This window comes from Sphaeramia orbicularis, chromosome 14 (assembly GCF_902148855.1).
Source record: "Sphaeramia orbicularis chromosome 14, fSphaOr1.1, whole genome shotgun sequence".
Classification (NCBI taxonomy): Eukaryota; Metazoa; Chordata; class Actinopteri; order Kurtiformes; family Apogonidae; genus Sphaeramia; species Sphaeramia orbicularis.
In genome coordinates, this window is record NC_043970.1 from 22,644,763 (window position 1) to 22,709,646 (window position 64,884).

Genomic DNA, 64,884 nt, shown 5'->3' on the forward strand with positions numbered 1-64,884 from the left:
GTCATCACTACAACACTGTGCTTCTTGGTATTGTGACCATGTTGAGTGTGCATTTGTGTGTGTAATACATACTTTCCCTGAGACATTTAGCGACTTGCACACATAATAATAGAAGAAAAATGTTTCCCATTCAGAAATGTCTGCGTTCTCATGGCTGTGGTTCCAAGAAACTCTATATTTGTTGTCATTTTCAACCATAATTGGTGTTTTTCCCCCCTTTGAATTCAGTGTATTCTACGGAGCTGTCCAAGGTGCTGAATAGATGTTACAGTATGTACAAGGGATGTCTCAAACCCTTTGTGTTTGCACATGTTAATTATTTGTTTTGATTTTATTGGCACTGTAAAACATTTCATTTCAGTTTACTATATAAGTCCAGTCTTCTCTCCTATGACTGGAAAATAAAAATTATGACAGAATAGTTCCTGAAGCACAACTCACGTCTGGGATGTCTCATTACAGCAGTAGAATATATTTAAGGTTGGCAGCGCCACAGGTGTGTTTACATGAAGATATTGTGGACTGATAAATAAATATCTTCCTCCTGGAGCCAACAGGTGGATGCTGAGGTGACGGAGGTGGCTTAAAAGAACAGTCATCAGGCTTGCCGTGTCTGGGAAATTCTTAGCTTCGATTGGAAATGTTACCTCAACAAACTGTCTCTCTATCCATCCGTCCGTCTATCTATCTATCTATCTATCTATCTATCTATCTATCTATCTATCTATCTATCTATCTATCTATCTATCTATCTATCTATCTATCTATCTATCTATCTATCTATCTATCTATCTATCTATCTATCTATCTATCTATCTATCTATCTATCTATCTATCTATCTATCTATCTATCTGTCTGTCTGTCTGTCTGTCTGTCTGTCTGTCTGTCTGTCTGTCTGTCTGTCTGTCTATCTATCTATCTATCTATCTATCTATCTATCTATCTATCTATCTGTCTGTCTGTCTGTCTGTCTGTCTGTCTGTCTGTCTGTCTGTCTGTCTGTCTGTCTATCTATCTATCTATCTATCTATCTATCTATCTATCTATCTATCTATCTATCTATCCATCCATCCATCCATCCATCCAGTCATTGAAAATAATACAATCCAGTTTATTTATAAAGCATATTTAAAAACAAGAGAGTTGACTAAAGGGTTGTGCAAAAACCAAAGAAATACATAAGAAATACATTAAAAATTGAAATGTTTTGGAAGAATAATATACTTAAAAGACATGAAACACTGTGCAAACCATGACAAACCAGGCCTAAGAAAATAAGTATGTTCTTAAATTAGATTTATGTAGTAGTAGTAGTAGTATACACTTATACATTTAATGATATTAAATTATATATTTTTATACCGACAATAAAGTTATCTCTCTCTGTCTCTCTCTCTCTCTCGATCGATCGATCTGTCTGTCTGTCTGTCTGTCTGTCTGTCAGAGTATGAAGCTCATTGTTTCACACATCTGTATTCTAATATCATCAAGTTTTCGTATGAATACTAAGTTAATCAGGTAAAACATCTACTGTTGGATGTCTCTGCCTCCATTGCATTTATAATCTGTATAAATGTCTTCAATGAGACCAGCCTCCCAACTTTTACAATCATCCAACCCAATGAAATCAATATAAATGGACATTTTAATAACCCTAGATTCTTATTAGGCTTTGAAATATAGGCTGCAGACTTTACTTTCCCAACAGAACTTCCAAATGCAACCTGTTTGTTTTTTAAACATATTCATGTGCACATCTGTAAGAGAATATAAAACCATCTTCATATTGGGTTTCACCTGCTATTAAGCCAAGTCTACAGCTGCTAAGATGGTACATAAAGGAAGGAATAAAACAAAATAGCACTTTACTTGCAATGCAATATGTGGCACAGAACAGTGCAATATGCTGTATTGATCTGTGGTAAACAAGTAGTGGGGAAACACATTAAGTAGAAAAAAAAACCTCTGGTGTGAGAATCGTTTCTGCTTCGTCACTGATGCTTTTTCAAAATATTTGCATTTTTTAGGAGTCCCTAACTGTACTGTATGGTTATAGTATATATCACCCCCAATACCACAATTGATTTTGGAGATTAAGGTTATTAATAGTGTGTGCATCCATCCATCCATCCATCCATCCATCCATCCATCAGCTCTCGTTCCTCATGTCAGTAAAGTCACATCTGCATCAGTATCAGGGTTTAATCTGCTCTTTATCTACAGAATAATGCATCACTGCGATGTATCACCGTCTGTATTGACACAGAGTGAATCAGCTGCTATGACACTATTCACTGTTTTACAATACGTTCTGCTCTAATGTAAAGATAAAGGGATAGTGGTTGAGTTTTCATTGAAAGCCACACTGCTGTGTATATTTAGACCTGTAATTTAATCTAATAATCTGTTATTAAATGCACTGGTTCTTGTTTATCGACGTGGGAAGGACTATGAATCACTTGACGCATGGTACGTGTTTTCCATTTCTTTATTTAACAGAACACTGTGTGGGAAGAGAACTTTTCAACTGACTTTAATGAGTGGTTATGACTGTTCAAGTGATCTGACTGGTTAGTGTGTCCACAGGTAATAACCTTTTCACAGGTTCTGACGTGAATTTAAATGGATTTGTCCTTCAGGAGCACAATTTATGAGAGTGTGTGCTTCTCCTCCTCATTGTTTTTTGGGTTTTCTGCCTCCTCTTGTGCTGTCTGCTCTCCAGATCTCAGTGTAATCTTTTTTATTTCTCTCTGAGGTTTGCTATAATCTCTTCAGGGTGTTATCTACAGCCCCCACTCTATGATTATTACAGGGAGTCATACACCAGTATAAAATAAATGAATCTTATCCAAATGAAAGCCATATTTCTAGTGCCAGGAGCAGTATGCCTCAAAGGATACTCTTAGTTCTGATGCTGTGACAGTTCCAGAACTGGATGATGTTGATTTCTCTTCCTTAAATGACAAAAATGACTTTTTCAACTCTTTAGCTTAAGTCTGTACCTGCAAATTACTCTTTCTGACTGCATCAAATTATATCTGAATCATGATGACAAAGAGGTGAATGAAACTGGTCCAGAGGATTGGATGAATGTTAAGACAGAAGATGGATTTTCAGATGTGGAGGAACTCCTAGGATGGAGCTCCTTGTCCCCTCTGGTTCCTGTAGTGAAAGAAGGATGAGGAAGCAAAGAAGAGGGTTGAAGGGGAGGGTGTTGAGAGCTGTGACAAATGGAAGAAGGAGGCGTTGTACGTACCTGCAAGCAGACACAACAAATTAGAATATGGGATGTGTTGTCTCAGTTGCTGAACCCAAGTTGTTACTCCTTATCGCTGTGGAAAATGCACAACAGTTTACCAATACACTAATGATGTACATATCATACAATACATTAATGAGGTCTGTTCCATTCAAATGTCCCACAAGTCATTGCAGGGAGGCTGGAGGCAGCATATTAACATAGAGCAAGACAGGAGGCTTATATACTAAGGCCACAATAACATGCATAATGCAGTATGTTAACATTAGGATTCAGAGGAGTGTCTGAAAGGTCGGGAATGTCCTAAATGATTGTGATTTTGAGGCGTTGCTTATCATCACCTTTGGACATAAGGTACTAGCAAGCTATATACATTTGTTTTCACCTATCTGTTTTGGACTTTAAGTCTGTCATTATATTTGTGCATTTAAATCAATAACACCTTCCTGTTTTCACACACTGACTCATTAGCACAAACATTTATCTCTGGATACTTTCTTTTTAAGCATCCAGACTGCAACAAACCAATTATCAATCCAGAGTCTACAGAAAACAACAGCACTGCACTTGTCTTAAATAGAATGTAAGATGCCAGAAGATATAAGACTGATATAAGAAATCAGCTTTTTGGGTGCAGCAGTTTATCACTGTTGATGACTCATGACAGTAACAGATCAATTACGAGGATTTAGGAGTCGTTTGAAAGAAGCATCTGGATTTTTTGGATGACTTTTATTTGTGTGTTTGTATCAACGAGACATCCCATTTATGATGCATCAATTTACAACACAAATATTTATTTTAATACTTTTTTTTTTTTTTAAAGCATCCAGACTACAATAAAAACACAACCCACAGCACAGACCCGTAGACAACATCTGTAACTGTCCTTGTGCCAAAATAAGATTGTATCATCTTCCAGGTAACAACACTTTATCACGGTTGATGACTCATGACAGTAATAAGTCAATTACAGGGATTTAGGAGTGAAATGGTCACTAATCCCAGACTCCTGATGCGCAGTCAGGAGGACCAGCCGTGCGTGTAGCGCTGTTTCTGAACGTCTCCTCCCCTGTTTCTGCAGTGTTACTGCTTTTCCTTCTCGCTCATCGTCTCTTGTGCCAGTGCTGGCCACCGCAAGAGTAAGACAAGACTACCATTTGCATAGCACCACACTCCTCTTTTTTGTCCGCCACCATCCCTCTGCTTGATATCCATCTTGTCCTGATCCGTGTACTGTGTGGTTTGCGTCCTCTCAATCCTTCACCATTCATTCACGCCTACTCTCATGTGCAGTTCTGTTTGGTTCTTTGCGCTGTGCAGCTCAGACAGAAAAGGATGCATCTCCACTGTATACATTTCTCGGTTTTAAAAACACCTTTAAAGCCTCCTTCTTATTGACTGTTTGGAAGAATTTCTGACTGATACAAGCGGGACAGAGGACAGAGTCAATGATTTAATTTATTATTTTACGCATCAACAATCGCACGTAGCCTGGAGAGGATAAAGCTGAAAACGCGTTTGGGTTCTTTGAAAATTACTTAGCCTTGCGGAAGGTGTCGCCGCGGTGGAACAAGGGGGATTTGAGAAGAGGAACTAATTCATCAGTGTTAAGTTTGCTGATGTAGAGTATCTGTCAGAAAAATAGCGAAGAGGCACCGTGGATAGCTACGCGTCATTTCCAAGACACCAGCGCAACAAGCCAACACCATTACACCAGTCTGCTGTGTGAATGGCACCCGGGGTGTCTGCCTCTGGTGAACTGGTGCAGGGTAGGCTCCGTGGGTCCAGGGTCCAGCTCAGATTCAAGGCTTTCTGTGAGTATCTGTGGGACCACCGTGCGCACCGAATGGACCAATGTTTTTCCCTCGTGCACTGAAGGGATAACCATTTTTTGTTGCATCTGTAATGTCCAATACCTTATTTGAATCTATTTGTAACTAAAGATTTGAAACTGTCTGTAGTCTGCCACACTAATGTTTTATCAGTATTTCTATAAGAATTGCTCAGTCTTCTATTGTACGTGTCGCGCCTTTAATAAGCTCTCCAAAACTCTCTAATGTGGAATAATTTCTGCTTAGTTTTCATGGTGATTATAAAACTCTCTTTACAATTTGCTAATTTCAGGTATCCTGTCTTTTTACAGAGAGATATGAAAGATAACTTCATCTCCTGAGGCCACAACTTCCACACTGAGCTGACTCACTGATAACTGCACCCAGGTGAGTAATGCAGTTTCTCCCAAAATTAAATATAGATTATGTGTTTAAGCGCATGTTTTAACATAAACCTGTTGTTGTGGGGTTCATTGTTGTCTTACATCATGCTGAGATTTAAAGAAACTGCATGCACAGCAGTAGTTCGTCAGAACTGCTTGCATTTTTGATTGATTTGTCCAACTGAAGGTGGATTGGATGTTTTCTGTTAATAGTCTGTCTCTATTTGTGTTTACACATTGCTTCATTTGCTTGTATTTGTTGTTTTCATGACTTTTTATTCCCAAGATAGTACAAATAACATTTATGAAGAGTCTAATTACAAATTATTACTGCCACCATTGGAAAAATAAAAAAACAACACCTTCTCTGTCATCATGACGACTGCCTTCTAAGTGTGATTCATTATGTGAAAGGTTGAACTTGCCAACTTGAAACCTTAGGACGTGGATTAAATCATCATTTTTATTTGGGTCACAGGTTTTTTTTTTTTATTGCATTTTTTAGTTTAGGATCACTTACAAGAAAAAACAGAAGGGAATGGAGGTTATAATCCAGCAAGACTTGTAATTAGTTGAAACAAATAACTGTTAAATCAGCTGTGGACAAGTGATAGAATATGATATTATTTAACTGAAGGTGGGTCCAGATGTATGTTTCATTGAAAAACATTTGCATTCATGACATGATCAATGTAAAGATACAAACTTTCATCCTTTATAGTTTAACTAAAAAACTTTTCTTACAGTACGGTACAGTAGCAGTTCATTAGGTAACTGTATCAGAGCATCATTCTTTTATTGTACTAGTGTCAAGGAACATGTTTTATTCCTGTATTCCCACCAGCTGGAGAGCTTGCCTTACCATAGAAACATCACCCACTCAAATTTAGAGCAAGATTGAACGACTATTTCATGCTGCACATGAAGCACACGGTCTTGGAGTCTTGTCTCTGATGTTATGAGCATATGATTCATCTCATATCTTTGCTGGTTTTAAAGCTTATTCAATCAAATGTTCTCATAAATGTTAATAGGAATGAAAAGACAACACAACACAGTGAAAGGTCACAGCCTTTCATTTATTTATGGTTCTTATACCTTGTTGCAGGAGACGTCGCTGTCCATGGTTCTGATCTTGATTGTGTTTCACCAGATTGGATCAGCAGACAGGTGTTTCGCTGTTACTTAAAGCTGTTGCTGTGTAAATTACTAATAGAGGCAATCTGTTGGCAGTTCATTTGTTATTGTAACAAAAAATGACAACGTAATTTTAGCATCTGTGCTCTGCTGCTTCACCCTGAAACATAGCTGTGATGGGAACTGTGCACTCTTGTTATGCAGGTCAGAGTGGAGATTGCAGTTTTTCTCTGCTGCATGTCAATGAGAGCATGTGCAGCTCATAAAGCATTGTCAAACCTCTTCTGCTGTACATAGGGAACCTATTTTTGAAATCGTCTTGAATATTACATAAAACACATTAAATTCCTTGACATTGCCACTGTTCTTCACTCTATTCTAGTGTTTTCACACTGATGCAGATGTTATTCCTCTGAGTAGCACTGAGGCTGTGCTCTTTGTTCAATCTGCTGACATGGCCATGATGCTGGCAAGAAAACTGTGAATTTATTTGAAGTTTTCCCCTGACATTGTGTAAATGGCTCACTTAAAGTGAATAAGAGTGTTTACAACCTTAAGCATTAAGCATTACAGAGATCAGAGCTGAAAAAAGCTGTACTTTCTTAAGAGACTATTTCTACTTTAAAACTATTATATACTCGCAAATAGATCTGCACTGTAAAGAAAAGAACAAGCAGCTACTCACCTCTCATCATCCTCATTGTTACTGAAGATTATTTTTGGATCCCTGTGTAACCTGACAGTTCATACTGGACTGAGTCAGTTTTCCCTCCATACTACAGGTGCAGAGGGTAACATTTTTACTCCTGCTTTACACAAAATGGCCACAGTGTCTGTGGGAGTTTGATAGGATAGTTCAATACCAGTGACTCAAGCATTAGTAAGTGCCAGCATTTCTGATTTTCAAAAACTGAGGCAAACCTTTGGATCCCACATCATTTTGGTGGACAACGAACATGACTGTAAATACTTGACTTGTGATGTCCTTTACGTCAGAGATTATTTCAGGAGTGGGCTCCAAGTGAGTGGTCAGAATCAAAGAGCAACTGGTTACATGTAATAACATCATGGAAATAAATTACAAAACATATAATATTTACAGTTATTTAGAGAGCTGTTCCATCCAGATATATACTTTTAGATTAAAAGTTTGAATGTCTAGTACAGCATTCATTCTGTTTGTATCTTTTCATGTGGAGGACTGATGTATTTTGGCAGAGGTTGGGTGGGAGTCTTCATCTTCCTTCGTGCAAAACAAACAATTTAAATTTTTCATCAGATATCAAGGAGTTTTCTTGCTGATCTTTCTCATAAACATTTGTTTGTTTCCATGAAAGGCAACTACTCCTGCATTATTTCACACTTGAACTTTTTTAACACATTTACTTCCCATTCAACATTTTCTGTTCTAGCATTTGGTTTTTATATTGTTTTTATATTGTTGTCATTATTGTGCCTTTACAGGTTTCTGTTTCACTTTTACTCATGCTTTTTTTTTGTTATACTTTGTTCTTTCTGCATGTAGTTTGCATCTTGCTTGTGTGTGAAATAATAATAATTTAAAAAAGACATAGATTTGCAAAGCTGCTGGACAAAATCTGAACAACTGTCAGAAAAGTAATCAAAAAGTAATGAAATGTTAACTAATTTACTTTAAAGTAACTAAAAGGTACTTATTGCATTTCTAACCAGGTAAACAGTCTTCTGTAACCTGTTAGATTTTAAAGTATCCTTCCTAACACATTGAGTCGTGTCCATCTTACTGACAACATGTGACTATTTTATCTTTTACACAAACTCAAATGTTTTCCTCTTTTCTTCTTCTATGTTTTATTGGTAGGAACCTACAGATGTGAAGATCCACAGCATCATCAAGCCACCATGCTAAAGCACAAGAGTTTTCTGAGTTGCTCTCCACCTTTCAGTCCGTGTATGCTCATTTCTGTTCTGCTGGTTCTGTTGCCGGGCGTCACACACTTTTCCCATGGCAGCGGCGACCATGACACCGCTGGCAGCTCACCGGGTAACTGCTCCAGTGAAGATAACTGCTCTGACGGAGTGGTGCTGCCCATGTGGAACCCCCAGAACCCTGCAGTGGGCGACAAGGTGGCCCGTGCCATTGTTTACTTTGCTGCTCTCATATACATGTTCCTGGGTATGTCCATAATCGCCGACCGCTTCATGTCCTCCATTGAGGTCATCACCTCTCAGGAAAAGGAGATCACCATCAAGAAACCCAACGGTGAGACGACGACGACCACGGTGCGAATCTGGAACGAGACGGTGTCTAATCTGACTCTGATGGCGCTGGGCTCGTCGGCTCCAGAGATCCTGCTGTCTGTCATCGAGGTGGTGGGACATGACTTTGAGGCGGGTGCTTTAGGTCCCAGTACCATTGTGGGCAGTGCAGCATTCAACATGTTCATTATCATTGCTATTTGTGTCTATGTGGTTCCAGAAAACGAAACCCGCAAGATAAAGCACCTGCGGGTGTTTTTTGTTACTGCTGCCTGGAGTATTTTCGCCTACATCTGGCTGTATCTCATCCTGTCTGTGTTTTCCCCTGGAGAGGTGCATGTCTGGGAGGCAGTCCTCACATTCCTCTTCTTCCCCTCTGTGTGTTGCAAGCCTGGATTGCAGACAGACGGCTGCTCTTCTACAAGTATGTCAATAAGCGTTACCGTGCTGACAAGACCCGTGGTATCATCATTGAGTCAGAGGGAGATGCCATGTTCACCAAAATGGACTTAGAGATGGACGGCCAGGGTGTAAACTCCCACACCCACCCCAAAGAGGCTCTGGATGGGATGTTGGAGGGCGTGGAAGAAGGTGGAGGGATGAGCGCAGAGCAAGACCAAGAAGAAGAGGCTCGACGAGAGATGGCCCGGACATTGAAGGATTTAAAACAAAGGCACCCAGAGAAGGACATGGAGCAGCTGATCGAGATGGCAAACTACCAAGTGTTAGTGCAGCAGCAGAAGAGCAGGGCCTTCTATCGCATCCAAGCCACACGCATGATGATCGGAGCTGGGAATATCTTGAAGAAGCACGCCGCCGACCAGGCCAGGAAGGTGGTGAGCTGTCATGAGGCCAGCGGTCAGGAAGAGGATCCCAACACCATCTACCTGCAGTTTGACCCCTCTCACTACCAGTGCTTTGAGAACTGTGGCTCGCTGAAGCTGTCAGTGACTCGACATGGGGGAGAAAGTGGCTGCACTGTGAAGGTGAGAGACAGAACACAAATAAAGGGTTTTCTGGCTGTCCATACAATGCATTTACTGCTATTTATACCTAGAGCTGCAACAAAATTATTTTGTAACATTTAGGAGTATTTAGTAGAATTTAATATTTTACTCTATTCTCAACGTCTTGTCATTTCCACAACATAATAATATTCAGGTTCCTGACACAGAGGAGAAAAGAAACAGCAAAATAATACAAATTTAAGATGGTATCTGAGAATATAATTTTTTTCTTATCAAAATGGCTGTTGCAGTAGTAGATTAATTTAATAGTTTCCAAGGACTCAGTTAATCAAATAGTCATTACATCTCTAAATACTGTGCACATGAGTCTCTGATCTTTTCCCAAACTTAATCAGTTATTTTGTTGCCTAAACCAAGCTAAATCTTTGGACCTGGATGTAAACAGGCTAAATTATGTACTTGGGAGATTAACAACATTTTATAAAACAACAACAGGTGTTCCTTCTGGCTGTGAGCATGGTGGGTCTTTGTGCTCCACCTATGTTTTACGATAGGACAGAAAGGCAACAGAAAAGGAGATGAATTGTTTTAGGTGACCCTTTAATTTACACGCCTCAGTGTTCATGTGTCTTCTTACCTTAACTGAACTAGTGTTTATTATGACATTACCTGTCTTTTTTCTGCTTGGACCTGCATATGTCCAGTTGTGTTAACTTAGATTAGCCCACATTAGCTCTGGCAGTGTAGTTCACCAGAGTGGATCAGGGGTAGTTTTAAGCTGCTTTTCAATGATGCTTACAGTTAATGGTTGGGTTTATAAAAAGCAGTTCAGAATTATTAAAACAGTTCATTGAACAACACTTGCACTGACATTTTAGCATCCTGAAATTTGGAGTGTAACAACAAAAACAAAAGCAGAGACATGTATTATCACTTTACTTAAATACAAACAACACATTCAGAGACAAATACAAATCCTGGACTCTGCAGTGTCAGAAAGATTATTAATGCTCATGGTTCAGTTTTACCTGCTTTGGGCATAGAAATATTAATAATTCACTATTTTATTATGAATGTTGCTGTTAAATATTTAACAATGTTTTTTTCTTTCTCCATGCCACACAGGTGGACTACCGTACCGAGGATGGAACTGCCAACGCTGGCTCAGACTATGAGTTTGCTGAAGGGACTTTGGTCTTCAAGCCTGGTGAGACAACAAAAGAGTTCACTGTCGGTGTTATAGATGACGACATTTTTGAAGAGGATGAGCATTTCTACGTGCGCCTCAGTAACCCCCGCATCGTGCACAGAGCTGAGGTCTCCGTCCTGGAGCCTAGTTCCATCACCTCCAGTAACAGCATGGTGGGCATCTCCTCACACATCCCCCCGAAGGCTGCCCTGGGCAACGCTCACACAGCCACCGTTACCATCTATGATGACGACCACGCCGGGATTTTCACGTTCGAGAGTAACTCCACGCGGGTGAGTGAGAGCATCGGTAACATGCAGGTGAAGGTTCACCGGACGTCTGGGGCGAGGGGGAAGGTGGCAGTGCCCTACCACACCGTTGAAGGAACCGCCAAGGCCGGGGAGGACTACGACGAAGTGTCAGGCAAGCTCGAGTTCCAGAATGATGAGACCATGTAAGTGACAGTCCAGCCACTTTGTGTTTTGATATGACGTCTTGTTGTTGCTTCTCATCACTGGATCAAACCTCCCAGCCCACACATTAGTATGTTAAATAGTACTGTTAGATTACTGTAAATTGTCTATTCTGGTAAAGGATAAAAGGGCTATTTTTGTGAGTCATAGATATATGTGTTCTGAGAAGTTTGGATCTTTCAGAGGGATGATGTGGGAGGATAAGAGGATATAATTGTGAGGCAGATAATGAAACATTGTGCCTGATGTGAAAGGAGAAGACATAGGAGAAGTTTTCTACGAACAGATTTGTCTTTCACATCCGTTCCTCTGGGATTTCAGTGCAGATTATATGGGGAGTTCATTGTAATGTGGAGAAAATAAAACAGGTGTATGAGGGCGACAAAGAAAAGAAAGGGAATTCAGACAGGTGACTTGAGGAACAGAGAGAATAAAATGTTGAGCAGCCACCGAAACATGTGTAGGTGATGAAGCCTCTGTGATGATTTCAACAAAAGAACTCATGGATGCACCAGCAAAGAGGCTGATAAAAAGAACAGGGAGAAAGGGTGCAGAGAGAGCAGTGAAAGTGTGAAGGCTTCCCAGCTTTCTCTCCAACAGTGAACGGCTGAAAGCTGATTACGCTTTGATAGTGATGAGCATGTTGTAATGTGTGTTTTATGCTGCATTGAGCAAAGGGCCAGCAGTTATCCACAGTAGTTATTATTTGTGTTTTTTTTTTTTGTTTTTTTTTTTTTAAACAGGAAAATTCCCTCAACTGCATCAAGCTCATCACAAAATGATTTACAGCAAACCAAAGGACCAACACAATTAAATCTAACATGAATGATTACTGAATAAAATGCGTCCGATGAATCCATCTTTGTGAAGAGGCTTTCAGGGCTTGTGTGTAGGTGTATTGTGTAGGTCTGTTGTGTGGGAGGAGAGGCAGGTGAATTCATGGTGTCATAGAGATGCACATCTCCCTTTTTTCTCACAGTACAAGTGAAATTCAAATACATGTTTATGTGAGTGTTTGCTTCTGTACATACTGTACTGTCTTGCTTTTATGGATTTGTGTGCATGTGTTTTTAAGGGTGCACATGTTAGTGTGCTTAAACCCCTCAAACCCACATCAAACAGAATGTGCCTCCAAAGGGAAACTGAAAAGACCTTCTTGAGCATCCAAAGCAATTAAAGAGAGTGAAAAGAGGTTAAAGGAGTCCCAAATGTTCTCATCACCGCACAGTCTGATGCAGAAGCTACAGTTAATGAGACAATAGTGTATAACTATATGACATGAGTGGAATCCAGCTTGTAGGTACGTAGATAGAAATGTTTATTTGTCCTTCACGGGAAAATTGTTTTCACAATCCGTACAGCCATGAGTATACAGCAAATCACTCACAAAAAAACATATGACATAATACAAACCCAAAAACAGTATCCTTGTATCTCCAATCAAACAGCAGAGTGAGTATCAGATAACATCCCCACCTGCTGAGCCATGTTCATCAGACAGTATGGAGCTGACAGTGACACACTTGTGTTATCTGGAGTCATGCTTTCCCTGACAGGCTCCATGCTTCCAGCAGAGCAGAGCCGGGCAGTCTATCGTCAGAAAACCAATGAAAAGATAACCCCCACACTACAAGAAATGACAGAGCTACACTTCAGCTGCAAGAAAGGACTTAAAGGAGAATGCTGTAAAAAAAATTCACAGCAGGAGAGTGAATATAGGTTAAAGGTGTGGTACTGTACCAAAGTGTGCTGCATTTTTTCATTTAGATTACATTAACTTCCTTTCTTTCAAAAGCCTTTTTATTAATAACAGAACATGAATGCAAATATTCACTATACAGGAAGGTGATTTTTGATTTTCTGAACAACATCCACCCATGACACAACACATAACCCTACCCAAACATGAACAGATACAAAGAGCCACTGAAAAAATTTATGAAAAGATAGAATGAAAATTATAAGAATATTAACAACCCTGTTAAAACAGCATAAATAAGTACAGTATACAAGAACAATAAAACAAACAAAACAAAACAAGACAATAAAAAAATTTACTAAATAAATAAATAAATAAATAACTGCATTAAAATGTATTTATTTAAAAAATAAATAAATAATAATAATAATAATAATAATAATAATAATAATAATAATAATAATAATAATAATAATAACAATAATAATAATAATAATAATAATAATAATAATAATAATAATAATAATAATAATAATAACAATAATAATAATAATAAAGGGGGAGGCTACTCAGAGATAATTGTTGTGAGTTTCTCATAAAATACCAAGAAAAGACAGCATATTTATAAAATTTATTCTCTCATCCCCGAATAGTATATCTGGTCTTCTCTAGACTCATGCAGAACATCATATCTCTGGGTCAATTTTAATAGGAAGGAGGAGCTGGATCCCTCCACCTAAGTGAAATAGCTCATCAAGCTAATAAAGAAGCAAAAGCCAGGAAGTTAACTATGGGTTTAGGAAGATCTAAATCTGGAGCAATGATAAAAATACCAGTCAGGGGATTGGGCTTGATTGCATTAACTTTTATTGCCATTGCAAAGCTAGAATTTCATACAGACAGTCACATTTAGTTTAGAGTTTAGTCTGAAAGTACAAAAAAGAAGACTGAAAAGAAGTGCAAGCAATGAATAAGTCAATAGTGATATATAAAAATGGTGCATTGATTAAATATAAATGTATGTTACACATTAACATAACTGCATTAACATATAGGGCATTTATTAGCATGCATGAGGTGAAAGAATTCACTGCAAATAACAAACAAAGCGTCCACATCCAGAAACAACCCACTGTATTCTATAGGGGTTTATTTTAAAGCAGAGAAAAGTGCAGAAAACAAGTGTAGGAGACGAACCACTGAAAGTGTTTGTAGTGGTAGACTCAAGTACTGAGTTTAAAGAGATTTTATGTAGTATTGAAGGGAGAAGTCATGTACCAGAGCACATGTATGACTACCAAAACCATCAATAAATCAACACTACAAATCCACAGACTATCACTTACTGAATAAAGTATACAGTTCATTGTTTCCACACATCTGTATTATTGTATCTTCAAGTTCTTCTTCAAACAGAAACTCATAGCAGGTTATTTGGCCGGTCGGTAAAATAACACCTTCACATCCCGTATCAGCTGATAGTTTACATTACAGATCTGTTAGATTAGCTCTGTCACAATAAAACCACACGTTACATCTGTTTTCTGTATGGTTTGTGTTGTCAATAACTGCACTAAATATCTGTTTGGAATCGTCCAAACAAGGTCAGATCTGTTACAGTTTAGTCTGAACTGTGGATCAACAAATGGCAACATATCAAAGATAATAACATCACATACTCCATTCTTTTCATTTCAAACTGTGTCCAGTGGTGAAAAGAGCAAGAGTTCCTCTAGCTTTTATGACTCTATCACTTTGTTTGACTCTGAAAGTTGTGATTCTCATCTGTTCTCATCACTATCTGATGCTTTTAAAGGCCCAGTAGTGTTCATTTTCAATACTCCCTCTAGTGGTCACATTAATGTCCTGGCCAGCCATCTGTCTGTCTTAATGAGAAGTCCAGCTTGAATCTGGGGGCTTGAATCCAAATATGAAGGCGGGACTAAGAGGCGCTGAGTAAACCAATCACAGATAAGACACTTTTGTCAGAGAAATTTAAGAATACAGGGTGTAATCTGTAATTCAATCCTTATTTTTGAATCAAGTAAACAACCGACAACAGTTGTAAAGAGATTTGTTGACTTGGAACTGACTTTGACTCTCGACAAAAAGAAGTCGTGTATATGACACATTGCGAAACACCCGCCCCCAGAGTGGTGATTGGTTTGGTATAGAATAGATCATGCATATTTCACAGTGAATGGCCCAATTCCAGACTGTTTTCTCAGTGCTGAATACACTGAGAAAACTGGATGGCTGGTCAGGCTAGGTCCACCAGTGTGAATATATTCAAGATCATATCCAATACTTTGACATCTTTGGCATAATTCCAGAACTCTTTATTCTAAACACTCTATGACAAACTGGCATTTTTTTAACACTTGAAAGTAGAAATACAAGACATACCCGTTTACATTATGAATTAGAGGTACTTTTACTTCAGCTTTATTGTTAGAACTCCTTGACATATGAAATGGAGGACTCAAATGCACGACTCACAAAAACTTAAGATTTTAACAAAAGTATTTTAATAATAAAAAGTGATTAACAAAAAGCGCTCGCAAGGAGGATATAAAAAAAAAACTACAAACAAATCTCTATGAAAAACTCTTTACAGAAAAACTTGAAACATAAAACTGAAACATGGAAAAACCTGGTAAGCAGCTTAACATGAAACACCATGACAGAATCAGACAAACTGGCACAAGACAAAGGGAGACAGGACTATTTATACATGAGGTAGGGGAACACAGGTGACAACAATCAGGGGAGGGGCTAACAATCACACTGGCGGGAAAACACACAAAGGGAGGAAATCAGGGTCTGAAACGAGAGGGAAGAGATGTGTACAAAATAAAACAGGACGTGCAAGACAGGACCAAATGTGAACAACTCCAACTTAACATAAAGTGATAAATCAAACAAAGACAAAACACTGAAGACCAAAGACGAGACATGAAACACTAAACATTAACATAATTAACAAATCTGATGAGACATGAAATTTATACACATACTCCGCTACATATCAGAGGTAAAAATTCTACTTTTGACTCCGCTACATTGGTCTTTAAATTTACAATTTCTAGTTCACTTCCAAATGTAAGGGAAACAACTGAGAGATTAAGGGTTCATTTAAGGGTTGAGTTTAAAAGAAAAATATAAATACTTTAAGAATGCTCATGGATTAGTTGGAAAATGCATGAAGCTGAAAACAGACCTAGTTTTCTGAACACATGAAAAGTTGACTTCTTAAAGATACATGTTTCTCACAGAACAGCGATGCCACAAACATATGATGAATTTGATGCATTGCCTTGGGTTAGACTACCAACAGCATAAAAAGACGCTCAAATGAACTCAACTTGAAAAACTCCTTTCACTCTGAGACAAGTATTTTTCAGAGCTGGTTCCCTGTAATGTCTGACTTTCATTCTGCAGACATTGGTTCACTCACATTCATTTGCCGAAGGGAGATGAATGTGATGAAATGAACGCACAAATATGAGTCAACTTTTGAGGAAGCGAATCTAGTACCCAGCACAAACACTGAAGAAATGAATACGATTTGCATATTTAGAGATTCCACGTTGGGAGGTGACGATGTCAGTTTGATATTATTTTAACAAGCTCATTGAAGTTTGTGGGAAACCATATTACACTTAAATAATTTTTAAGAGCAGAGTATTTTTTTTTTTTAAAATTATATCCTAGTTTGACTGAAGCTGGTCACATCTACATCAGAAAAACACAACACACCAGTAGAGAACATAGATTAATAAAACTACACTGAAGGGACCACCTTTATTTCTGATATTTTTGCAGATAATGCTTACATACTTTTATTTAAGAAAGATTTTAATTACAGAACTTTGACTTGTAGTGGATTACTTTTGAATAGTTTACTTATAAAGTATTTGTACTTTTAGGAAAGCTCTGAATAGTTTCTTGACCTTTACAGATATAGATACAAATGAACTTTATCAATCTCCAAGGGGAAATTTACTTTAATGACCCATAAAGACCCAAACAGCTGCAGATGACCAAAACCATCTACTGATCTAAACTGTCTAATACCTGTTGATCCACTATTCCTATCAATACATGTAAATAATTGGTGTAAAATGCAGTTTGTCATCTTTTCATGGTCATCAGATATGACCCATTTGGACGTTCAGAGGCTCTGTAGTTACCGTGGAAACACCGTCATCTTCTACAGCATTGATTCACCGGTAAAACCCATGGAGTTGGAGCAATGACAATAGATGGACAGACTTGTTTTTACATACAGTTATTGATATCTTTGCTGAAAAAGTCACTTTTTCTTCAGTTTTCTATATTTCTAATCCTCAACTTTAATCTGAGCTTTTATGAAGATCTACATGATCAGTGAATAAAAAACAGGAAAATACCTGATTTATCCCATAAAGACCCAAACAGCCAGTGTCGACCAAAACCATCTAATGATCTAAAATGTTTAATACCTGTTGATCCACTAATCCTATAAATCCAAATAATAATAGATGTAAAATACAGTTTGTCATCTTTTCATGGTCATCAGATATGACCCATTTGGATGTTCAGAGGCTCCGTAGTTACGGTGGCAACACGATCATCTTCTACAACATTGATTCACTAGTAAAACCCGTGGAGTTGGAGCAATGACAGTGGATGGAGACACTTGTTTTTTGTTCAGTTAATGATAAATTTTTATTGAAAAAGTCACTTTTTCTTCAGTTTTATCTGTTTCTCATATAATATCCCTGAACTTTAGTCTGAGACTTTATAAACATCTACATGATCAGTAAATTAAATATAGGAAAATACATGATGTACACTGAAAAACATAAAATAAAGAGGATAATATTATAATAATTGGTGATACATCACTTAAGAAGGTTAAATAGAGAAAAAAAAATTCATTTGGGTACTGACACAAAAGTAGCACTGGGTCTTTATGGGTTATACTGATAAAATACAAAATACAGAGGATAATATTATAAATAAATGATGATTAATCACTTTAAAAAGATTCGATGTAGAGAAAATTTCATTTGGAACTGACGTAATAGTAGCACTGGGTCTTTATGGGTTAATGAACCATAAGTCACATGATTGATACATACAGATACATATGGAAATACTTATTAGAACTGAAAACATGTGAAAAGTCAGCATTCATCAGACTTGAAAACCACTCCATCACATGAAATATAGTGTAAGAAAACATGCAAATGGGTTTAACAAAAGCACATTATGAAACCATGTTATGCACAACAAGTACACAAATGTGTTGCAAAACCCATGGCAGTGCATTTGTCTAATTGGACGTAGTTGTGATATTTTGCAGTGCATGATCTCAAACTGATGAAGACATTTTAATAATTAGTTTTTGCTCAATCTAAACTATATGGACACGTTTTGGAACACATCACACCTACAGCTTATAGGACTTCCCATTTGAGATATACATCCCAGTCAAAAAAAAGTCCCATACACAATATTTCATTGAACTGCCTTTAGCTTTTATTACAGAACACATTCACCGTGGAATCATTGATGTTATGCACGGCTTATGCAATGCTACAATAACTGTCACATTAGAGTGGCATTCATTTTTGTCCCGTATCTTGTACTGATAATGAGTTGGACCACTGGGTAACCTCTTCTCCCACAGATTCTCAGTGGGGTTCTGGTCTGGACTCAGTGGTGTCCAGTCTATGTGTGAAAATGAAGTCTTATTCTCCATGAACCACTCTTTCACAGTCTGAGCCTGATAAATCCATTGTCTAATCGTAATGCTCTCTGACATATTCATAGTTATTTTACAAATGAGAGGCTACTCACTGCATGAGTTGGGGTTAAATAAGTTGTTGCAGTTTAAACATATTAATCACTGCAGTAATATTCCAATGGAAGAATCTGATCTATGTGCTGAAATAAATCCAGGTTGGGCCTTTTTTTTTGGTCAGGCTGTGTATTACCATGCCAAAACTATTCATGTGATTTGTTTGCAATAATTATCATTATAAATGTCAAATCAACATTTTCTTTTATTCTTATTTTTCTTATATTTTTTAAAAGTCACAGAAATCAGATGGTTATTTGTGGTTTAAAGTGATTATTCATTTTCATCTTATCTTATCTTATCTTATCTTATCTTATCTTATCTTATCTTATCTTATCTTATCTTATCTTATCTTATCTTACAATACCTTTCCTTACCCTATCTTATCTTATCTTATCTTATCTTATCTTATCTTATCTTATCTTATCTTATCTTATCTTATCTTATCTTATCTTATCTTATCTTATCTTATCTTATCTTATCTTATCTTACATTACCTTACTTTACCTTACCTTACCCTATTTTATCTTATCTTATCTTGTCTTATCTTATCTTATCTTATCTTATCTTATCTTATCTTATCTTATCTTATCTTATCTTATCTTATCTTATCTTTCATCTTATCTTATCTTATCTTATCTTATCTTATCTTATCTTATCTTATCTTATCTTACCTTATCTTATCTTATCTTATCTTATCTTATCTTATCTTATCTTATCTTATCTTATCTTATCTTATCTTATCTTATCTCATCTTACAGTGCAATGAACTCCTCTGGACACTGTAAATCTGGCTTTTCTTGTGTCTCTAAATGTGCAAAAATCTGTAAAAGGACAAACTGATTGTTTGAAAACGATTTGAGAAATAGAAAATATTTCAAGAACAGAAAGTCAAAAGGTCTTTCTGAAGAGCTGCTCCAGCGAATTTCTACAAAAAAGTCACTGCTGGTCTTATAACTATAAAATCAGTCTATACAAGGAGGAGTGTCTGGTATGAATGCTGCAGATTTCTGTGAGTCAAAGGTAGAAATTTAAAAACATTTTTTTGAATATGCTCTTGCAAACTACAGTATTTGGTGGTAATATAATAAGTAATGAAGCATTCAGCTCATAAATTAGGATCTATGATTCACCTCTGCAAGATCTTACAGTAATTATAAAAAATGTGTGCAGTGATACTGTTAATGTCACCTCCATTTTAACTTCAGTTTGTTATTCTGTCTCAACTGTTGTGAGGAAAGGGGCAGCGTTTCTGTCTATTTGCCAGATTGCTGTCTTTTCTTGTTGATGTACACATTTAAAATAGATGCTATCAACTGTCACCTTGCCAAACTTATCCAACTAAACAGATTTTCCTTTGAAAAGATTATGATCCATGATGATAATGATGATTTGTTCCTCTTGAAGGCAACTCGGATGCTCAGGCCAGACTGAAATTTTCATGAGGTTGTTTAATTTAAAACATCCAGTCAGTCTTCTAAGGTGATGTAGGTAAAACGTCACTGCTGTATTTTTATCCCAAAATGTTTCCACTTGTTTCTGTGAGCTGACAAGCCTGCCTATGTTTTGTGTTAAATGTATATTTGCGCTCCATACTGCAGAACAGGCTGCCAAAGTTGATCCTTCAAACGGAGCTGGCTTTTCTTACCCAAGTGTTTCCCTTGGCGCTCAGGACAAAGAGCTGACACCAGGCAGCAGCCCTCCAGGCAGCTGTGTGTGTTTTTGTGGGTTTGTGACACTGTGTCTGGCTTTGTGTGTCTTTGTGTCTGTGTACATCTGCCCGTCCCTGTCGACGTTTGAGCATGCAGAGGAGCAAGGCTGAAGGAAGCCAAGATTTTAAGCTTTTGACTCGAAGCCAGGAGGAACGCTTTAAAATCCAGGCGTGCAGTTAAATAATAATTTACCATCTGAATTCTGCACTGCAGTAAATAGATTATGATTCGCAGACACAGACCTCTGAGCCACAATAAACAGCTTGACATAGAAAACCATTTCCATCCTGTGTTTGTGGATTAGTGGAAGATCTGCAAGGACCCTTTGATGCTTGTGTGTTGCTTCTTCTTGGAGCTGTTGTTACCACCTCAAAATGTCTAACACTGAACACTAGTTGAGGCTGAAGTAGATAACCGGGGCAATTATATAAGCTATGATGAAAGAGGTGCGAGGAGATCACCTCTGAAAAAGGAAATCAATACTCTGATATTCTTTATTTCTCACGGTTAACGCAGGAAGAATCAATAACTTCCTGAACCTACTCACAAAAGCGGAGCAGCAGTCAGGTTCGGTTAAGACACAACAGAGTTAAAACCTACAGGCAAAGTTTGCTCTATTTCTAAGCCTTAATTTTTCTCTCACATTTCAATTCAATTTGACATATTTACACTGTAATTCCTTTTGGTATTAGGCTATAATCTTTGCATTACATATTGAATTTCTCCTCATCTCTTCTTGTGATAATTAGTTTCAAGTGTCATTAAGATGCCCTTCGTCTCAATACTTGCTAGAAGCAGGATCATACCATCATCCATGTCAAAAATCTATTATTCCCTTATAAATATCCTGCATCTAATAACCCAACAGCGCATTACAGGGGAGACAAAATAATATCCATATTTCATCTGCTGCAGATATGAGAAGCATTTTTCATCATGGTGCTGCAGCCCCGTGTGCATATTTAGCCACCGAGCAGCCGCTGGAGCTGGTAAAGGCGGAGTTTGTTGCTCAAGGACACTTCAGAAACTTTGTGCTGACACATGGGTTTTAACTAGGGCTCTTGAACCGACCCTCTCAGTCATATGGGCATTCAACATGCTGTCATGCATTGGCGATTAGAAAAAGTTGCGCATTTACTCATATTCCCTACCGACTTTGTTTTTGTTGTAGTCACAGGGGGCTGGAGTCGATCCCAGCATGCAGAGGCTAGAGATCGGATACAGAGTACACTCCCAGGGTGAACGCAGAGCCATAAAAATCATTCACTCTCATACCTGTAGGCAGTTTGGAGTCTCTTTTGGCTGTGGGAGGAAACTGGAGTATCCTTACCGAACTAATGCAGAGGAGAGGGAAACTCCAAATAAAAAATGTCCGGAGTTTCTAAAAAAGTCACAGCTGTCTGATTCTTGATTTTTTTTTTTTTTTTGGTATAATATTGCTTAAAACCCCACCATACTATCAGACATATGGACCAAAATAATAAATACAAGCAAGCTGAACCTATTGACTGACATGCTAAACACATTATAATATAAGGCAGTGTTTTTCAACCTTGAGTTCAGGACCCCACGTGGGGTCACCTGAAATTCAAATGGGGTTGCCTGAAATTTCTAGCAATTGATTAAAATAAAAAAATAAATAAAAATAAATTAATAATAATAATAATAATAATAATAATAATAATAATAATAATAATAATAATAATAATAATAATAAATATATCAAGGTTCAAGGTTACTTTATTTGTACCCGTAGGTAGATTTGTTTTGCAGTTTAGGTGATTGCTTTGATATTACAACAAGACATACATTGAACATGTAAGACAGGTATTTGATCGAGCTTACAGACAGGACAAAAAGACAGGACAAAAAGTGCTCAGTGTTCCACCATTCATCAGTATGGCAGCATGGATAAGTAAAAGAATAAAATAAATAAGATCAAATAAATAAAAACAAGATGCAATAGAACACAATAAAAACTCAGACAAGATAAAAACAGTCTGGGATAAAGACCAGGATAAGAACATAAAATTTAAAAATTTGACATCACAATAATGATAAATAGAGCAAAGAAATGGGATAAATAACTCAAATAAAAAAATAAAAATATGGTGAGTTGAGAGAGACAATGACAATCCATAAAAGACATGACAAACTGTGAAGCTGAAACTGAAGCACTGTGGTACTGTTTATCTTTCAAATGTTCATTGTGGTCGGTTTCAGATGCTGCAGCTCTTTCATAATTCATAGTTTGAGTTCTTGTTTGTTCAGTATTAATTGTCAGCCTTGTAAATCCAAGCTGGACTGACTGTACATATCCTGACCAAGGAAAATAAAATTCTCACTTTGTGCAATAATCTACATCTGGCTTTTCTGCCTCCGTCCATAATAATATACATTATATAGACTAAATGTCATCTAAAATTAATGTTTATTTGTAACATAGCATAGCAAAACTATTACATGATCAAAAACAAATTGACACATTGACTATTACGAGATCAAAAACCAGAAATTTGTGATGTTAAAATGGGGTCACAAGCCAAAAAAGGTTAGGAACCACTGATATAAGGTTTTACTGACACAGCTTACAGGTTTTTCCCTTGTAAGTCCGTTTGGAAAAAAGCGTCTGCCAAATGCATAAATGTAAATGTAAATAAGGTGATAAAGAGAAGATGTTATGGTGATACCAACATGACACATCATAGACAGACATGTCTTTATTCTGATAACTGACCAACAAAACATAACCTGATATAAACATGACTTAACAGGGCAGGCCTAATTATTAGGGAATTATTCGTGGCATTTGTAGAATCGTTTGACAGTGTAATAACCCTGACTGACATTTAGATTAGTCCAAAGTGTAACTGAGGTGAAGGACATTATTCGTGACATTCAAGGCAGAATTTTAATGATCTCACAACAACCTACGTCCAAACCAAATGCAGAGACACTTATAGTTTAATAATTGGACCTGTTATGTCATGTTTATGACAGGTAACATCCTCTTGGTTAATGCCAAGTTTTCACAACAAAGACTTTCGATCTCTGGCTGTTACTGTGGCAACAAAGGTCTTGGTTTTAATTCGTCAGATGGTGTCACTGGTTAGTTTATTTATTTATCTATCTGTTTTTATTTGACTGAGGCTACATCTTTACTAATGTGTGTTAAAATAAAATTTCCAACCACATAATCATTTTGACAAAGCTTTAGGATTAATCTCCAAATATTCAAACTAACCTACAGCGCATATGGCAACGAGAGCCGGACATGAGAATGATCAAAAACAGACAAATAACAGCTCTCCTAATGTGAATGTATAAAACAGAATTAAAGTGGACAACAGCTGCTGACAGAGACAACAAGGACACAAACTCCTGTAAATCTGTATCTGGGTTGAATTAACAGCTGGTTGTCAAGGGCGACACATTGCAAAGGGTCATGTGAAAGGGCTACAGTGAATGAAGGAAGGCCACGCAGAGACTGAGGAGAACCAATCAAAGAATTTATATTGACAAGAACTGAGAGTCAATAAATTGTTCATTTTCAGCAGAATTGCACAGGAACAGATCATTAAGGACTGGAAGCAGTGCTGAAAAAGCATCACAGTTCCATCTTCTTCCTCTAATTTGTGTCAATATTCCTTGCTATTGTCAAACAACCTACTGATAAGAAGCAAATGCTTATTATAGTTCAGTGCCAACACTAGTGTGAAGCATTAGAGGTAGTTTTCAGTGATTTTTAGACTAAAAGCCGTTTCAGATTTTTGCTTCTACAGTTTTGTTTCTGAATGTTTCTGTTTTTGTCTGTTCTCGTTGCAACAAAACTCCAATGTTTCCAAACTATGGGAGGCGAGGACACCAGATTAGTGTGGACTCTAGGGGTAAATGGAGCAAAAGTTATGTGTTTTATCATAAAAACGTATTACCATGGACATAGGCTAAGTTACCCTGGGACTCTTGAGTGAAAAGCAGTTCCAGCCTCAGCTCCTTTTCATGGATCTGCTCCCAAAACCATGTCCTATCCTTCCACTAAGCTTCACAGTGCAGTACTTTTCATGTAATCCTAACATATAGACATGTCAGTCACATATATAATCCCTTCAAATAACATTTTACCAACAATATAAAAGAAGGCATCACTGAAACATCTCCAGCTTAACTGTAAATACATTCCCCTGGCCCTGTCAGTCTGCAATGTTTTGTTGATTAAGTTTCAGGTTGAACAGAGATCATTCCACATACCTCAGATAACTGTTACATTTCTGCATATTTCTGTGTGACAGATACAATAACAGTGTTTGATTCCCCGCACAGTCTCTCAGAAACTGATCCAAATGATTAAACCCATAGGAAAAGAGAGATGACCGATACACGGTGACACATGATATGTCACAAATTCGCCGTCTTGAGATGCTGAACCCTGTATTTATGAAAAAATGCTCATAAAACTATCCGTCCTCTACCTTCACTCACCACCTGTCGGCTTTAATTGTGATTTATTGGCCTTGCTTGAATCATCACCCACCTTTTGTCGGAAATGGTAACAAATGAGGTTTCTGGCAGAGATAGAGAGATGTAAATTACCACCTAATTATTGTATTCCTGAACCTATTTTCCTGCTGCTTTTTAACAGCCTTTTATTTCTAATATTAATTTTAATTGGGAGCATATTTGTTTGATCTGTGTTGATTTTTTTACACAACAACAGAACATACCATTACTGACTATATACTCTAAGGCTCATCTGTGGTGCTTGTAAGTAAACAAACCTTGTTCTTGTACATTCTGAGCTTGACATAACAGTTTTTTTATATATATACATATAAATGAGGAGTTTATTTCCACTGTGAGGCCTCGAGGCTACTGTAGATCCCTTTGCTCCCACTGGTATGACTCTCACTGACATTAGACAGTATATGACGTATCGTGTTAAAAAAAAAGGTCTTTTATTCTACAAGCAAAGCTGTGCCTGTGTATTGTCGAACCCTGAGTGTATACTGTATGTGTAGACAGAAATAGACAGCCGCCCACATATCATTAGGGAGATGGAGAGAGATGGAGAGAAAGACTCACTGTGACGACTCTCTGTAGGAGAATGAAGCAAATATGTCGGTCACAGTTTGACACAACAGCCTCAAATGCTCCCCATTTTAACGCCACGAGCGATATTTTTTAAAGCTGCATTAGAAGTTTGTTTAACCCTGAATAAATTCCTAGATGGCCATTGTTTCATTTTGCACTGAAAACAGGAGAATAATTCAGTTTCCCATCAGTCATTACTTGAAGTGTGTGGGAGGGGTGTGGGCTATTTCACTAGATCTCGCTAGTGGATTTTTCCTCTCTAATGGACGGTAATGGTGCAGCAGGAGTCCGCCCTCTTGTGGGGCTGTTGGGAAAAAAGCACTCAGCAAAATCTCTTTTTTTGTTTTGTACGTTATTCAGAAATTTGGGATTATTGTTCAGACATAGTCACACTGGAGACCTATTGGAAATTACAAGGTTATTGTCTCTACAGGGACAGTCCAATACTTTTAGAACATTATTCTTTTGATGCAACAGTATTATTAAATCACAAATTATAACCTTAGTTTTCCTCCTTTTGGTCAGTTAGTGCTACCGCTTAAAATGCACTAACAGAATAGAACCAAAGATGCAATCAGGCTCTGCTTCTTGACAACAGCCGTTAGTCCAAAATGGTGGAAATAGCTCTGCTGCCTCACAGTTATGTTGCCATGGCTCCCCAAAAGGGAGATTTGTTGCCTCCCTGGAACCCAAATTCCTGAAACTGTGATGTTAAATTCATCTTCTATATTTTTATTGACTCATCCACCTTCACAACAGTGTTGAATAAATGCATTTTACTGCCTGATTCAGATTAAGGACAAGCCTGTGAAATGGTGGAAGTAGCTCTGCTGCTTGAATTTATATTGTTATGGAATAAACACTTAGCTTTCACTTCTTGTCACTGTAAGTAGCAGAGAATATAGACAAACAGATTAGAGGAAAAAGACCAGACTGTGGTGCTTTTCGGGAACCACTTTCAAGTCCAAAATAGCAGAAAAGTAGATCTGTTAAAGTCTAACTTTGTTGCAATTGGACAATATATTAGGGTCGATTCCAAACTCTGGATTTAAACACATCACGTCCATGGGGTCTTCAAAGTTAGACCAGAGTCTCTACTGTTTTAGTGGAGTCCTACGGGACAAGTGGATGACTCTCATCTTGTGAAAACTGATGGTTTCATAGCAATAATACATTCTCTTTGATCATCTTGTTCATACACTAGCAAATTATGACACCACCTTATAACCTCTAAAATGAACAAAAAGATCATTATAAGTTTACTAGTCGGGGCCCATTTATGACGAGTCCTAAATGTGTCATGAATCTACCTCCTCAGCTAAGAAATCTACCCTGTGGAACCATTCGGAGAATACTGGGTAATGTTAGAGAAACAACAGTTTAGAACTACTAATTAGCCTCAGTTTAGCCATTAGCGATATTATACTGCAGCGCACTGAATACAGAGGAATTAACATAGGACCTGGAAATAATAAATGTCATGGCTTAAGTAAGTTAGTTAGTTTAGTTTTATTTTGAGCACATAGAATCATCAGATAACAAAAAAAACCACACAACATGGTCAAACTAAATTTTTCGGCACTCAAAAAGGAGTGGGAAGAAGTATAAATTCTAAACTCCCACCCCTTTTTTACAAACTAATAATTAAATTAATTCTGCTTCCTTTGCTTTGTTAACACACTTTTATATATATATATATATATATATATATATATATATATATATATATATATACCGGGTACTCCGGCTTCCTCCCACAGTCCAAAAACATGCACTAATAGGTTAATTGGTTAATCTAAATTGCCCATAGGTGTGAATGTGAGAGTGATTGTTTGTCTCTATATGTTCAGCCCTGCGATGAACTGGCGACTTGTCCAGGGTGTACCCCGCCTTCGCCCCTATGTAGCTGGGATAGGCTCCAAGCGACCCCCGTGACCCTAGTGAGGATAAAGCGGGTTCAGAAAATGAATGAATGAATGAATATATATATATATATATATATATATATATATATATATATATATATATATATATATTTTACAATAACACAGAGCATCCGTACAAACCATTCACATACACTTTTTAGTCACCTCACACACAATCAGATTTGCAAAATCAACCTTTTTTTAAAATACAAACTATAATATTTGTATGCACTTAAGTATTTACTACAAATACAATCATTAATAAATGTGATAATATCTCCTAATCATGATAGTCTGTATTAATTAATTAATTAATTACAAATAGGCAATACACAATAATATCATATTTTCATGCATTCTTCTATATTATAACTACATATTCACTTAACAACTGGATACCGCTGAGCTATGTTCACCTTCTGTCATTGTTGTCATCCTCACAGCTACATTGCATTATGGGATTTTTCCTGTAATATGCAGTTCATACACCAGGGCAGGGGTGTCAAACTCATTTTAGTTCAAGGGCCACATTCAGCCCTGTATGATCTCAAGTGGGCTGGACCAGAAATAATAAGAGTGAAAAAAGTAAAATTACATCATGAAAATGTTTACATCTACAATGTTTCCTTAAAAATCTGAATTACATGAACAACCTGAAATGTCTTAAGAAAAACAAGTGCAATTTTAACAATATTCTTTCTCAGTTTATCAGGTTATCATTTACCCATGTGCATTACAACTTATATTACAATTACAAATACACAAAACATTTAGTATCAGGCAGAATATTGGTAAAATTACATTTACTTCTCTTAAGACATTTCAGGTCGTTCATATTTGTTCAGGTTATTCACATTTTTTGTAAAAGGATAGTTTGTTAATATAAACATTTTCATGTAATTTTACTTTTTTTGTTTTATCCTAAAACAACGATAAAATCTGCTGTTTTCATTATTTATAGGTTATTATGATAATATTTTACTGGTCTGACCCACTTGAGATCTAATTGTTCTGTATGTGGAACCTGAATTAAAGTGATTTTTACACCATTGGTTGTTAATATCTTCAGTATATTTCATCCTGTGGGCCAGAATGGACCCTTTGGCGGGCCAGATTTGGCCCCTGGGCTTTATGTTTGACACCTGTGCACTAAGGCATTTCATATTATGGTTTCAGACATACTTAAAAATCTTGCACACTGCTTTAACTGACTGATTACTTTGTTAGTATGGGATTCCAGACTCCAGCCCAGTTCTACTTAGCCAGCGTCGCTCCAGTATTAGGAAAGTGAAAGCAAATTCCAGTCTCTGCCCCTTTTTATGAATTATGGATTAAACCCATGTCCTACCCTTCTGTCAAGTTTCATGAAAATCACTCAGTATTTTTGTTTGACAGAAGAACAGGAGGGACCTCGCACCCTCCGTTAACCACAATGTGTGACCCTATGTGACATATAATTTAAACTGTGCACAGTTCAGTTGCGTTCAGGAACATTACCATCAGCCTTAATGACCGGCAGGTTTGATGTCACTCCAGAGGATGACAGACTGCTGTGTGAGCAAGGTGAAAATGCTGAAGGCGAGGTTCTTTTTTTTTTTTTTTTACTACCTTGTGTATAAGGATGTAGGGAATGCTATCTTTTTTCCATTTATGTGGATTTCTCATTGCTATGAAAAACTTCACTTCAGCTTTATGAAGGAACAATGTTTTGCAGTTTTTGTTTGTAAAGCTTTTGAGACAACAAAGTATTTGGTCTAATAAACTGATGACAGAGTATCTTGATAAATCAGTCTGATGTCTGAAAGCTTTGGTCCATGATTCATTGCTTGGATAGTCTTAGTTAAAAGTGTTGTCAAGGTTAAAGTTTTTGCATAGATTCAACTTTTTTCATTACATTATTGAACAACAAATGCACCATGCCAAACAGCTGCCTGTAACTCACTGTGGCAGGTGTCGTTAAAAAAATGAAAATAAAAAAAGTTGCTGCTGCTCCTTCTGTTTGTCTTGGCTTCACCCTTGTCTTGTTGACCTTTTCTGTTTTCAGGAAGCTGTTGAATGTGAAGATAATCGATGACGAGGAATATGAGAAGAACAAGACTTTTACCATTGTGTTGGAGGAGCCCATCTTACTGGAAGTGGGACAGAGGCACGGTAAGTTCAACTCCAAAATAAAGACCATTAGTATGTTCTGACAGAAAATCAATCAAGTTAAAGTTTTATTTACTTCTTGAGCTATTAACACATATTTGCAGCTAAATATTAGGTAGATGGTACAGATTAATCTGAACAAGGACAAACAGTTAAACACAATCTGAGGTGCAATACAGGGAATGTGCAATGGTAAGAATATCTTTTATGTTTTTATCATTTATTTTAGCTGTTTGATCTTATTTATTGTTCTTTTTTGATGATCATTTATAGCTTTTACAGGATGGGAATTTAATTTTCAAAGTGGTTACTGATACAGTACTGTGGCAGGAAATATCGGTTTGTCTATTACCACAGAGCCAATCAGCACCCTCCTCATATCATGTCTAGACTGGTAACTTGTTACGTCCTGAAAAGTACTAAAGCAGTTAGATAGCAAATAGATTGGAGATGAAAACAGTGGAAATTTGGGTCACTTGGTAACATATGGGACTGCAATATGGAAGATTCCGGTACAATTCTTGGTCAAGGTGGCTTTTTTTAATTAATTTTTTAAATTTTTTTCCTGAAGATTTTCAAACAGGGAGCGGAGGGTGGGGCATGGTGCCAGTAGGTAAATCCGACATTGATATAAATCAGCCACTGGGACAACATTCAGAGTGCAGAATTCGGACCACAGCACTCAATACACTGAACTGACACTGAACTGAGAAGTCACACAACACACTGCTGCATCTAACATGTAGCTCCGCCCACCTTCTGCAGCCTCACTGACTGCACAGAGCAAAGAATACCATAAAACAACATATAGAATACTTAGAACAACAATTCCTATTCTATGCTATTTACCATCACTAATTTGTTGTTTCTTCCATTAATTGCCACAGTACTATGGCAGCAAAATTCACAAAAGAATGCATTAAAGTATACGTCATATATCACCACAGTACTGTGGCAACAAGAAGTTAATGAGTTCATGGAACAGTATCCATGATTGGCTCTAGTATAAATGCTAACATTTGATTGGTCTGTGGTAATAGACAAACCGATATTTTGTGCCACAGTACTGTGGCAGTAGCCATTGCATTTAATTTGTGTATTTATTGTCATTGTACATGTTCTAATGGCAATAAATAATATTCTATTCTATTATTCTAGCCTGTGGGTGTCCTGAAAGGCACATATAAATAAAATTTCTTCTTCTTCTTCTTCTTCTTCTTCTTCTTCTTCTTCTTCTTCTTCTATTCTATTCTATTCTATTCTATTCTATTCTATTCTATTCTATTCTATTGTTCTACAACTACCAGGCCATTAACTTACAGCTTGCCAGTTTTCCCTCAGCTATGTTATATATTTTTATTGTAAGAAAGTTGCCATATGTGAATTACAGTCTTAAAATGCTTTGCTTTGAATGGGTCTTATGCAACAAAAGAAAAAAAAAAAACCTGTGTAACTCGTGCTTCTATCCTCTATATAATACATTCCCCAGGTCTCACTCATAAATAATTAGAGAACTTTAGAATAAGGAACATGTGGGTGAGTGAGAGTCAAACTACAAGTGAATTAGTTATGAGCAAGACTTCCCTTTAGAATGAAAAATATGTGAGTGAAGTATACTTTATTCACATATATCTGAACACTATTTACATGTTGGTGTAAGGACATAAGGATAGAACATACCAGGTAAATGACTATATGTTCTTGTAGTACTATCACCTTGTACCTTGTATTAAACAAAGTATATTAAGATCTATGTACGATTTTGTAATGTATTATGATGGCTCAGTTGTCATGGAATATAATCAAGCAGAATAAGGCATTGACAAGTGCTTTATAATGAATAACAAAGACTCAGTATGCCAGTAATACAACAACTAATTAATTGTGAATATGTCTACCATTGTTCTGAGCACAACCTGTGAAAATACACTCTTAAGAATATTTAATAAATAATGTATTGCACCTTTGAAACATCCATGTCTGATGTTATTTCTTTTTCAAAACAAAGCCTCCTGAAAGTCTAATGTGTCAGGATATATGACAGTGTTTCCCAAATGGTTTGAGCTCAAAACCCAACAGGTAACAAAAAATAAAACCATGAAGTGTAATTGCTTCTAACAAGTAATGTTAGCAATAAGCAACAGCACATTATTACGACTAACAATTAAAAACAACAATAATTAAAACAATTAAAAAGGTAACACACACACAGATATGGTTCAGGGACATTTCTGCTGTCAAACAATTATTTAGTCATTTTATTTATTATTATTATTATTATTATTATTATTATTTTATTTATTTATTTATTTTTTTACATTTTCATCTTGTTGCAAATTGAGTTTTTTACATCATCATTTTGCATTTAAGTTTTTGTCAAGTTGCTTCATTTATATGTTTATGAGTTGAAGGCGTCAAGTTATTATGTGATGTTATTGTCTTTGCTAAGTTGACTGTTTGTTGATCCCCATTTCAGACTAAACTGTGACATTTCTGACCTTGTTTGGACGGTTCCAAACAGATCTTTAGTTCAGGTATTGACAAAACGAATTGTACAAGAAAAGGAGGTGACTGATTTGTGGTTTTACTGTGTCTGCTTTCTGTCTAAAAGCAGAGTTAAGCTAACAGAGCTATAATGTAAACTATCAGCTGATGTAGCATGTGGAGATTATAAAACAGTGTTATTTTGACTGATTGTCAAAATAATCAGCTATGAGTTTTAGTTTAAAAAAGAAAACTTGATGATACCATAATACAGATGTATATGTAAACAATAAGCTTTATACTTTATTCAGTAGATAGATAGATAGATAGATAGATAGATAGATAGATAGATAGATTTGCAGAAAAAATTATTAGACCATCAAAAGTCATCAAAAACAGTGGTTATGCAATCAAGTACTAACTCCTGTGTGTATCATGTGACTAAAACAGAAAGAAAAGAAAACATGGAATGCCTAAAAGCACTGTTTTTGGCAGTACAATGCCATAGATATTGATGTAAGAACTTGAGTGATTTTGGTTATTATCAAGAAAACATGGAAAATGGCTAGATATCAGCTCTAAAGTTAAACCCAGGGGTCTCAAACTCATTTTCTTTCAGGGGCCACATTTACCCAATTTGATCTCAAGTGGGCTGGACCAGTAAAATAATAACATAATAACCTATAAATAATCATGACTCCAAATTTTTGTCTGTTTTAGTGCAAAAAAACCCCAATTAAATTATGAAAATACTTACTTTTATAAACTATCTAAATAAAAATGATGTGAATAACCTGAAAAAACTGAAATTTCCTACAAAAATAGGTGCAATTTTAACAATATTATGCCTCAGCTACAACTACAAAGACACTAAACATTTAGCAACAGGCAGAAAATTATTAAAATTGTGCTTAATTGTCTTAAGACATTTCAGGGTGTGCATATTTGTTCAGGTTATTCACATTTTATTGTTACAGGATAGTTTGTAAATGTAAATATTTTCATAATTTAAAGTTATTTTTTGCACTAAAAACAAGACAAAAATTTCAAGCTGTCGTCATTTACAGACATAATGAAATACAATTTTTTTCACATCAAACTGATAAGAAAATATGGAGTCATTCTTTTTTGTATGTTATTATGCTGTTATTATTTTACTGTAGATCATATTGGTCTGTATGTGGAACCTGAACTAAAATGAGTTCCACAGCTTTGACAGTGGAATTTTTACACTTTGCAAATTCATCCCACGGGCTGCATTGGAACCTTTGGGGGGGCTGCATTTGGCCCCCGAGCCGCATGTTTGAGACCCCTGAGTTAAACCCTTATGAGCTATTTTTGTTGTTATCATTATATTTGTCCAAACAAATGTACCTTTAGTTGTACCAGACCAAGGTTATAATAGTTTGGGATTTTTAATAATAGTTTAGTTTTAATTAGTTTTGACTTTTTTTTCTCTAATTCAGTTAGTTTTAATTAGTTTTTAGAGCAGGTTTGTTAGTTTTTATTAGTTATCGTTTTTTTCTGAATGCTTAGTTTTAGTTTAGTTTAGTTTAGTTTGGTTTTAGTATTAGTTTTAGTTATTTCACATATTTTATCTTCCTTACCATCCTATTCAAAGAAATTAGTGAGGTGCGAATCAGCAGGTAACTCTGGACACTTTATTTGGGGGTCGGGTTAGGGCAACTCATTGACTGAGCAGAGACACAAACACATGTACAGTACAATGTATAAATTCCTTTTAGCAGGTTGGGGGGGTGCAATCCATACACAATGTCACTTACATGAAAACAATGCAAAGATGTGCAAAGTGTGAGAGGAGATGCACAAAGCAGCCAGCAGTAAACCAGACAGAAACATATATAAACCAGCTAACCAGCAGTTAAAGCAGATAGAAACATATATAAACCATATAGAAACATATATAAGCCACGTATAAACATATATGACCCAGTTCCTCAGCAGTAAACCACACCTTAGCATTCATCTCATCTCTTAATCATCTCCAGTTCCATTAGTAGCCAAATTTGCTTCATCTCGGTTCAGCTAGCTGTTGCTAGTAACGTCAAATGTTTTTTAACATTAGAACAGGTTCCATACCTCTGTAATTGGATTAGTTTTCATCCTCCTCTTTTCTCCTCTTCTAAACTGTGCAGTTCAGGGCTTGGAAGGCCTTTTCATGGTGATAAACTCTCCAGTCTTTACCTGGATGCTAGTTCAACACTGACTCTGTCACTCAGGCACACACGGTGCGGAAAAAAAAAAAAAAAAAACCCAACCCCACTCATCACTAAAGTAAATCCCAGACAGGACTGTGCTGCTGTGTCCCAGCTTTAGTCTGTATGTTCCAGGTAGAGTGGGGACCAGAAGACCACTGGAAACCACCAGTGACCAGACATGACAGACTGTGTAGTGTCGTATGGTGCCACTAGCTAAAACTGCTGGAGTGAAATAAATCAATTTGATATCAATTGACATTGACAAAGACGAAAATGAAGGGAAATTTATCCATAATTTTTATACGTTTTAGTTAGTTTTGTAAGCTCACAATACAGTTTCAATTAGTTATTGTTTTTTTCTTTTAATTAGAGTTTTTATTTATTTCAGTTAATGGAAATGTTTTTTCAATTTTAGTTTTCATCATTTCGTTTGTTTTCGTTAACGATAATAACCTTGTACCAGCCATTAAAAGGAACAAGAAATTGAAGAAAACAAGAGGTGGTCTAATAATTTTTTCTGCAACTGTAGATAGATGGACAGACAGACAGAATAAAATAAAATAAAATACAAAAGCTAACACACAATACACAATAAATTGGAAATATTAAAAAAAAGAACTGGTAGAACGTCTGGACTAACAGAATTAAACAGTAAGGTGCAAAGTAAAACGCAATTTTTTCAGTAATATGGAGGTGCATACATATCAATAAAGTGCGTAGTGTAAATATGTTTATGACTAGGTTTAAATGTCAGGCAGAAGTGAGTTTACATGGTAGGTGTGTGGAATATCAATACTACATAGAGTCCAATAAACCCTTTCATGCATAGTGGTCAATACAGTGGACAGCTATTCTACAGCTGTTCTCTTATATATTCATGAGTTTTCTTGTTTTAGTTCCATATCAGCCAACAGTGTAAATCAATTGTTATTAGACTTATCATTTTTTCTTTAACAAAATGTTTTTTTTTTGTATGTTATCTCCATGAAGTGAGTAATAACTAGTATTAGAGTATGTTTAAAAATGAGAAAACATCAGATTAGCAGCATTAAAAGTGTTTTTATTTCATAGTTTTCACAATATATCAGTAAATACACGTTTGTTGGCTTCAAAAATTAAACGTATCGTATCCATTTGAGTGGACATTTTTGCAACTCCATGAAAAATAGGTTCATAAAAAGCTGTCAATCGCGTTGTTTTTTTGTTTTTTTTTCATGCCTAAAGAGGAATAAAAACAGGGGGGAAAAATCCTGATTAAGGTTCTCATAATTCATGCATGAAAAGGTTAAATCCAGGTAAGATTACTGTCTTTCATACATGACCAAATTTTCTGATTGTTGTGCTCATCCTCTGCCAAAGGAGACACAAATGACAACAAGACGGCGGTGGGACCAGAGGACGTGTCCAAGATGGGCTGCCCCTGTCTGGGAGAGCACACAAAGCTGGAGGTGGTAATTGAGGAGTCGTATGAATTCAAGGTAAACTAATAACAGCAGAGGAGCATTTTTTTTCCCACTGAATTTCCTCCATTAATTATGAAACGTTTCTTGACATAAATGTCAGTTATGTCAAAATATTTAGTTAAGAGTTAATATTTTATCTAACTCAGGGTGGATGATGAATTATTTGTGATATGTATGTAAGTAATGGGTGTCAGTAGAGTGCTTTATGCATCTGGAATAATCCACAGGGATGATGTATCACTTACCTGTAATAGAACCTATAAGATCAGTAACATGATATAACTGTTATTCAAAGCTCCAGTTTCATGTGCTTAAGAATTTTACATTCTGCTCCAGCTTTTCTGCCTGTTTTCCTTGGGGACAGTGGGGTTTTGTGCTCGTCTAAGCCTGCTTTGGTGACTCACTGTACACAAAACGTACAACAAAGAAGCAGTTAATTGCTCTTTTATTCATGGTATCAGTGTCCCCCGTCTCCTGAGTGTGAGCATTATATTGATACTGGATATTGATGCACAAAAAAGGCACCACTAACTAACTGACTTGTCCCACTGGCTGTGTTTGTCTTTGTGGCTGTCCGCAGAGCACCGTGGACAAACTAATCAAGAAGACCAACCTGGCCCTGGTGGTGGGGAGCAGCAGCTGGAGGGAGCAGTTTGTTAGCGCCGTCACTGTCAGCGCAGGTGAGTCGCAGCGTCCTGAAATGTCTCATCTGTTCATCCCTCTGAAATGGGACCGGTGGAGGACGAAGCCTTCAGGCTGGAGCTGCAACACCTGCTGCTTCCACCCAGCCTGTTTGTTGTACAGTTCATTTATTTTATTGATATCTTTTTGAATAAGATCCAAATATTTTTGTTGGACCTTGCGAAATTTCCCAAAAAAAGCCTAAATTTTAGTAGGTAATGAATGGGACAGTCTACAAAAACAGGTCGTTTTAAAATAATTTTGGCAGTGCATGATTGCCGCCTCCCTTTAATCCAGTCAGTTCGTTTATTAAAAATGCATGAATTCCTCATGTGGTTCACCATAAAAAAAAAAAAAAAAAACCCTGCTTGAGAAATTAATGGCTCTGAAGAATTTATGTAGATGCACCTAAAATTGTGAACCTTTTTATTTTGCCCATTCATTTGGCTTTCTGAACCTTTTAGCTCTGCACCAGCGCACAGACCATTTTAGCTAAAAGCTGACTTGTACACCAGAGAGGTGTGAGGATTTTAATACACCGTTTTCTATCTGCTTGAAGTCACTTTGCGTGCAGAGAGTGTATATAAATAGAAAGTACACTTCCTGCCCACATGTACATATATGAATCGGTGAGTCACAGCTACATCTACAGATTTAATATAATTATTAGAAATGTTGAGCACTCATACATTTGTCATCGTATAAAGATGGTGGAGGTGGAGGAAAGTTTTGACTAGGTGTCAAACACTTTATCTTAAAACCTTAAATCTATACAGTACTTATATCTCACCACATTTTTGTATCATTTCAACAAAAATATTTTCAGCTGTTCCATGATGCAAAATGATATTTCAAACTAACACTTCATATTAAGGTAAGAAGTGCTTATTATTGTCAATATTAGAAGCATATGGGTGCTTTATTCATCACTGTAAAGCAATTATTAAGGTCTTATTCTGCATGTACATTCTGCAGCAGTGGTTTACAGAGGACTCCATAGGACAAAAACATGAAAATTTGAAAATCATGAAAATCTTTTTTTTTTTTTTTTTTGGGGGGGGGGGGGTTTAGGTTTTTCTTGCTAAATTATGACTTTAATCTCTTAATCTTTTTTCTCATTAACTTTCAATTAAAAAAACCTTTTTTAATTAATTGATTAATGTTGCTTTGCTCATTTTAGGCTTCATAGTGTGGTATTATTTCTCTTATATTCACCTGCTTTTCTTGTTTGTTGGCTCAAAAACCAGATTTACTATTTGAGAAAGGAGGGTGGTAATACCAAAAGAGTCATTCTCTGTCAATAAATGTGGTCTATTTATGTAACAAGTGTTAATAATGTCCAAATAAAGCTAAACTAAGTCTTTTTAACACATATATTCTATAAGGTGAAGTGTTCTCATGACTAACTCACTAGTAGTTTGGAAGTAATTCACCCATATGCTCCTTATTCTAAAGTTGCTTAATTATTTATGAGTAATACCTCACTTTAGAAATGGGACCGTTTAACACAGATTATATTAAGAGTTATTTGGACACTATTAACACTTGTAGTTTCTTTACTTTATTGTACAAGGCCACTTCTGAGCAAAGCATTTTAATAGTGTAAATTATGTACAATAACTTCTATACTTCATCACAAATGCAGTAATCAGGAGGTTAATGAAGAAGACTGCTGCAGAATAAAGTATTAATAAGTGCTTAATGACAACTAAAAAAGAGCCAACATGCAACACATATGCTAATAAGTAATGTGGTTGGGGTGAATAATGGTGGCATTAATGCTAAGTGTTTAGAGTTTAATATCAGGATGACTAATTAATAATAATAATAGGACATATAATTAAAAACCAGAGGTGCTAAACCTTTCTTTATTCCAATAGAGGTATAAATACTTGTGTAAGAAAAAGACTCTATAAGTATTCTTAGTTATTCCACTTCTTTACCACAGTAACAATGAATGAGTACAGGCTCTGAAATGTACTCAAAGTACAGTATAAAAGTAAAAGTTGAGTTTTTTTCATCAGTTGTTTTTTTGTGAAATTTTTTGTCATTTTCATTGTTGAATCTCAGAATGATCACAAATCAAAGTAGATCAAATTAAAATAAATTAAAATACATTATAACATTAGGTCAGAATCAACAAAATTAGCTTTAAAATGGTGTTTTTTGGTTACGTCTTCATTTCCAAACTGTTACTTCATTTCCTCTTTGGCTTATGTTGATGGATACATCAAGAGTTGATCTAATGTTTGTGTTGTCTCATCTTTTTTATTGTGAAATCAGTTTGAAAGTAAAGAAGTTTTGCATCTAGACAGATGACAAATGAGGGGAATCATCATAAAAATCAACAATAATTTCCAGGAAGTGCATGAAAACTAATATAACAAGCCTGTTTTCAAAAGAGGAGAAAATGCAGATGGTGTTAAAGTAAAAAGTCAGATAAATAAATATTCAAGTAAAGTACAAATACAGATACTCTACTTATTAGTGTAGTATTTTTATTTGTAGTTTCTCCCCACCTATAGTAGTGGGAAAACATTTTGGACACCTTTGTTTATTGTTCAGAAAAAATGACAAAAGTAAATTCTTGACAGTTTCAACATGTCATGTCCTGGATGTGTTTCATTATCTTGCTGAAACATCCAGTTTCAACCATGATGGAACAAAGCTTGTGCAGAAGAAAACATGTGGGTTTGGAGAATCGAACAATACTTGAGTTTAATGATCTAAGTGGGACAGTTAATGCAATAATGCAATATATTACAAACACACGCGGAGTATGTTAAAAACAGTAATAGGGAGATTATACTTTGTCTGTCTTCAGCTTCCTCAGGCCTTTGTCCAACTCCTGTCTGTCTCCAACAGGTGATGATGATGAAGAGGAGAGTGGTGAGGAGCGTTTGCCATCCTGCTTTGATTACATTATGCACTTCCTGACAGTTTTCTGGAAGGTGCTGTTCGCCTTTGTCCCCCCCACTGAGTACTGGAACGGCTGGGCCTGCTTCTTTGTGTCCATCTCGCTCATTGGCGTCCTGACGGCGGTGACCGGGGACTTGGCGTCTCATTTCGGCTGCACCATCGGACTCAAAGACTCGGTCACCGCCGTGGTGTTCGTGGCCCTCGGCACCTCTGTTCCAGGTGGGCGTCAGAATTGTTTTTCTTTGCGTGGGTTTCCTTTGAGATTCAGCAGAACAGTAGGAGCAGCTTCTTAGGGAGACCAGTGTAACCTCTGCCTGTGCTGTCAGATTAATTCTCTCCTGAGTTCCCATCCTGAACATAACAGGCTACAACAAAGAAACACATTTTCTGTTGCTGTTCTGTCTCCGCTGCCTAATTTTCATTTCACTATGTCCTAAACACACAGAGCAGCACAAATGAGGCTCTGCTCACTGTGCTGTATGACAATAAGGTTTTGACAGGTTTAGATGAGAAAGCTCCACAGACTCCTCTGTAATGTGGCAGATTCATTAGGATGGAGGCTTATGTAGGTTAGAAGGCAATAAGAGGACATTACAGCCATTCATTTGTTTTAAGAACAGTTTTAGCGGAACTTCATTTGGATAAGTAGGCAGCAAGCAGTGGAGAGTAACTGCGTAAATTTACTCAAGTACTGCATTTAATTACAAATATGAGTGTACCAGTTTGTAGTACTTCATGCATCTATTTCACTCAGAGGCAAATACTGTACTTCTTCCTCCGCTATGGGCCAGATCTACTAAAGGTTTGTGTGTTTTAAAACATGTGCAAAGTCATTGCACATGCAAAAAAATTTATAAACTGATTTACTAACAGCGCGCACTAAGGGTTACATCTTTCAAAGGTGCAAAATAGTGCATCTGCATCCAGTTAGTACGTTTGCTACAATGAATATACAATATGGGGCGTTTACTCACAATTGTGTGTGTAATGGGAGGAAAAAATAAAAATTTAGCACACGCAAAGTGATTTATCAAACCTGGAAGCAATTTTGCTTATAGAAACTGCGTCTATATTTAACACGTCTCAAAAGAGGTGTAAAGGGTTTGGATGCGTAATTGTGCACACATGGAAGTGGTTATTGCCACAAAAAGGAGACACTGAACTAATGAAACGAGATGCAGAGAATGCATTTTTCACCCTCGTGTGAACATTTTTGGAATGATTCTTTTCCACTTGATCTGAAAAAAAAAATGCACCGACATTAAGCTACATTGTGACAAAAACATGTCTACGTGACAGTCAATCCAACAACCTCCATTCCCCCCCAACATCTAAAATGAAAAATAAAAGAATGAATGAGTCATGCAATACCTTCTATAACTGAACTCCTCCAACGTTACATTTCTGTGCGTATGGATCATTTCAGTGCACTGTTCCCATTAGTTCTGGTGTATCCCACAGCAGTTTCTACAGCGTATTGTCTCCAGTAGTGCACACAAAATCCTCATTTAAATAGGGCGGTCTCCAAGACTTTGCACCTGTTGTAATTTGAGGAAGCAATCTTTGTAAATCACCCGCAAACCACGGTTCAACCCCACACACAGAAAATTTTATACACACACACACAGACACACATATATATATATATATATATATATATATATATATATATATATATATATATATATGCAAATCAACAGTCTCATTTATAGGCTGAAACCTAACACGAGGTTTCATTTCAAGGTTTCACAGGCTAACTTTGTTTCAAATTTAATTCAGTGTTTAAGATTGAACATTTTTTTTCTGTTAGCGTATGACTTGATGCTGTGAATCAAAGAGTACATGTTAAATATGGGTTTGATCATTTTGCTGGTTTCAGTTGCCCCCTGTTTGACATATGCTCGAGTGTTGACTGAATCTTAAAGTGGTGGGAGAAAAATTAGGGGGGAAAAAACAAGACATTTACAATACACACCTTGCACCTCCCTGCTGCAGCTTTCTCCTCTTAGTCCAAATTAAAAAATAAATATAAACACAGATTATCTGATAATATTTCAGGGTCAGGTCAAGCGGTCATGTAGGCACAAAATTACTGTTCAATGACCTGTAACTTTTTACCTAAATGACACAAATAAGTTTATTTTATATTTTGCCTGAGTTAGCCCTATTATGTGAAAATGACAAAAAACACGCTCAGTCGCGTAGCCACCGAAAAAGTACATCTACTTTTTAGGGTTTACACAAAAGTGGATAACATGCTGTTCTTGTTCAACTATTGTTCTAAATGGACATTGGTATTTTAGATAACATGTTTATCTACAAGATTGCCAGTTTTTGTAGCTAAATATTGATTGCCTTATAAATGAGAGCAAAAACACTCAGTTACATAGTTGCAAGGCACTTGGTCACGTAGCTGCTGACCTAATAGCCAACATTTAATGGAGGACTTAAATACTCAATAAACATTCACAAATCCTTGATCACTTTTATTTACTATATATAAAAAGTAGTGCTGTCAAATGATTTAAATTTTGAATCAGATTAATCACAAGGTTGCTGTGGATTAATTTTGATTAATCATGATTAAATATCATTCATTTTTAATTATTAATCACGTTTCATTTTGCATGACCAAACAGACTCAAGAAAGAAGGGACTATATATGCACTTAACGTATTTATTAAACACCTTCAACAGTTTCAACAAAACAACTTGAAACAACGGTTCTGTCTTGGGTTTTATTGTCCTCATATTTCCATCCAGAGGACCAATATACCGTTTAACATCCTCCATCTTTATGGGTTGGTTCTGCTGCCTGTCACTACTGGTTCAACTGCCCATTTGTTCATGCGCAACGCTAACTCTACTTGGACAAACTGCCCCAAATGCGTTGGCAGAGACATTCAGAGTCATTTTGTCTCTGCAGATGGGTTAATTGTGTTAAAATATTTAATCAAATTAATCATGATGATGGATTAATTTGTGTTAAAGCGTTAATTTTGACACCTCTAATAAAAAGTAAATATAACAATAAATATACTTTGGTCATAATTTTGATGAAATAGTGAACAGTATACAATAACAAAACATTAAGCTTCCAACTATGCTTCATGTTTCAAATGTTTATCATACGACACGTGATTGGCTCACACAGTTTTTTAATTGCTCATGTTCAGTCTCATGATTTTAACCTTATAAATGTCTGAATTTCTGCAGCACATTCTTTAAATCAGCCCTTGTTAACTTCAGCAGACTGGTTCTGGTTGAGGAGGATGTTATTGGTGTCTCAACTTCAATGAACACATACTGAATGTTTACTGGTTCAGTGTCTTTGGCAGGTTTAAAACCATTAGCATTAGCACATGTTCACTTTTCCTTGATCTGACCCTTCAGAGTCATATGTGACTGAATCCAATCATCAATAAGTAAATACAGGGTGTCCCATAAGTCTCCATACATAGGAAAAATAAACATTTCTTGACATAAACCATTTTTATTTATACAATATAAATGACTGCCATTTTGTTGGGAACACATTTCAACGTGTGTCCTCCACTGCTGAAGAACTATAAAGAAGAAATATAAAGAAATACATGTTAGAACCATATATGTATGGAATGTATTATGTCTCCTATGTATGGAGACTTATGGGACACCCTGTACATCTGTCAGTCCCATAGTTAACCCCCTAAATGTCTGAAAACACCTGTGATTATCTAACATCTGAGTCTCAAAGTAGATTTCCTACAGTCACAAAGTTGGTAGAAATTGTGTTTATTATCAGATCTCTTTAATTAAAATATGCTGAACAGTAATTATGGAATGTTTGTTCAATAATGCCGAAAAATATTGAGCACTACAGCTATAATGTATGTACATTAATTCTATCAGATATTACAAACTGCAGAGAATAAAGGTTGTTTTTGTATGTCTGACAGAACTCCACTATCACTCATAATACGTATATCTGTGAGAGCTTTGTGAAAGTTGCAGGTGTCCTTAAAACACTTCAATGTAACTGACTCAGAGGATGTCAGCTGAGTGTTCAGTCCTTCAGTCTGTCACAGGACACATTTAAGGTTAAGGTTAAGGTTAAAGTTAATTTACCTTATTATCCCCATAGGAATATTCAGTGTTTGCATATTACACATCCATTTAGGACAGAGGTCGGCAACCTGATCTTCAGATGGAACTAACCGACACAGATATACAGGTGTCTAAGATGAAACACTGGATAGCTAATCTTGAAGATACTGTTGGGGATGAAGATGTTCTTGCTCAGAATTACAAATAGAGTCAGACTGAAAACTTTCCCAGACCGGACAAAACTGAAAAAGAAGTTCAGGAGCAAAAATCACATTAGCCACATAAAAGAAATATTGTAATAGGCTGTTATTTTGACATTGTTCTGTGAAATAGTCCTTTTTTATTTAGGCTGACAGCTGACTGCATGCTCCAGACATGAGATAAAAGGATGACACATAGAAACAGATGTAATTTTTTGTTTACATGATAGTTTTAATTTTGCTTTTTCTTTCATGAAGACTGGATGAGGAGGACTCAAATAGACAATGAGTACTTTATTGGAAAGCAACCTTCAACCCAGTGTCTTTTTTTTTTTTTTTTGAAGTTCAAAATGTTTTTATTGCATACAGAAATTAAATTTGGTTTTCTCCACAACAGTTCATTGATTTCATAAATGCAACACACTACAGTTTTTATTTTTACTTTTTTAAATACAAGGTAAAAAATGATGTATACAGTCATATGTTCATTTTAATTGTCAAAAGGGTTTTGTGGTGTTTTCTTTTCTGTGGGAAATGGGTCCATATGGCTCTTTGAGTGTTTAAGGTTGCCGACCCCTGATCTAGCATTAGCATTATAATTAGCATTAGCATTAGCAGTGTTCAAACTAATAAAACCCTGTGCACACCCAGTCTAAACCATTCCTGAATGTGCACTGAAGGATTAGATTTCAGCAACATGGCAGAAACATGTATTGCAAAAGTTGGGATGGAGGCAACAAAAGACTAGTAAACCAATTCATTAGGTGAACTGGCAGAGGTCAGCGATATGAATGTGTATAAAATAGATATCTGAGGATATAAAGATGGGCGGATGTTCACCAATCTGCAAAAAAATTGCCTCTATAAATTGTGGAGCAATTTCAGTATAATGAAATTGTCATAAAATTGTGGGAAATATTTTGTCATCTACAGTACATAATATAATCACAAGAATCATGGATAAATCCCTGTGTGCAAAAGACAAGGCTGGAAATCAGTACTGGATGCTGTGACCTTTGGAGATTGAATTTCTTCTTAACGCTGTCCACTTTCTTAGTTTAAGCATTTGATATGTTTTCTATGTTATGTTGTGAATAGAAAATAGGCTTAAGAGATTTACAGATTATTGTATTCTGTTCTTATTTTCTAGAGTTGTACTTAAGATAAGATAAGATAAGATAAGATAAGATAAGATAAGATAAGATAAGATAAGATAAGATAAGATAAGATTTGCCTTTATTAGTCCCACAAGGGGAAATTCCAGATTCACAGCCGCAAAGTACAAAAGCACACAAGAGCAAAAGAAGCGCAAAATCAAAAATAAAGACAAATCAAAAATCAAAAAAGCTATATACAATTTACAGCTTTGCACATGGTTTATTGCACTGATTATTGCACGGTTTGCACTTAAGTGAATATTTACTCATATTAACCTCCTGAGACCCAGGAAATGTCAGCAAAGTACAAGCTTTTTTTGTTTTTTATTAAATAAGTGCCTATATTGCACAGGTGTCAAACTCCGGTCCTCGAGGGCCGGTATCCTGCATGTTTTAGATGTTTCCCTCTTCCAGCACACCCAGCGGTTGTTATCAGGCTTCTGCAGAGTTGGATGATAGGCTCATCATTTGAATCAGGTGTGTTGGAAGAGGGAAACATCTGAAAAATGCAGGATACTGGCCCTTGAGGATCTGAGTTTGACACCCCTGCTATATTGGAGACATCATGATGCAACAGTTTTTTCAGATGCAGTTTTTTTAATTTTTATGGAATGTCCTTTGTGGTGGACAGTTTTCTTTTCTTTTTTTTTTTTGTATAAAGTTGTGAAACTCTTGGCCACAAATGCAGACAGAAAACCCACAGCTGGGTCTTAGGAGGTTCTGCAAAATTGCCATGAATTCCCTTTTAAGTGTAGTGTCTGTGTGACTCTTGGTTGTGTTGTTGCAGACACTTTTGCGAGTAAAGTGGCTGCCATCCAGGACCAATACGCCGACGCCTCCATCGGGAACGTGACGGGCAGCAACGCCGTGAACGTGTTCCTGGGCATCGGGGTGGCGTGGACCATCGCTTCCGTTTACTGGCACACAAAGGGCAAGACATTCAAGGTGAACCCCGGCTCGCTGGCCTTCTCCGTCACCCTCTTCACCATCATGGCGGTGGTGTGCGTGCTGGTGCTGCTCTACCGCAGGCGTCCGAGCATTTCTGGCGGAGAGCTCGGGGGCCCACGGACAGCCAAGCTCCTCACCTTCTTCCTGTTCCTCTCCCTGTGGTTCATCTACATCCTGTTGGCTTCTTTGGAGGCCTACTGCCACGTGCCTGGCTTCTGAGGCAGAGGGAAATGGACACGCCCAGCTCTTCTTGTTGTTTTTACAGTTTCCTGAACGTGTTTTCTCTCTGTTTTTGTCTATTTTCACAAAGGTTTATAGATATTTATATCATTAGTTATTATTAATACTGCACAATATCGGATTGACTTTGAATCTTTGGACTTTTGAACTTTACTACCACCCACTATGCTGTGAAGGATAGCTTTAGCCACTCACGTTTAAGATCTTCTCCACTTCTCTTCCTTTTCAGTGTAACTTATAGTCATTATCAGATTAAACAAGCCCTTTTTCTCGTCAAACCTTTTGTCGCTTGACACATAGAGCTACTGGCATCACGTCCTCCATCTGTGTGGACAGTTTTTTTAGTTTTTCAGTGTAAAGAAAGATTACAGCAAGTATCAAAAAGATTTCTTGTACTTTGAAGGGTGAACAAGTAAACGTGGTGCATGGGTTGACATTTTACGTATGAGGAAAGACATTACGGAGGCAAACATATTTGTGTCTTGATATTTATAACTCAATCTAAACATTAATTATTCATTGTATATCATGTAAAAGATGAACATTGTGCGTGGGAGTTTTGTGAAAGAGTAGCTGTGTTTATTTTTGCACGCATCAGATTAAGAGTTTCTTGGTAATCTATTTTAAAGTACTGTATGTAATATTTTGACATGGCTGTTGATGTGTTGATGTGTTTCTGTACATGTAAATCACAGCTGTATCATAATCTTTCACTGCCTGGTGCCCTTCCCCCAAGGATTTCTGACACAGCCAGGGTTAAAGACACCTTTTTTACAGCAGGCATTACAACACACAGCAGAGTTCCTGCTTGAAATTGTACTATGACGTGTAAATTGTTTAAGCACATTCATGTTTTATTTTGTGTGTGGTTGGTTGGTGTGTGTGTGTGTGTGTGTGTGTGTGTGTGTGTGTGTGTGTGAGACTGGTTTGTGTTTGTGTGCGTGCTCCTCTGCTCTCCAGCACAAATCGGTGAAAGTCACGACGCCATTTCATCGGCGTTCCAGAAACAGTACAGATGTTTGAATACCAGAGGGACGCCTCTTTCCTTATCGGTCACGCTGACACTGTGAACATTTTTCAACATCACCTGTAGAAGAAACGCCGCAGAGAGCAAAGGGACACTTTCTGGTTCGGTCTTTACAATAGCACAATACGAAACCATCCACTCCATCAGTTGAGGTTAAAACGTGCTTGAAGAGAAGACATGTACAGAACTTCCTCAGAGTGTCTCCTTGTGTTGCACAGCAGTTAATATTCCAGTTATTTATTTATTTATTTGTTTTTTTTGTTTCTTTTTTTAAATTAACCTAGAATCTGTAGAGCCATATTTATTGTAACAGTATTACAGTAGAGGTATTTATATGATCCTTTCAGTTTTATTGATATGCACGTTTACTGTGTAAAAAGTGAAAATAAATGTTGCGGATTTATGATGCTGTAAAAGGAGTTTTTGTCATAATTCCACCTGCAAAACAGAAATGAGTGAAGGACAGTAGCAACATTGTGAAGGGTGCTTCAGAATTTCAATAGGTTAGTTAGCCTGGTAAAAACATAAACTATCTAACATAACTACTTCAATTTATTCATTAATATCATGTAACTTTTTAATGCTTTATGATTACTTGTATTAACTGGGTAATAAAGTCCTAAAACTTATAGTATAAACGTCACAACACTGAATTTATTAAAATTTCTTAAATTTTCACTGTTGGAGTCAAAGCCAGCTAAATCAAGACCAAGTCTAGATGAAGCATTACACAGACAAGTTTACCAAATAGTCATACTCAACATGGGTCGATATCATTTGCTGTGGCTAAACCAGTTAATTTTCTTACCATAACACAAAAATAACAATCATCTCTGAGCTGATTAAACTTTCATGGAAAGGGAGCAGATGCGAGCCACAGGGAGGCGATGCTCAAAAAACACAAGCAGGATTGTTAGTCACACCAACCATGGCACTGTGGAATTTACACAGTAATATGTGATTTTTTGGGGTTGTGGTCTTACAGATGAACTCCTACAGAAATTATTGGTTGTATTTGAGGCTGGTTTTACATCAAATCACAGTAATGATGTTAAATCTCACAATATGCAGGTTGTTTACAGATACACTCATTCACTCACTGGTCTTAGCGTAAAATCCACTATTAGACCTTCAGAAAGTTGTCTCGAGACTGATATTTTGAGTAGCTACTACAGGAAAATTTTTCTTTTTTACCACAAATCATAGAATGTATGGTATATCGTGCTATAAACATGCCCATCTGCACTGCACAGCCATAGAAAAACATCACACAGTATTTTGTTGGACTGCCTACAGTGTTGATTACAACACACACTGACTGTAGCATTGATTATGTCACACAGTGCTTTTGTTTTTTTGATCATTTGTATTCATAAATATTTTAGTTTTACAAAACAAGAATGTGAAAGTGAGGTCTAGGGATGGTAATTATAACATCAAACATACATACAACATCAACCATTTTTAATTAGTACTGTCACTGTTTGTAAAGTCCGTCCATTTTCTCCAGTGCCTTTTTCCCAGTTCCTCCTGGAGCCACAGGGGGAAAGTCAAGCGTTCCATCAGTTTAATGTTCTCTATGATAGAAATAAAAAGGCCCATTGCGGGTGGTTCCTTCTGTAGCCAACATTTTGTCATGGCTTTTTTAGCTGATGTCAGCAGAGCTTTTGTGACAATAAAAATAACATTTATTTTTGTTCAGAGTTGCATTAATTTTCAATCAGTAGTTTTTAGTGATGATGGGAGAGTCCTCTAACACACATCCCAAAGATTTTTTTTTTTTTTTGTAAACTTTATTTATGAAAAGTGGGCCTGGAATTATAAAAGAGTACAAGTACTTTTTTTTTTTTTACATTTGAACATAGAACATAGATAAACAGAAATGAATGCCCTCCTTCCCTCCCGAACCCATAGTCCTCATGTGCAATTGAATGAAGCTTAACACAAAATACGTAAATAATAAGTAGATAAATAAATAAGTTGAAATAAATAACTAAACAGACAAATAAGTACAAAAAAGACTAAAATGAATACAATGCGCATCCCAAAGATTCTTAATAGGGTTCAAGTCTGGACTCTGTAGTGGAATCTATGTGTGAAAATGATGCCTCGTGCTCCCTGAACCACTCTTTAACAATTTGAGCCTGATCCTTGTTTTCATCTTTTAATAATCATGTGTCATCAAAAAAAAAACATCCACCAATATTCAGACCTGGTCATTCATTATATTCAGGTTCAGCTGACCTCCTTTATTTGGGCACATTATGTTACCTGACCAACTAAAATCAACACCCAGATCATAGCTCTGCCCCCCTAGGCTTATACTGTGGGCACTAGGCATGATGGGTAATCACTTCATCCACCTCTCATCTCACCCTGATGGACTTATCACTCTGGAACAGGGTCAGTCAGATCTCATGACCTTTCTCCAGTTAAACAGTCCAGTCTTTATGCTCTCTATCAAAATGATGGTTGTTTAATAAATCAGAAACCACTCACTGCATCAGTTTAAGAAATTTTTGCAGCCGAAACCCATCCATCACTTTTGCAATTATCCTTTGGAAGGATCTGAACAATTTGCTTAGGGGACTTTTTTTTTAACTTCACACTACATGTTGTTAAGTTATTATAATAACTAACATTTTTGATACTATCTGTAATGTAATTTCCTATTTTTTCTATAACTATCATAATTAGTTACACTTAATTCATACACTGTCACGTGGAAGTAGTTACACCTAATCCACTGCACATTATGTTACCATTTGTGCTAAATGTGCAATGAATTAAACGTCAGTGACATGTGCTGCAGTCACACTTCAAGATAAATAATCAAGATACACTAATTGCTTAATTAAGTTTGATATTTGGTCATATCCTGGGGATCAGTCAAGTTAATCTGTATTGGTATGTGTATTTACATCCTTTTTTAAATGTATATGCAGCTGCATGGTAAGACAAACACTGAGTTATTTATCACTAGTCTCCTCCTGAGTCTTTCATTTATCCCTTCAGATTCTGTCCCTATTGATTTAAAATGGGTAAGGGCAGGGTTTTTTCAGGTAATTATCGCTGAATGTGTCATTTAAAATCACAGTCCAGGGAAACTGGAGTTAATGAGGTTTGTCCTCAAGGAAAATGACCTCTAGGCTTTTAGTCATTAGATTTTAACTGATATTAACACTTAATGTGAAGCTCAGCAGCAGCAACGTGTTACAGAAACACATCTGAAGAGGTGTGGAAGGAAAAGAAAGCATATTGATACATGAAAAATAAAACTAAAAGAGAAAATTTATGGGTTCAATTTACCTACTTTACACTGCGTTTTGATAATTGCATCTTTTTAATTGCATGCATAAGAATGTAATAAATGCAAACACATTAGTTGGGAAATGAGCCCCCAATGTGGCAGAAGACATTAAGCAGTCATAAAAACATAAAAACTGTTGTAGAGCTCTATTTCCTGTAGAAGTGGAGCCACTTTTGTGACTTTTTGAACTGTGAGATTGCCTCGAATTTTGCTCAGTAGCTTCAAAATGATATTTTATTGCATGAATTCTTGAACAAGCACTCAATGTCAACTCTTGGGCAGATCTGTATTAAAGGTCACTGACGTTTTATGTGATGAAGGACTCTATTTAGAATAAAATGCTGAGAGCAGATGGAGCAGCAGGACTTTTGTTCTGCATTCAGCTCTCCTCTAAAATAACCCGAGATGCTACTGATGTGCGGCTTTCAGCCATCACTGTGATACAAAGAACTTAAAAGGCTTTCCACGACACAAAATCAACAACAAAACTCATTTACACTGAAGAGTATTGAAGCATCTTTTGTGCCCACATATAACTGCTGGACCTTTGCATTGTTTGTGAATGACTATTGTTGTCAGGACACAAGCATGACCTTTAACATAGATTACAATGCCAGTTTAGCTTCTCTGTAAATAAAGTAAGGCACTGGCTACTGCCACAGTACTGTGGCACAAAATATCAGTTTGTCTATTGCCACAGAGCCAATCAGATGATCCAAATTCTGCTCTCTGAACGTTGTCCCAGTGGCTGATTAATATTCATCAAAAACCTGGGCAAATTCTTTATATGAGGCAAAACAGTCACCACATTTCATGTTTGCCTGCATGCTGATACTGAAAGTGTGAACAGGCACACAAACCAGCTTCTGGTAACTGGTACCTTAGCCTTTTCCTGTTACCGGAAAGGCCCATGGCATGTGCAACGCTTATTGCCACAGTACTGTGGCAGCAGGGTGACAGGTTACAGTTTACCAGTTTACACATGATATAATGAGGGCGCCGATTGGCTCTGTGGTAATAGACTAATGAGAAAGTAGTCCCACAGTACTGTGGCAATAGCCACTTCGATAAAATAAGCATGATATATAAGCTTTTAGCCTTGAAAGATGTGTGCTGCTGCACTGAGTTTGATAACATATAACACTGGTCAACAAGTAAAACGCTACTAGAATAAAAGTAGTCAAACTTGATCAGATTTGAGACACTAATAAAGAAAAAAACTACGTGAAAAATGTTACTTTTCTATAGTTTTCACATACATATACACATTTATTTTTCCACATGCTGCTTAGTTTTGTTTTATTTTGTCCTATACTTGATTTTTATGTTGGCAGAAAAGAAAAAATGTCATTGTACAGGGAAACATATTTCCATGCTGTGCATATGACAATAAACACTTTAAGAAGGTAAAGGTTCAGTGTGTAATATTTAATAAAGTCCAGCAGTGAAAATGCAGATTGAAACCTGTCACCTCATATTTCCCTGCAGCTAAAATATATTAAATATGAAAGCATCTCAGTCCACAGTTGTTGTTGATACACTTTTCTTTAACACTGGATTGAAAACAAAGAGAGAATGAAGAAGTCTGTGTTGACTAGTGGACTGCTCCCCCATACAAAAAGGTAATGAAGGTAATGAAGGTAATGAAAATACAATTCTTAATTTAAGGTGGTCATACACTAATGAAAAAGTAGTTAACATTTCTGCAATACCATGTTCCATTTCAACAAATACATTCATTTAAATGTTTCACACCCTCAACAGTAAAAGACATAAAGCTGCAGGAGCAAAAAACTAGATTTACATATCTTCCATCTGTGGTTCTCCTCTCTCAGCCTAAAAGAAAAGTGTAAATACAAAGATATATGACCAGATGTTGTGATGATTCATTCTGTTATCGAAACATGAAGCCACTTTTTCATGAACAGTAGAATCAAGTCCAGTTTTTCTGTGGTTGAATTTGGTTGGGGATGAGTAATGACAGCTGTCAGTCACATATTTATCCCCTACCTGTCTGAAAAAAAAAAACTGTTATTAACTCAAATCTGCATCACATTGTAGATTTTCTACAGCTGAAAACATAAGCACACATTAGATGCAGCAGTCTCATGTCATCTCAGACCATTGGAAATTACAGTATTCTGAAAGGTTAAGGAGTTTTTGCCCAATATGTTAAAAAGCTATCAAACTCTGCAGCTTTCAAAGGTTAAGTGCATAATATACCAGCCAAGAATCCCCAAACGCTCACCTGTGGTGGCCCCTCATTACAGTCAGTGAATGTTATTTCCATTTTGGAATTTTTAGTTCAGACGATATTAACTCTGGTCCATATTGAAACATAGTAGATGACTGTGATGAGCATTAAAACTGGATGAAACCAACAATAAAACAAAGAAAAGATGAGGAAGAAGTCTGTTCTGAGTGACTGTATAGTGGAGTCAATGAAACTCTTTATTCTAATGTGTAAAACAAACAACACTTCTGCTTCTCATGTGATTATTCGTGAATGAAAACGTAATTATTAATATCAGATTCTATACCTACAATTAGATCCACCTTAATCTTACACAATGTAGACATAGGAGTAAAGAAAAGAAAAGAAAAGAAAAGAAAAGAAAAGAAAAGAAAAGAAAAGAAAAGAAAAGAAACCAGTGGCTTTGTCTGTACTCTGTAAGTAAATCATTCTGTTATGGATGCCATGTTAATGATTTACTATTATTAAATTACTAATGTCTCGGACACAACACCTCTGAGTCTGTGACCTCTGCTGTGTGGCTGCACTTTTTATTCACTGTTTTATTTCACTTCTTTAGTCTCCCCTCAGCTAATGATGACAAATAAATCCTCTCTACAGATTTTTCAACAAAACCATAAATCGGGGATGCAGTGTAAGTATAAAACAAGCCTTGTGCTTTGTTTCCACTTTATAGCATCATCTTGAAATGTGAGATTAGCAGATGTTTTGTGTTTAAGGAATGAAAATACATTACAAAAGTAAACAAAAAACAACATCAATATTCATAGATGTCCTCCATTTTTTAATTAGCACTGAGCATTTCAGTGGTTATAACAATATGCTGAGTACTATTCAGCCGTTCACACAAGAGCTCATTATTGGCAGTACAATAAATTATTTATAGTTCTGTTTTTGTTGTGGACTGTTCAGTTTTATTGGCATTTATCAAAGACTCCATTATTGTTGTGTTTGCAAGAATCCTTTCATTAAGGCTATTATTGATTATTATCTTTTGTCACCTACAATTCCCAGTTTTACCATTGTGCTGTATTGCTGGGATAAATTAACAATGGACTATTCACTACGCACACACAAAATGCAAGAGTGGAAAGATTTTGTCCTTGAAGCAAAGAGCATCTAGCGAATATTTAATAAAGAACAGCTCATAATAATGAGATACTTTATCGATTCTACAGTCCTTCTCTTTCCCTATTTGTTTTTACAGAGAAGAACCTGCACATCCTGAAGCAGATTCAGCCTGTTTCTCAAAGACACTTCAGTTATGGCCTGACACAGGACACAGCAATTTGTCTGACACGCCGGCCACCCTGCAGCAGAGAGAGAAAACTCACAGAGCCATCACCGCAGCCCTGACCAGATTTATGAGCAACTCTTTGGAGGAGAGAATTATAACTGCAGATATTTGAGACGGCAAAGTCCTCACAACTAAATGACAAAACGGCTCCGGTGTCAGGGACTTGTAAAAGACCTGCACGGAGATTATTCATATGGGTTTAGTCATGTTCAGGCATCTTCTTGTTAAAGGTCTCAGGGAGGTCATGGTTGAAAGAAAGATGTCCTGGCGTCACACTCAGAAACAATCACTCATTTCAAACAGGAACAAATGGCTGATGCTGAAGTGATAACTCTGACTTGGACATTTGACTTATGTACAGATACAGTACATGTTTCATATCAACAAAGCATGAATTTTACGTTGACTGAATTTATTGCTCCTCAGTGTTACACTATTGAACCAAAGCTTTAACATCATAAATGCCAAAACATCCACAGTTTTAAATCACTTTACAAATGGATGGTCTGGTCACAGTACAGGGAGGGTGGAGCCATTCCATCCTTGGCTCTTTCTTACCTTTGTTGGTGTGTCCTTGTTGTTGTTTACCATGTTGGCGTGTGTCACTTCCATTACAATTGTTGGTATGTGATTATTGTTTAAATATATTGTATTATAAGTTATGCAGACTCATTTAGATAGTTACCAAGTGTAAAATACATCAGTTTTCCTAATCTGTTTTATATCGTTATTTACATTATTAGGACTCTAAACAGATGTTACTATATCATTAAGGAAGCAAAAGTAATGTGTTATGTTGTATAAATGTGAGATGGGGGTGGGATTTAATAAGTTTTCTTCTTCCCACTCCTTTTTGAGCAGTACATATTAAGTTTGTTTTGTTATTACTAGTGTACAGGGCAATTGCTATGTTGTCTTGATCACCTTTGTTTATTAATGTATTTGCTCTGCCATTAGCTCCTTGTACACAAAAGATGTTTAATTTTTTCTTCTGTTCAAAACAAATAAATAATGAATGAATGAATCCTTTGGGGGTGAAATTATTGCACACAGGTCATAACCAAGACATGTGGGATGTAATCATCATAAAATACCTCAATTTAATGATTCATAAAGATGATATGAGTCAGCACTGGTAGCCACTTAAAAGTACTCAACAAAAATAATTAAGTTTTAACATGTTAATTTTAGCAAAATATCTCTGAAATGAAAATATATTTAAATTATTATGATATACACTTGTCCTGTGTCCTTCTCTTCGTATCATCATTTAGTGAAGGTTTTGTTCATTTCTCCATGATTATGTTTGAAGGGAGTTAATAAAATGAGTGGGTATGTGGTTCCTTAAACGTTTAAAGAAACATGAGGAAGTACCCTCATTAAGGACTAAAAAATTACCTTATGGTGCCAATTTTTTGTAACATGCAGCCAATTTAACTTATTTTTTTAATCTTTTTTCTGGGTTGCTAAGTCAGATCCAGTGAGACACAGCACTTTCAGGACTCAAGCATGAATGTAAAGATGATAAACCTGCTCCAAATGTCACTGGTTACAAAGTTTAGTTCTGTTGAGCCCAGGGGCGATTCTAGGATCAGAGGTTTAGGGGTGCTGAGCACCCAGAGTGCTGCCTGGCCAGGCAAGAGAAATTTCACTGTTTAGTACATTTTAACGCAATTTCAGACCATCATTCCCACATTTGTGAAAGAAAAGCGCAACATTTTTTGGGTATGAGAAACTCTGTGACTAAACCATCAAATCTGATAAAAGTCATTTAAATGCTGATCCACAGTAAAAGAGGAATGGATTGGAATCATAAAAGAAATATACCCTAACTCTAATTTCTGGTGGAAGACAATCCTCCATTTTGATACAGCTCCTCAACATATACATAGACATAGACATGTACATATACATAGACATATACATAGACAGACATAGACATAGACATAGACATAGACATGAGAATGGGTTTAACTCCAGAGGAATATTAGTCTCAGAGCTACCAGATCTACTTCAAACACTGTCTGCACATGACAATACATTCACTGTACAGGTTCTATCAGTGGAACATTTAGACATCTGTTGGATAAATGGACATAAACCAATAGATATGTAGAATAACACTTTATCATATACCATCAAAACATCAGCAAACCAGCACTTTGGTCATTTGTTTTCCAATTAATCTGATTAAAATATGTAACATTTAGCACATTTAATCTCTGTGGCAGATAATTTGTAAAAAATTGTAGACCAGTGTATATGTTCAGTGTCTCTCTGCTCCCCTCTCTCTCTTTGTGCTTTAACCAAAAGGCAAATAACCAAACAATGTGTTTTATATCTAATAAGAGATATAAACTGGTATATTTATTCAACTTACGACATCACTGTAATAGAATATTTGGTTGCTGTGGAAAATGAAGTTACACAAGTTGATCTTACACTCTTACCTGAATCTGGCTCTTTTTTGTTTTGTTTTGTCTTTTTTTAAGAAAAAAACAAAAAACAAAAAAACAGTTGTACATTCCTGTCTACAAAAAATAAAATCATGATTGTTTCCTCTAAAAACTCGATTTTCGATTTTGATTTTTGGGTAAAACTACAAAAGACAACAGACAACCTCAAATCTGTGATGGTATCACATGATGGGCCAACAGAGGTTTATTTTTTATTTTTTTTTCCATTAAATCTTTATTGAATAAAGTAGAGTACACAAACAATGTATACAACAAGAAAATAACAAGTTCACCAGGGGGAAAACACTACAATACATTGTCCAAATCAGAGCAAATACTGATGGTTTTTAGAGCCTGTTTGTTTCCAAATTTATCTAACAGCTTTAAATAAAGTTCAACATGTTTCAAAAAATAAATACTATTTGGTTTTGTGTTACAGAACTTAGATTTGTGAATGAAAAATTTTAGCAAGCAAGAGAAATAAATTAAGTTTTTTGTTTTTTTGTTTTTTTTTTCTTTTTGGGGTATCTGGGCCCACAGAAGTGATACCAGTGTAAGTCAGGCATCAGTCGTGCGTGCATGGACCACGTAATATGAGTGATCCCCATGCAGTTCTATTTAAATTGGATGATCCATGCGTGGAACAGACTGACCCAGGACACGCTGGAGGGACTCTATCCCTGGCGCTGGTGGATGTGTGTGGGCACAGGGCTGTGTGGGCTCCTCTGCTGAGGCTGATGACCCCGAGACCCAGATCAGAAGAAGACAGTACGGTACAGATCCAGGACAACGGAAGATGAGTGATCCCCATGCAGTTATATGTGAACTGCAGGATCCGGAAACCACGGCTTACACTCGTATCACCACTGCGGGTTCATGAACAGATGTGAAGTCCGGTCATTACAGACTTCTGTGACAGACTGCTGTCACAGATAGGAGGAGGAGCCTACGGTAGCCCAGAGGCACGAGAAAGATGAAATCGATTTGACCATTCCCTTTTTTTTAAAAAAATATCTTCCTGAATTTTTCTTGTTAAAATATTACATTTCAACTACGTAGTGTGTATGGCTTTGACATTTTTCTAGCATGTTAAGAATGGACATAAAGTAAACAAGAAAAAAGAAAAATTTCAGCAACCTACAAATATTTTAGGGGTGCTGGGAATCAATTTAGGGGTGCTTCAGCACCCCCAAAAATGGCCTAGAAACGCCCATGGTTGAGCCTATTACACCTCAATTTAGTCTCCGCCATCGCAATGTTTACACAAGACCAAACATCACTTGACTAAGATTCAAGATTCAAAAATTCAAAGCGTTTACTGTCATGTGTACAGTAAAGAAACAGGCTTCTCTGTACAATGAAAATCTGACTTTGCCGTCCACACTGAATACCACAATAGAAGAAAGAAAAAGAGAAAAATATAAACTACTATTACTAGGAGAAAAATATATATTTACATAATGTGCAACACCTGGTAATTGTGCAAATTGTCAGGTAAATGGCATACAGCATGTGCAAAACTGCCTGAGATAAGTGAGATGTTAATGTGCAAAATTATCAGAGATAAACAGTATGAGCGGTCAGAGACAGCAGTGTGATATCTGATAAGCAGTATGATATATAAGGTGCATAAAGTGTCAGAGAGAATCATTATGGTGTAAATATATGTATATAAGGTGCATAAACAGTATCACAGTTGAAAGTGTAAACACTGTAAACAGTCAGTATGGCTATTGTAGACTCCTATCAGCTGTTAAGGAGTCTGATGGTGGATGGACTAATAAGGTACATGGGAGTCCTGCAAGTACCAACATTTCTCAGTTTTTCGAAAATGCAGCCAAAATTGAGTCATTAACATAACATTAAAATCGGAGGCTTATGACAAACATTATTATCTGCAGGAAACATTAAAAATTTGGCATATATTCTGTGATCGTATCCTCACCCCCTCCCACTGTTCAGCCTTCGGTGTGTACAAATAGGGTAATTAGTGTAAATCTGGCATTTTTCCTTTTAACCTGAAGAAGAGCCAAGTGGGGATCAACATGCTTTCATTAATAACATTTACAAGTTTTGAGAGTGTGTTCAGGCCTTGCACCATCATCATTTGTTTACACTTCATCATCTTTTAAAGGTCTGAAGGTCAGAAATAATCACTCCTTTTAAACAGGTGGTGCTCAGTTGTTGTTTTTTTTATGATAAAGACTGTGCAGCTTAATGATTGTTGTTGTTTTTTTTTTTTAATCTGCAAATACATCAAGGATATTAATCCCAGACCCTGCAGAGTCTGCTTTATTTTTTTTCAACAGTTTTACTGGAGGCATAACTGACACCTTGTGGGACTGACAGACTCAACAGAACCTTGACCACAGATCATGAGCTAACTTCCTAAACAGATTAAAATAGGCATGAGGAGCACATTGAAATTCAACACTGGTCGTCTACTTTGCAGCTCTAAACTGAGAGAGAACTCTGGTAGTGTGAATTAATCACAATGAACATGCATTAGCTCCGTTGTACAACACAAGACGGGACAAGATAAAATTATTTTGAGGACATCAATATATCAGAGCAGCTGAAGTAATAAAAGCTTATGATATAACACTTATGATGAAAATAATTTGAACAGCACCATTCATAAAATATGAGCATATAGAAAACATGCAGGATTTGCAAAAAGGCAGCACTAGCTCAGATCTAATTTATCAACAGTTTGCGTTGTATAAATGACTTCTGCAGAATCATAAATGTAGCATGTGAGAGCCTGTTTCAACCTGGTTTACAGCAAAACAGTATCTGAGCTAAAGGTGTTTTGGGGATTTGACAGACTTTTCTCCACATCTTGCAGATACACGTTAAAATGTATCTGAAGTGAATCCACTGTCAACTGCAAAGGAAACAAGTGAGTGCTGGTTTTTGACACAATAGGACCTTTTTCGTCAAAAAGTAGATTCAGTGTTAGAAGCAGAATCAGTACAAAGAGGACAAGCTCTTGAGTTTCTGTGTGGAGACGTCTACACATTCAGAAATGAACAGCTAATATATCATCCAACAACCCATCATCCTCGGGTCAGCTGGCTGCCCTGGAACGTTTATCTCATAGTCTGTATGATGGGAGTATTACCAGAAATAGGGGCAGGACTCTTATATATCAGCACTTTAATGGTGATTCCACCTCATAAAAACAGCAGCTAACATCTGTGTGAAGTGTGAATTATATTGTTACAAAACTGGTATTCTACACATCACTCGTACTTTTCTATTTCTACTTCTTTCTGGCTTTTTTTTTCTTTTTTTTTTTAATTTCAGTTAATTCTACATCATAAGTACATAAATAGTTTCATCTTTTTTAGTTTTAAGGAATTGACTAGTTTTTGTTGAGTTTTTTTGTTTCATTTTAAGCCTTACATAGGTGAAAAAAGAATTTTTGAACCAATGCAAGGTATCAAATATTATTCACAAAACCATGGGTTTGTCAAAACATCCATAATGAGAAAAGACGTTTCATTCTTGAACACCATAATTCATTAACATCAGGGAAATGAAAATGAAATTGATTTTACCTGCAGTTCTAATCCATTTTAGTTTGTATTGTTTATATCTGGTTTTCTTTCTTTCTTTCTTTCTTTCTTTCTTTCTTTCTTTCTTTCTTTCTTTCTTATGCCTTCTAATTTTCAGTGTGAAAATACTCTGCAGAACAGTTCTATTTCAACCATACTCAGTACAAATACATCAGATTTCTAGGATTAAAATACATATATTTCAAGTACTAAAAGTAAAGGTGCAGAATGGCCCATTTTAGAGTGGGTTATTAACTAATTATTGATGCATTAATGTATTCTTTTTTTTTTTTTTTTTTTTAATTTAACCTTTATTTACCCAGGCAACCAATTAAGAACAGATTCTTATTTACAAATACAGCCTGATCAAAGAGCAATGGCTCCTTGAGGGGATGGGGGTGAGGGGCCTAAAAGTAAAAACAAGGTTAAACATCTTAAGCATCTTCAGCATTGCAGCTTATAATGGTGGGGGTCATCTTAGTTTCTGTACATACTGTATTTAATGCATCATAATTTATTAAATTTATTTTCTATCAGTATTATGAAACTGCCAAGTCACTGATGTTTCTTGCAGAGTAAAATGTAGCTCTGACTCCAAAAAACAGTCAGAAGTCAGAGGTATTTCAAAAGTGATTCAATTTTGTAGGATTTTACCTCTGTACACCACCAGTGGATGTGAGATAAAGCAACAGGATGTGATTGAAGTGTGGATTTCTGTAACCCGTAAACATCACCAGATGCTGAGTTTCCTCCCTGAACATACTTTTCCAGGCCTTTACTACAGCTGCCTTCAGTTGGTGTTGGTTTGTGGATCTTTCTGCCTTCAGTTTAGTCAGTTACTGAAAAGCTGGTGTTTTCTTTTCCTGATTCCTGCGTACTTCAGAGCCCTAGTTCAGTTAAAGTACACACCTTACCACTGCTGGTTTGTCCACAGTTGAGCCAGAAATGTACTCAGTGACATTTAGTTCAACATGGCTGATGTTTTTTTTTTTTTTTTTTAATCCTTTTAAATCAAACAGAGTCTGAGAATCTTTATTGGATGTTTGAAGTGAATCTGACAGTGAAATGTTACAGTAACTCAATAAGAATACAACTGATCCACACAGGATAAAAAAAATTAGAGGTTCTGTAAATACTGCACTCATATGTCAGAGAATCCACAGCTGGACTGATACAAGAAACAATGAAACATGAAGGCAATGAGGGTTCACACATATGAGTCACAGTCAGGAAAAAATAATTACAATGATTAATTACGAAAAAAGAAAACCAGATATAAACTACAATACACAATGAAACTAAAATGAATTAGAGCTGCAGGTAAAATCAATTTCATTTACATATCCCTGATGTTAATGAATTATGGCGTTCAAGAATGAAACATTGTTATTCATTATGGGTGTTTAACAAACCTGTGGTTTTGTGAATAATATTTGATTCCATTCATACTGTATTCTCTTTCCACTTATGTAAGGCTTAAAATGAAACAAAACAACTCAACAAAAACTAATCAATTCCTTAAAACTTGAAAAAAACAAACAAACATTAAACTACTTAGGTACTTGTGTAAAATTAATTGAAATGAAAAAAGCACAAATAGAAATGGAAAATAAACGTCAAGTGTAGTTACTGATGTCATTATTAGAGGAGGGGGTGGAAAAGCAGAATGAGAATGAACACATATCTTCACACATAACTCTGGATAATGTTGCTGATAAACAAAAATGTTTTGTAATGAGTATATTAAACCTCCCCCGAACAAACAAATGGTATAATCAAAGAACAAAAACATGAGTAAACAGGAGTCAGGAGTTACTAAACAGAGAACATGTGTACATCCTGCAGGTCATTACTGTACTGGTTAGAGGTCAAAGCACATCTGAAAAGAATTTAGTCTTTTTATTTATTCTAGCAGGTTTTATTGCTCAGAGTTTTCAGATTGCAGCTTTTCTTAGAAACTATGACAGCTAAAATCGTCTTAGCAGCTAAAATTAGTTTGGAATCATTGGCTTGGATTCAAAGAGATCATTTTCTGGTCAGTGTGACATCCATGTCGATCGTCTAATGAAGAAAGACAAGTGGATTTATTTTTCTGCTGTTTGGACTCAGCGTTCCAGAAATAACACACTGCTACAACCAACTGTGTGTGTTAGATAATCGGGAAAAGTGTGAAGACTTATTTTATTGATATTCCGTGCTAATTGGCCAGCACTGCAGCGTACATATACATCAGATGGAGTTGGCAATATATTTAAGACAAATATTGTTTGCTAATGTAAAAAGAATTACATAAAGGTTTAGTGTGTAAGATTTAGGCTGAACTAACTGCATAAATGGAAAATAATATTTGTAATTATGCCACATTTGTGCATAATCATATGGAAATTGCTTTGAATGAGCTGTGAATACATGGTGCAGGTCACCTCAACTGTGATGAACAGATTTTATGCTTTTTATAATTTTGCAAATACACTTATGATTTGACCAAGTACAGAATAAAAACCCAATAAACTGATTAAAGGAAGCAAATCATTAGTTCCAGACTGTTTTGAATGAACTGTAGAATGAGCTGAAACTGAAGAGAATGCTCTCATTAAAGTCATTTAAAGACGTGGAGTCAGACGCATGCAGCTGTAGATGCTTGGGTTGTTTTATTTATTGGTTTTGATTATTCTGATGAATATTTGTTGATCACACTTTACACAGTTCATTCATTTTCATTGTCATTTATTTTAGTTGGTATGGGTGCATATATTGCCTTGTCTGAAACCTCATTTACTGTGCCTGTCTGGGTCAGGTCACTCATATAAAAGGGATCCTTAATCTTTTAACAACCATTCTTTGCTGGGAACACTCATCTTAACCCTGGGTTAAGTTTAAAACTGTAAATCTAACATACCATTATGTCATTAGGCTTCAGGTGAAAAGCGGAATCAGAATCACTTTATCCAGCAAATGTATCTTTCACGGGCGACACGGTGGTGCAGTGGTTAGCACTCGGGCCTCACAGCAAGAAGGTCCTGGGTTCGATTCCAACACCAGTCGACAGGGTGGGACCTTTCTGTGTGGAGTTCGCATGTTCTCCCTGTGTCTGCGTGGGTTCTCTCCGGGTTCTCCGGCTTCCTCCCACCATCCAAAGACATGCACTGATAGGTTAATCTAAATTGTCCATAGGTGTGAATGTGAGAGTGATTGTTTGTCTCTGTATGTCAGCCCTTCGCCCCTATGTAGCTGGGATGGGCTCCAAGCGACCCCCGTGACCCTCGTGAGGATAAAGCGGGTTCAGAAAATGAATGAATGCATCTTTCAATCAGAATCAGATTAAAACTATTTAGAAGAAAAATAATCTTTATTTGACAGTATTTTGTACATGTAGACATGTAACACACACTGAAATGGACCCTCTACTTCTAACCCATCACTAGCTGAGCATACAGGAACACATCACACACTGCAGGTAAGAGGAGTGGGCTGCCATGTCAGCCACATGGTGAGCAAATGGGGGTTTCAGTGCCTTGCTCAAGGGCACATCAGTCAACTATTTCCCTGCTGGTCTGGAGAATCAAACAGGCAACCCTTCAGGCCAAAGCTGCATAAAGAACATACAGAGAAGTAGCATAAAAAGCTTAAAATGTCAATGACTGTTCAACTCCATCACAGAGTTCAGGGATTAAGTTTCCCCTAATGTTCATGAGCTGGTCTCCACTGTAGCTGACACGCATATCCACAACATACAACAAAAATAGATTTACAATCCAGCAAGCACACAGAGCTGAAACAGTGCTGCTGCCCTGCTGAGTGGGAAGAGCCACTTATCAGCATGGCTCAAACATAACCCCAACCTTGAGCTTACTTTGACTTAAGCCTTTAGCTCCATGCAGAGCATAGGGAACCTAGAGTCAACTACAGATCAACTATTGTCCTCCAACAGAATTGACTTTGCCATGTCCAAGGGAAAAAAGACATCACTTCTGAAATGAAGCCAACATGGAAGTATGTTGAAGTTGTAATACCGCTGGTGACCACTGGGTTGTGCTCTGAAAAGCCCCACATCCCACAGAGTCAGACTAAACTTCTCTCTAAAATACCAAGTTGGAAGTTATCTCAGTCTCATTCTCATGTCATTATTAAGAACATCCTACCCACCTATTCATTTATCTGGTCTTTTTTTTTTTTTTTTTTTTTTTTTTTTTAACATTGTTCCATCTGTTAATCTGATCCAGATTAGTCCACATTTAGTCTCTCATCCAAGAGACTTCTTCAGTTCTAATGACTGGTGAGGGAAACTGGAACTACCAAGAAGAATGACAACCTGGGCAAATGAGAACCTACACAGACAACTTCAATAGTTTCAGGGTTTTTTTTTTTAATAAATAGGTTTTTTCCCTGACAGACAGTTTGACTGTAGTTATTATTAACAAGTTCCATCAATAAGAATGTAAAATACTTTGTTACACCTGACAAGGGTTACTTACCTGACATTAGCTTACCTCTGACCCCTGGGCTCCTGTAGCTCTGCCCATTGTGTCCAAATACGGTCACTTCCAGGCAAATTGCAAATTATCTGCATCAAAGCAGCAATGCAAAAATGAATAGGTGACATCTATTAATTATATACAGTCTATGACACAACACGTATGTCAAAAATGGGTCAGTGTGTTGTGCATGTTACAGAGCATC

At 36.5% G+C, this 64,884-nt stretch overlaps 1 protein-coding gene across 1 annotated transcript; it reads left to right on the top strand.

Annotated features, from left to right (window-relative positions):
- The first annotated feature begins 4,279 nt into the window (after positions 1 to 4,279).
- On the top strand, positions 4,280 to 47,737 carry slc8a4a (solute carrier family 8 member 4a). The gene is given in 10 exon segments (XM_030154899.1): positions 4,280 to 5,077; positions 5,407 to 5,482; positions 8,456 to 9,226; positions 9,229 to 9,839; positions 10,947 to 11,464; positions 29,800 to 29,906; positions 35,966 to 36,084; positions 36,650 to 36,749; positions 39,616 to 39,888; positions 45,900 to 47,737. Coding segments are annotated over 8 exon segments (2,838 nt in total). The 5' UTR covers positions 4,280 to 5,077; positions 5,407 to 5,482; positions 8,456 to 8,496; the 3' UTR covers positions 46,280 to 47,737.
- The last annotated feature ends 17,147 nt before the right edge of the window (positions 47,738 to 64,884 follow it).